The 71,851-nt window shown below is 48.4% G+C and overlaps 3 protein-coding genes and 2 pseudogenes across 3 annotated transcripts; 3 read left to right on the top strand and 2 right to left on the bottom strand.

The window, feature by feature from the left end:
• The first annotated feature begins 30,868 nt into the window (after nucleotides 1-30,868).
• Nucleotides 30,869-34,364, top strand: LOC136530842 (uncharacterized; annotated as a pseudogene).
• Nucleotides 34,365-40,378: 6,014 nt separating this feature from the next.
• Nucleotides 40,379-41,391, top strand: LOC136530848 (uncharacterized). Its single transcript, XM_066523560.1, has 4 exons — nucleotides 40,379-40,438; nucleotides 40,519-40,914; nucleotides 41,005-41,202; nucleotides 41,287-41,391. Exons 1-4 carry the CDS (start codon nucleotides 40,379-40,381, stop codon nucleotides 41,389-41,391), a joined length of 759 nt encoding a protein of 252 aa, XP_066379657.1.
• Nucleotides 41,392-56,506: 15,115 nt separating this feature from the next.
• On the bottom strand, nucleotides 56,507-58,438 carry LOC136530847 (uncharacterized). Its single transcript, XM_066523559.1, has 2 exons — nucleotides 58,409-58,438; nucleotides 56,507-57,082 (listed from the first exon to the last, which is right to left on the bottom strand). The coding sequence occupies exons 1-2, from the start codon at nucleotides 58,436-58,438 to the stop codon at nucleotides 56,507-56,509; spliced, it is 606 nt and encodes a 201-aa protein (XP_066379656.1).
• A 184-nt stretch (nucleotides 58,439-58,622) lies between these two features.
• Nucleotides 58,623-60,062, top strand: LOC136530837 (protein FAR1-RELATED SEQUENCE 5-like; annotated as a pseudogene).
• A 1,594-nt stretch (nucleotides 60,063-61,656) lies between these two features.
• On the bottom strand, nucleotides 61,657-63,611 carry LOC136530846 (uncharacterized). Its single transcript, XM_066523558.1, has 3 exons — nucleotides 63,514-63,611; nucleotides 62,642-63,020; nucleotides 61,657-62,184 (listed from the first exon to the last, which is right to left on the bottom strand). Exons 1-3 carry the CDS (start codon nucleotides 63,609-63,611, stop codon nucleotides 61,741-61,743), a joined length of 921 nt encoding a protein of 306 aa, XP_066379655.1. The 3' UTR covers nucleotides 61,657-61,740.
• Nucleotides 63,612-71,851: the final 8,240 nt, after the last annotated feature.

The raw sequence follows: 71,851 nt of genomic DNA, 5'->3' as shown, positions 1-71,851 counted from the left end.
TGTTTGGCTCTCTTTTGAATTAATGTAAGTATCCGTTTCATCAAAAAAACGTAAGTATTTGTTACATGTAGGGATGGACGGATGGATGGTTATGGGTTGAGTGTGGTGTAGCGGACTGACCACCTGTTCGTAACACGTTCTGTGATATTCTGTCAATCTGTCCCTCTCAGCATCCTGTGGATGAAAACTTATGTCCGCACTTGGGTTCATAAATTTCGGCCGTGAATGTGTTAATGGTATAAATAATATATCGTCAATGATAGCACTAAATAAATATATAAAACTGAAAACATGCAATTATTTCTCTTCTGCATCGCGCATCTAATTATCTAGCTAACATATAAGTATCAAGTAATTATACAAATTCTTAAAATGGACTAAAAATCTAAGGTCTAGGTATTATTCATGTTGTTATCAATCACATGATATGTACTCCCTCGGTTCCAAATTATAAGTCGCTCATAATTTGGAACGGAGGGAGTAAATATATAGAGTGACTCGTATATTTCATGCCGTGACAAATGACACCCACGGGCAACCGTAGCTACAGTCAAACCATTGTCCCTATATGTTAGGTGCTGTTTGGTTAGCAAGTGTAACGTAAATGTTAATGGAATGGAATGACGCTGGAAACGTAAACAATGAATCAGATCCTGTCTTTGTTTGGATTTGGACCATAACGGTATCAGCTGAGTGCACAGGCTGCAGTCCAGATGCATGGCGAATGCTGGGCCATGAACACTGAAGAACGCACGCGACGGAGCCCGATCCCCATCGACGAACTCGGTGATGAAGTTGCTTCCCTAGTGACGAGCAGCGTGGGCAGGTCCACCGTGTCGGCCCTTGGCCCCACCTCCTTCTTGATGGCATCCTCGTGCATGGTGATCCACAACTTTTGCATCTGTTCGGTGCACATCTTGGGGGAGGGGATGATGTACTTCTAAAAGACGTCACGCTTGTCGCAGGCCCCCACAACGCGCTTGCTCTTGCGCTGCATCTCCAAATTTTCGTCATCATGTAGCTGGTTCTTCATCGTTTCGACCACGGCCGTAGGAACAATGGCGGCAGCGGCGTTGAATCTGGGCCTTAGCTTGTTCCCAGCGGGACGGGGAGGACAAATCGAGGGAAGCGACGCGAGGAAGGAGCTGATATGGATGTTGAATCACTTCGTTGACCATGGCTGCATCTACGGAAGGCGCGAGGAAGAAGAATTGCTCGACGCCGCTAGCAGCGACGGCGGGATCACGAATAATGCTTGGGGAAGGCCGGAACAGGAGTGAATAGGCCGTTATTGGATTACACGGTACCTGATACGGCGACGACGTCAACCAAACAATAGTATCAATATCCATTACCTTCTGAAATCTGATTGTGTTACATTTGGTTGAACCAAACATGTCGTAAAAGTAGGATTTGATGGCTTATAGAAAAAACAAAAAAAAACCCATACGGACCATCCTCACTGGTGCGTCCATGGGCACCTAACGTCGATTGAAGATGTCTATCGTGAGCATCGCTCCAAAGGCGCGTGCCCAAGAAGCTCCTCTCAGCTACTCACATGCGGTTGGCTCGCCTTCTCCTCACGTAGACACAACATATGGCTTGAGGAAATGCCATGTATGCTTGACCTAATCTAGGCCGCCTCATTTCTTCTCCTAAAATCGTTGCCTTTCAACTGCCACCGCATCTCCCCCCCCCCCCCCCCCCCCCACGTCGCTACCCTTTCTTCACTCATCCATTGTTGCCTCTCTCCTCCATGATGGCCACCGTCGTTGCTCACTCCACCCTGAGGTGACTTGAACGAACTTGTTGGCAGCACCATCTGGGGCTCGCACTAGGCGCCCGTCAAGGATAAGAGCAATGTGCTTTGTATTCTCTAGAAGGTGGTGAGTTGCCCTTGCAATTTAAAGTTCTTAGGCTGACCCCTTGCAGATTCTGACACAAGTCTGCAACAGGAAATTTCAGGGATGATAGACATTCACCCGACAGGGTTCCTGCGTGGAAGATCCATCTCGTAGTCTTTTCTTTATGCGCGCGGTTGAGATAGTGCAGTGCTGCGGTATCACCTCGGATACCCACATCAGACTATATGGGCTGCACTTTAAGGGTGGCCTAGCCCACAAGACGAAGCTTTGCGAGCACGGCGTTGCTCGACGCGCCCTGCAAGACACCGAGAAGATATCATGAAGATACTACGAGATCTGTTAGAATACGTATGATCCCATAATTTCTGTAATCTGTTATTACGTTCCAGTTATCTTCTGGATCTAATCGACTTGTAACCCTATCCCTAGACTATATAAGGTGGGACAGGGACCCCCTCCAAATACACACAATATCATACAATAGCCAATACAATCCAACAGACCACAGGAGTAGGGTATTACGTCGCGCTGACGGCCCGAACCTATCTAACTCTTGTGTCTCTATTGCCTTCTTGTTCTCGATTACACGCATCTCTGCCGATCAATCTACCTTCGTGGGATACCCCTCGGAGGACTGCCGATGATATTCTGTCGACAATTGACGCGTCAGGTAGGGCTGTGCGTGCTATTTCCATGTCGAACAAGATGATACGTTTTGCAGGCTCTTCGTCCCTCCCACAGCCCAGCCAGATCTTCACGGTCGGATTGATCTCCTGGATCATCAACGCTAATGAAGTCAGAGAGCTCATCGAGCTGGTGCAGATCGATACTACGCCGATCACCCCAACACCTGCGACTATAGATCCGATCTCGAAACCACCTTCGAGGTCGTCTTCACCGACAGTTCACCGCCCGCTCCCCCACTACCCGAGGAGGCAGATCAACAACAACGATCTGATCGCATCCATCGATCAGGTTGGCCAGAAGCTTGCCGATTGTCTCTCCATCGCAGAATCAGCTCTGACCACTCTAGTCCTAGCGCCGACCATCCTCCAATTCAGATCTATCGGAGGTGGATCAAGGAAACTCCAAGGGTTACGGCCCTACCCTTTGGGCTCACCAGCATCGCCGCCACCTATCGAGATGCCCTAAGGGGCAAATTCGCCGACCAAGGTGGGAGATATCCATCCTCTCGCCGACCAGATCGCTGACCAGCTCTTGCTGACTGTCAACATGCTACACGTCGGCCGACGCCCTGAAGCATCCCTCCAAACCATCCTGGAGGAAAATCCAGACTTCGAGTCCTAGGGCTCTACGGAGACTATCGCCGAAACCACCGCCCTACAACCTCCTTTCCCACCCTTCCGTGGAGGCAGAATTTTCAATGTTAGCGTCGACAACCCCCCATGCGATGGGGAAACCGAGGAGGACCGGGCCGCTCGCGTCAACAGGAACATCAACCATGCACAGTGCCGATCAAATGAGGCTGTCCTTGTGCTAGCCGAGGCTGCTCGCAACTGATCAGCTCGACTCGCAAGGAAGGCCCGCCCACTCCAACGCAACCTCGATGACGAATTTTGTCTGTGTTGACGGCCACAACGTCTACAAGACCGAAAGCGCCAACTTGGTCGTGGCAGTCAATGAGCTTGCTTGGCTCCCGCAAACACTAGAGGTTGCCAAGATTACCGCCATGCTTAAAGCGGCGCACTGCCAGGTCAACGAGATCCGCCAGGATCAGAGACCTTCCTACTCGACGAGCTCGATCCGCCGCGCCAAGATCTAATCGCCGCCCTAGCCAAAGTCATTTCGCCGACCAGCATCACGACGACGGACAGCCTCTCTAGGGTGGAGCTAGGGGCAACCGCATCAACTACCCTCGCCAACATGACCAGAAATGTCGACCAGGATGTCCGAGCGCACATCAACAATCTCCAAGACGCGCGACGTCATATCGACGAGCGCCGTTTCTCTCACCATGAAGATGAAGTATGCCGCCGTCAAGAATACGAGCAAGAGTTTGGTAATTTGGACTCAGCCCTCCAGCCACTCAACGTCGGCAATACTGCAGATCACGACTGGCGACGATCCCGAAGGGCCTTGAGCATTCACGAGGGCACTCTGGACACTCTAGTGGCCCCGTGGTTTCAAAATCACCAGGGTCGAGCCCTACGAGAGATGAGTGAACCCCACACAGTGGCTACAAGCTTATGCCACTGTTGTGCGCGCCGCCGGGGGAGATACCAGCATCATGGCGAACTATCTTCCCATCATGCTCACGCCAACTGCGATGAACTGGTTCACAAGCCTCGCCCCCGGACTCCATCGGATCCTGAGAAGAGCTGAAGAAGGTCTTCACTGACAACTACATGGCTACGTGCACTCGGCCGGGCACCAAGCACGATCTGAACCGCATCTACCAGAAGCCGTCCGAGCTCCTCCATAGCTACATCAGACGCTTTTCTGAGATGAGGAATTATATTCCCAACATCATGGAAGCAGAGGTCATTGCCACCTTCGTTCGAGGACTCCATCACCGCGACCTCCGCTCCAAGTTCAATCGTAAGCCGCCTAAGGGGATTGGCTAGATGATTACAACTGCTGATCAGTCCTGTCGACGCCGAAGAGGCCAAAGTACGTTTCAATGAGGATGCAGGCACTCATCGCTCAACTCACCACAGCAACGAGTGACCCGACGACCGATGCCACAATGACCGCCGCTACAACGATCGCAGTCACCATTGGGACAGTGGCCGTGATCGGCCAGAAGGGTCCAAATCTGGTCAATATTGCCGTCGCTGACTAGACCACATCGTCGCCGCCGTTGACGAACCTTGCGCCAAGCGCAACTACGATGAGTAGTACAAGAAGATCCTCGAACGCTCGTGCCATCTCCACAAGAATAGCAAGCACAAGATGAAGGACTGCCTCGGCTTGGCTAAGGAGTTCTAGGCTAAAAAGCTAGACGACGACAACAACTGACGGAGCTAGAGGCCGCCAACCACCTGGGGACAACAACAACGCCTTCTAGGATCACGACAAAGTGGTCAGTCATTATCTTTAGGGTCCTCGCCATCGTCGAGAGCAGAAGAGATCGAAAGCTCATCGCCCGCTGGAAGCTCGTCGTCAGCGCGGAAGACGCCGTCGCCAACCCCAGCTATCGCCCTTGGTCCGAGGTCCCCATCACCTTTAGCAGGGCCAACCAGTGGGCGGACATCCCTTACACATGGCGTTTCCCTCTCGTTCTTGATGCAACCGTCAGGAAAGTACTTTTCAGGAAAGTACTCATCGATGGCCGAAAGTGCCCTGAACCTCCTCTTCGCTGGAGCCCTAAAGGAGCTAGGCCTTGGGATAGGAGACCTCGCACCCTCTGACTCCTCCTTTTAGGGTGTGGTACCTGGCAGGGCATCCAAACCGCTTGGAGAGATCATCCTCCCAGTACAATTTGGCACGGCTAGCAACTACCGCGTCGAGCACATCAACTTCTACATCGCCGACTTCAACACCGCCTACCATGCCATACTTGGTCGGCCAGCTCTGGCCAAGTTCATGGTCATACCGCACTACGCTTATCTGGTGCTGAAGATGCCTTCGCCTATAGGAGTCCTGGCCCTGCGGGCCAACCTCTCCATCGCCTACGCCTGCGAGACAGAGAGTCTCGCCCTCGCTGAAGCCACCGACCTCTCCATCCAAATGGCTAGCGTGGTCACTGATGCCAAGACGATGCCCGCCGATGACCTAGAGATACTAGTGCTGGAGCCTCCGCGCACCTCCAGCCAAGTCCAAGGAAACCAAGGAGGTCGGCCTTGTCCTCGATGACCCCACTAAGACCGTGAAGATTAGGGCTCACCTCAACCCTAAATAGGAAAGCACGCTCGTCTTCTTCCTACATGCCAATGTCGATGTGTTTGCTTGGAAACCTACAGACATGCCAGGGTACCGTAGGAGAAGATCGAGCACTCCTTGAATGTCTCGCCGACCACCAAACTAATCAAGCAGAAACTCCGACGATTTGCGCTAGACAAGAAGGAAGCTATTAGGGTAGAAATAAAATGGCTCCTAGCTGCCGGATTTATTAAAGAAGTGTATCATCCTGAGTGGTTAGCAAACCCTGTTCTTATTCAAAAAAATAATAAAGAATAGAGAATGTGCGTTGATTACACCGATCTCAACAAACACTACCCTAAAGACCCCTTCGGTCTACCTCGGATAGACGAGGTTGTAGACTCCACCACCAGCTACAAACTGCTATCCTTCCTCGACTGTTACTCCGGCTATTACCAGATATCCCTGAAAGAGGACGACTAGATCAAAACGTCGTTCATCACGCCTTTTGGTGTGTATTGCTATACCACCACGTCCTTCGGGCTCAAGAACACTAGGGCGACCTACCAAAGGGCCATCCAGATGTGCCTCGATCAATAGATAGTCCGCAACGTTGAAGCTTACATCGACGATGTGGTCGTCAAGTCCAAGACCGCCGACAACCTCATCGCCGACCTCGAAGAAACGTTCGCCAACCTGAAATAATATAGATGGAAGTTGAACCCTTCAAAGTGCATCTTTGGAGTTCCATCTGGCATACTCCTTGGCTACATCGTCAGCGCCCGTGGCATCGAGCCCAACCCCGACAAGGTCTCCGCCATCACCAACATGAAATGGCCAACATGCGTAAAGGATATACAGAAGCTCATAGGGTGCATGGCTGCTCTCAGCCGCTTTATATCGTGCCTCGGTGAAAAGGGACTACCGTTCTTCAAACTCCTCAAGGCCTCCGAGCGCTTCTCCTGGTCGGATGAGGCAGACATAACTTTTGAGCATCTCAAGTTGTTTCTAATGAAGCCTCCGATCATGACAGCGCTGAAAGCTCTAGTTTTGTTTTAGTTAATTGATGAAACCCTAAGTGCTAACCTAGTTTATTAAAGTGATTATGAGATAGGTAGCACTACTCCAAGTGATGAAGCAATGGCAAAGATCATGACGGTGGTGATGGCATGGTGATGATCAAATGCTTGAACTTGAAAAAGAAGAAAGAGAAAAACAAAAGGCTCAAGGCAAAGCTATAAATAGTAAGAGCCATTTTGTTTTCGTGATCAAGACACTTAGCGAGTGTGATCACATTTAGGTTAGATAGCCGTACTATTAAGAGGGGTGAAACTCGTATTGAAATGCGGTTATCAAAGTGCCACTAGATGTTTTAACTCATTGCATATGCATTTAGGATCTAGTGGAGTGCTAACACTCTTAGAAATGTTTGTAAAAAATATGCTAACACATGTGCACAAGTTGATACACTTGGTGGTTGGCACATCTGAGCAAGGGTTAGAAACTTCACCAGCGAAGTGTCTGCCCGTAGAGTGCGGACAGTTCGACGGTGCCACCGGCGCCCTATACAGAAAAGACAGGGGTTCACAGAGTGACCAAACGCTGGTGGTACAGTGACCAGACGCTGGGTTCAGAGTCTGGTTGTAACAACCCAAAAATCCACATACCAAAAATCCCAACTACAAATTTTTTTTCTTCAAAACCCCATGTGATGATGAGTGACATTTGTAGGAGCTAACCCTAAGTGTTGCATTAGTCGTAATCCAACTAAACAAACTCATCAGCATAGCATGTCACTTGTTGTATATGTGTGTGTTTAAAATCCCTAACACATACATTCTTGCATGCATTTTAATTCTAAACAAGTGAGTTGCCTTTTATTGATCTTTTGTTGTGCAAATAAAAGTGACCACTTATAATTAATTTATTATCCAATAAATTAATCACCTAAGTACCACCTAAGTATGTGGGCCCCACCAACCAGCCCTAAGCTCCACCCTTAATCAAGGTGCACACTTGTACATGAAACTAAATAAATCAAACCCAAACCAAATTGGCAACAAATAAAAGAGAAAGCAAAACAAAATAGAAAAAGAATAAGAAAAAGAGAAAGGAAAGAAGAGGGAGCAGCAGCAGCCCAGGCCTGCTCGGCCTTGCGAGCCAGCCCGATCAAGCCCGGCCAGCCCCCCCCCCCCCCCCCCCGCGCACGCGCTGTGGCCCGCCAAGCCGGCCCACAAAGGCAGCCCAGCAGGACGCCCACGCCAGCACGCCCTTCACCCGACCGTAGCCACTACCAAGCGGGACCCAGGTGTCATCACCCACCTCGGTCCCCCCTGCTTTCCCCGACCACAGGGCAGAGATGGGAGCGGGAGCTCCATGCAACCCGCCTCGGCTGCACGATCGTGCCACCAATCGATCGGGCGCGCTCGAAGACGCCAGCCGAACCGACCAAGCCTGACAGGGCCACACCCACAGCGTGACCCTGCCCCCCACGCACGCACCCCGCCCATCACCGCCATGGCCCCGTCCCATGTTTCCTTGGCCGTGACGCATCCTCTACGCACCCTCGCTGCCAGGCGGAGCCCACTTGCAAGCGATAACGACAGTAGGAGCACCCTCGGCCACTTGATCACTGCCGAGCCACGATCGCCATCCGATCCCAGTCCGCCATTGGTGAGCTTTGGAGCTTGGGGCTATAAAATGACGCCCAGAGTGCCCTAGGGTTCCTCAGCCCACCGCCGCCGTTCGGTGGCCCAATTGCCCGTACCACTCCGAGAGAAGAGGGCCGAGAGGAGGACCCGAAGGAGGGAGGTGAGCAGGGAGCTCGGAGTCGTCGACCACCGGAGCTCAGAGCGCCGCCCCGAGCGCCTACTCCGACGACGCGGCTTCCACCACTAGGCAGCACCTCGCCACCGCACCACCACCTAACGCCGCCAAGCACCACACGATGAGCCTCTCGCTATTGAGACCTCCTAATCCCATGGATGCCGACGCACGCACATGCACCAAGCACGCCACAGTGACGTCGAGCCAGTCCCGGCTCGAGCACGCCAACGCAAGCCACACACGTGATGCCCTACACGCACGCACATGCCCTGCACCACCACACGCCACGCGCAATGTCGAGCCGAATCGGCACGAGGACGCGTTGCAGCATGCACACGCACCATGAGCACGCACGGGCGTGCACACCGTAGCCACGAACACGACCGTGGCGAAGCCACCTGCGGCCGCCTCACCACGGTAGAGGTGACGCCACCACCTTGGCTGGCTCCTCCTTGCCGCGGAACATGCCACACTCGCGATCGAGGTAGACGAAGGCCACCGAAGGACCCCCGTTTGACCACACCGCGTCGCGGTCGGAGCACCGCCGCAACCGCTTCGACTCCACCGTGGCCAGGACCGCTAGGAGCGCCTAGCGCCTCCTTGTCTCGCTCACCCTGTTCACTAGAGCCACGGGAAGCTCACGCGCCCCGCCAAGCATGCTCCCAGCCACCACATCGCCCTGCCGCTGTCGACACGCCACAGCCGGACCTCTGCCGCCATGGCCAGCCCCATGGGGAACCCTACTCGTCACTTCGACCTCACCATCATGTTTGCCATAGCGGGGCGATGCTTTTGCCCACCTAAATTGAACACCAGCGCCATGGGTGAGGCTCGCTGGGGAGCTCACCACCGGTGGGAGCACGCCGGGGAAGAAGATGGGGATTTTCCCCTCACCGGCCACACGTCCGTGCACTTGGTGCACGTGGACCGAACCCTGGGAAGGAGTAAGTGGACCAAGTCCTTCATAGACTGGCTCTGCGGTCTATGGACCAACGCAGGCAGGTTCACCATGAACCGCGCCTCACCTACGCCCATGGACCACGGCCCGTTAGTGGCCTAGTAAGATGATGTGGATGCACCAGTGCGTGCCATGTGGTGCGCCAAAGCCTAGCCCGTATCCAGGCCCAACCGGCCCAGTTTGGACCTGGCCTGAGCTGACCGTTGACCGGGCCCACAAGTCAGCGACACAGAGCCGCTGGACCCACTTGTTAGTGGGTGACGTCATGCTGACGTCATGCGGGTCCCACCTGCCACTAACAAACACAGCCGAGGTGATGTCATGATGATGTCACGATGACGTCGATTGATGACGTCAACAGCTCTGGACCCACCTGTCAGTACCAGAACCGAGACAATGATGTCATGCTGACGTCATACTGATGTCAGCATGCCACGTGGACCAACAGGAGCGTGACACGTGTCAGCACGATATTAATTCAACCTTTTCCCATTTTTAGAAACGACTAAAACTTTGAAAATTCATAACTAATTCATAAGAACTCAGAAAAATACAAGACCAGGACCAAAATTCATCTAAAATCAAGCTCTATGCAATGAACCCATGTTTGAGTGCATTTGGCTCTTTTGAATTTTCATTGCTTTTTGTGCTATTCTATAGACGTCGCTAACGCGACTATAATGCGATCGTTTGCAGACTCAGAGAAGAACCAGACGGACGAGGACCGAGAGTACTATGAGGAGTACGGAGACGACTACACTGAAGGTGCCACATCCCACCCAATCTCGTAGCACCTATTACGCATGGCTAATATAGAGCTGCTATTGCTTTACTTTATTGTTATAATCACACTATGATAGGACTTGCATGGTAGTATGCTTTCTTGATGGCCTTTACCTTGACGCAACCTTACCCCTACTCACCCTGCTGTTAGGCTAAGTCACACGCTTGCTGCTATATTTCACTGCTTATTATTTCTACTACGCTTATATATACCATATTGATGCGTGGTGGAAACTAGAGTTATCTAGACTATGGGAAGAGTGCTGCGTGTGTGACTTGGGTGTGTGGAGGGTAAGGGTTGTGTCGACCAAGTTGGAGTATACGACGAGCCTAGGGCAAGTCTTGCCGTGAGGTGCTACCTGGGCATCCCTAGAATGGATACCTATGGTGGGTAAATGGTGATATGAGGTGGCCCTAGTGTGAACCTGTGATGGGAGGAGCTCGGGGTGGAGGTGCTGTGGTGGCACGGTAAAACCCTGATGAAGACATTCTGGCTTAGTCATCTCTAAGGACTTACTAGTACTCAGACTCACTAGGAAGCCTTACGTACCACTCGCCCTATATGGTGCAGGGACGGCCGAACTACTTGGTAGGATATTGCCACTACTGCTAGGTTGATAGCGGACAGTGCAAGGAGGTACGGGGCGTGGAGGATTTCCCCCACACCCTTCTGAGACTTCATGGAGACCTTATGGACCCAGCTCATGACTCACAGTTTCAGCCACCCCAGACTAGACTTGGGGTATACCAGGGCTGAATGGTAGAGTGGCATTATCCTAGGCTAGCAAGCGGACGGAATCAGCCCAGTTAACGACGGTCAGCGAAGAAGGCAGATCTTGTGGTTATGTAAACCTCTGCAGAGTGTATGGTTGATCGATCAATACATATGCCGACTAGTCGGCTATGGACCTTTCCTGGGTTTCGCTTAAACTAGATAGCGAGATGAGTCCTTCTCTTCTTCCCCCGTGAGAGAGTGTCGGTCGTAGCCAGGGGCTACGGGCCATGAGACAGTGCCGAGAGAGAGTTGGCCTATCGACTGAGCGATGGTATGGTGATGATATGGAGATGGTGGTATATCGATCCCAGGATCGAAACCTAGCTCTAGACGGAAACGGGGTGGAATGCGTGTGGGAATGGTGTTAAAACTTGACTATACTATTATATACTTGATATGCTAATACTATAGGAAACCCCAGCCTTATAGGTTCATTTTGATTATATTCAACTTGCATCCAATTTCCACAAAGCATAACTCATAGGGTGGGAGTGGCTAGTACAAATCGTACTGATAAACTTTGGCACACAGGTTCTGCTGAGGAGTATAGCTCTAAGGAGTTTGACGGTTGAGGGGTTCGTTCCTACGCTCAAGTTTTGGCGATCTTATCTCCAAACTGTTCTAGATGAATGCTACTTTTGATTCCGCCGATACGGCGATGTAATAATTTATGTAATTCCGCACTTTATGTACTCTGATATTATCAGTTGTATGGATGTGGTATTCGACTGGAATTTGGGTAATATGATCTACAATGCTCGTAATACACTTCGACTCTGTGGATTTCCCTTCGCGGAAATCAGGTCGTTTCAGTTGGTATCAGAGCCATACTTGACCCTAGGACGAAACCCTCAGAAATAGACGATAGAATAGGACGTGAACAGCCCTTCTTTTGGTTATATACCGACCCTGCATTTACTTTTATGCAAGGCTTATCTATTTATTGACCAGCTAACACCTATTTCCTTAAAACATGCAGATGGCAACGAACGTCGAATGGTCAGCCTCTAGGACCACTACCTCTAGGACCACGCCAAGCTTACCTTCGACCTACGTGAGCTCGAGGGTTTTGCACAGACCCTCTGCCTGAGTTCTCAGTCACTGTTAGGAGTCCCTGATGAGGCTTGTCAAGGTCACCTGCACCGGGAAGTCAGCTTAGGAAGGAGGAATCGAAGGACCAGTTGTCACCTCAGTCGAGTTCCCAGCTAGCACTACCTTACCTTCTGTCCCAGCTTTCATCGAGTTGACCTTAGAGGACATAGTTGAGGAGGGACTGTGAGCTATCTCACACAAGGCACTTCGCAAAGTGATGAGGGACCACTACGAGCACCTAAAGACGACAGAGTTCCATCTACTTCCCTAGGCCCTCGACCTCAGCCTTACCCCTAGCGAGTAGAGTTTCGCAGCCAGCAGAGTTATCTTTGCCGAAGAGGACAGATGCCTTCGCGTCTCGACTATCCACCTACTAGAGCAGGACAGGTATATGACCCAGCTTGAGCAGAGGAGACGTCAGGACCAGGCCCTTCTGTGGGAGTACCAGGAGTGAGACTCGCAGGGAGCACAGGAGCGAGCTAGTCTGCTTGAGACAGTTGCCAAGCTATAGGACGAGCTCAACCGTCGTGAAGAAGTCCACAGAGCCGAGGTCGCTGACTTACAGGACAAAGCCGCCGACCTAGGCAACAGGAACTGCTACCTCGACAGCAAGGTCTTGGAGCTACAGAGAGAGTTGGACAACAAGAAGGCTGAGTTCAACTGTAGAGGAGACAGAGAGAGGTCCACGGGGATTGATATGCTAAAAATCCAATCTCAGAACAAGACCATGACTTAGGAGCTAGAGGAGTTCAGGAAGAAGACCGTTCATAATCAAGGTCACCTGATCGAGGCACTCAGGTAGAACGAGTACCTACAGGACAAGTGTAAGAGGACTTGGCAGGCTTGGCAGAAGTCTGACAAGAAGCACCTCAGGGAGATGAAGGGTATGTGGGATCAGCTACCCAAGGAGATTCGCAGCAAGACGAAGCCTAGGATAGAGGAGTTTGAGTTAGCCCCAACTCGCCTCAACCTAGACGCCTGCCCTACCCTACCTGGAGCCAAGCCTACTGAGGAGCTCACCGAGGCCTTGAAGTACGTGTCCCGACTTCACAAGTCTGACGAGGAGATCGAGATCGAGAACAGTCGTATCCCAGCTGTGGTGTACGAGTTAGAGTAGATGACCCTGCATGGTCATGAGTCATGTCAGTGGCTTCCATAAGTTGTACCCCATGATGTACCCCTTATGAGATGTAATATGAGACACTATGCGTAGTACGATTCTCATGAGTCTTCAAGTGTAGCTACTGGAGATGATGTTATGTAATAAAACCCATGTAATGAATGTTTTGGATCTTATTGCATCTTATGGATCTTATTGCTTCTTTGTAATGAGTGTTGGATAGTATAAATGTTTTTCTTTAAATCAGTCAAAATCATGTAATCATACTTAATTATAAGCACTTATGGCACAAACACTAAAATTCCTATGATCCGTGTTGCAGATGCCGAATCCACCGATCTGCTCGCCTAATGAACCGTGGACGTGCGCCCACCCCCGAACCAGTCGAACCAAACGGGGGGCATGGTGGCAACAACCATGTGGCCGTGGCCAGTGGACAGTGGAGAGATACCCTTGAACCTGGAGAATACCCCACCGCTTGTTGAGGAGAACATTCCGTCACCACCACCACCGAACATGGCAGAGGTGATGGCGCAACAGTCCCAGCTTCTTGCAGCTCTTGTAGACGGAGCAAACCATTGCTAGGGAGGTCAGCAGAATGACTTCCAAAGGAAGCTAGAGGGAATTTTTGAAGCTAAGGCCACCTACCTATGATGGCACCGACCCTAACCCGCTTGTAGCCGATGACTGGCTCAAGGAGGTGGAAAAGAAGCTCGACCTCACCACCTTCACCGACGATGAGTGTGTTGGAGCTGCCACACACCAGCTCACAGGTGCAGCACGTGCCTGATGGGACAGTTTTAGTGATTCCCATGAGGACCCTGCCAACATCTCGTGGGATGAGTTCGCTGAAGCATTCACTGAGTATCACATTCCCAAGGGTATCATGGAGGCCAAAGCCGAGGAGTTCCACAACATCAAGATGGGAAAGGATAGGGTGACTGAGTACACCACTCGCTTCACCAACCTTCTACGCTATGCACCTTCCTATGTTGCGAACTCTGAGAAGGAGAAGCTGTACTATTACCGCAAGGGACTTAACCCGCACATCAAGCTAAAGTTTGGCGGTATTGAGAGTAGCACGCTACGTGCTCTGGTGGATCGCTGCATCCAGATCGAGAAGGACCATGCTGAAGCTGGAGAGGAGTATAGGGAGAGGAAGCGTAAGCCTAAGGAGTCCTTCCGTGGCCGTGATCGCAAGAGGTTCTGCAGAGATGCACCATCCAGGGAACGCTCTCGCCACAATAGGGATGACAACCCTAGATCGAGTAGGGGTGGTGGAGGCTACACCACCAAATACTCTAGCCCTGCTTAGGATCGTTACACTCAGGACCGTTATGCTCAGGACCGCAACACTCAGGACCGTTCCAACCATCCCCGCTCAGCGAATGAACGCCCAGCACAGAACCGCTCTGCACCAAGCACTAGAAACTAGAAGGCACCTGCGCCAACCCCTACAGGCGGTGCGCCTTTCACCTGCTTTGCTTGTGGCCAACCGGGTCACAAAGCCGCTGAGTGCCCTCAGAACTCAGCCGCTTAGAAGTCTTAGTTCAAGGGATCTGCTACCCGTGGACGTCTCAACCATCTAGACGCCGAGGAAGCACAGGCTGCCCCTGACATTGTGTACGGTATGTTTTTAGTTAATGGCAATACTGCATCAGTTCTATTTGACTCTGGAGCAACTTGTTCTTACATATCATCCAAGTTTGCACGAGAGCATGACCTGCCTGTAACCCCACGTGGAAAGCCTATCATCACCAGCTCACCTTTAGGAGACCTAAAGTGCACCCACATATGTAAGGGAGTGAGTCTTACCATTGAGGGTCTTATCTTTGAAGCCGACCTAACCCTGTTACCTTCCACGAGCCTAGATGTCATCTTAGGTATGGATTGGCTAACCATTCACCTGAGGTATCATATCATGTTCACCTAGATACGTCCAAGTGACCCACCCATCAGGCCAAGTTATTAGGTGTGAACCTCAGTCCAAGAAGTCCACTTCTATCCTATGTGCCCTTAAAGCCAGTTTAGAATCACAAAAAGAGAAGACAGTTCATGATGTGCCTGTGGTCAGAGACTATCCCGATATATTCCCTAAAGAATTATCGGGTATGCCACCAGACCGTGATGTAGAGTTCATCATTGATCTTTTGCCGAGAACATGACCCATTGCCAAGAGACCCTATCGCATGTCAGTTGACGAACTAGCCGAGCTCAAGAAACAACTTGATGAGCTCATCTCGAAGGGGTATATCAGACCCAGTGCTTCACCCTAGGGATCCCCTATTCTGTTTGTTAAGAAGAAGGATGGCTTGATGAGAATGTGCATTGATTACCGGAACTTGAACGCAGTCACCATCAAGAACAAGTACCCTCTACCAAGAATTGATGATTTGCTTGACCAGCTCAGAGGTGCCAAGTATTTCTCAAGATTGATCTCAGATCTGGCTATCATCAGATGAAGATTCGAGAGAGTGACATCTCGAAGACAGCTTTTGTGACTAGGTATGGGCAGTTTAAGTTCACTGTGGTGTCCTTTGGACTCACGAATGCTCCCGCCCACTTCATGAACATGATGAATAAGGTTTTCATGGATGATCTGGATAAGTTCGTGGTAGTATTCATTGATGACATCCTTGTTTATTCACCCACCGCCGAAGAACATGAACATCATCTGAGAACTGTGCTTGAGAAATTAGCCCAACATCAGCTCTACTGCAAAGTTCAGCAAATGCGAGTTTTGGCTATAGAAAGTTGCCTTCCTAGGCCATGTACTATCAGCTGAAGGTGTTGCAGTTGACCTAGCTAAGATTGAAGCTGTGAAAGAATGGGATCAACCTCGTAACGTGACTGAAGTCAGAAGTTTCTTGGGATTGGCTGGATATTACCGCCGATTCATCGAGAACTTTTCTAAGATTGCCCATCCATTGACAAACCTTCTGAAGAAGACTAAGGAGTTTGAATGGACGTCCGAGTGCGAGCAAAGCTTCCAGAAATTGAAACAGAAGCTTACCACAACTCCTGTGCTAGCATTGCCTGATATTAGCAAAGATTTCGTGGTCTATTGTGATGCATCCCGTCAAGGACTTGGCTGTGTATTGATGCAAGGTGGAAGAGTGATAGCTTATGCTTCTCGACAGTTGAAAGAACACGAGAACCATTACCCTACTCATGATCTTGAGTTAGCAGCAGTTGTGCATGCTTTGAAGATCTGGAGGCACTACTTGATAGGCAACAAGCGTGATATCTACACCGATCACAAGAGCTTGAAGTACTTTTTCACTCAGGAAGATTTGAATATGAGGTAACGCCGTTGGCTAGAGTTGATTAAAGACTATGACCTAGAAATTCACTATCACCCGGGAAAAGCTAATGTAGTCGCCGATGCTCTCAGTCACAAGAGTTATTGTCACACTTTGATTACTGAATCCGTACCACCTTAGCTCAAGGAAGAGATTGAAGATTTCCTAGCTTGAGATACTACCGCATGGCTTGTTGAATGAGCTCTGCATACAGTATGATCTCACAGATCGCATCCATCAAGCTCAGAAAAATTGTGAAGAGATCGAATATCTCTGTGGTCTGATGAAACTAGGCTACAAGACCAACCACCATGAAGATGAGCAAGGAACCATCTGGTTCAAGGACAGAATCTATGTACCTTCTGATCCAGCACTACGAGAGGAAATTCTGTCAGAAGCCCATGATTCTAAGTATTGTATTCACCCTGGAGGTTCAAAGATGTATCAAGACTTGAAGAAACACTTTTGGTGGAAAAGCATGAAGACAGACATCGCAGGACATGTGGCACGATGTGACACCTGTAATAGAGTCAAGGCTGAACATCAAAGGCCTGCAGGATTGTTAAAGCCTCTTGACGTTCCCGAGTGGAAATGAGAGAGCATATCCATGGATTTCATAGTTGGATTGCCCCGTTCATAGAAAGGCAATGATTCCATTTGGGTGATTAGCAGATCTATATGTTGAGCATATTCTCAGACTGCATAGAGCTCCCTCTAGTATTGTATCTGATCATGGTCCTCAGTTTATGTCCCGATTCTAGGAAGCCCTGCACAAGTCCATTGGAACCAAACTTGATTTCAGTACCTCTTATCACCCATAGACAGATGGACAGACTGAACGAGTGAATCAGATCTTAGAAGACCTGCTTCGCGCTAGTGTACTGAATTATGGCTCTGATTGGGAGAAATGCCTACCCTATGCAGAGTTTTCTTACAACAACAGCTACCAAGCCAGTATCAAGATGTCGCCGTTTGAAGCTCTGTATGGCAGACCTTGTAAGACACCTTTGATATGGTCTCAACTAGGGGAAAGATCGTTCTTTGACTCTGCTAAGATTCAAGATGCCGAAGAAGGAGTTGCTCAAGTAAAGGAGAATTTGAGAATTGCCCAAAGTCGATACAAGAGCTATGCTGACAAAAAAAGAAGAGAACTTGAGTTCAATGTGGGAGACTCATCTATCTCAATGTATCCCCGCTACGTGGAACTATCAGATTCCACATGAAAGGCAAGCTTGCCCCAAGATTTGTTGGGCCATACAAGATACGCAAGAGGATTGGAAAACTCGCTTACAAACTTGAGCTACCTGAGGAATTGACAGGTGTACATCTCGTGTTTCATGTATCCCAGCTACGCAAGTGTTTGAGAGTGCTCGATGAAGTGATCCCGACTGATACACTTGACATTTAGAACACTCTTGAGTATAAAGAACATCCTATCTGAATTCTGGGTAGAGATACCAAAGAGACCCGAAGCAAAACTATTCCTATGTGCAAGGTCCAACGGAGCAATCACACTAAGAGAGAAGCAACATGGTTGAAAGAGTCTAACCTCCGGCTACAATATCCTTATCTCTTCGAAGGGTACATTACGCTTTAATCTCGGGGACGAGATTCTGTTAAGGGGGTAGGACTGTAACAACCCAAAAATCCACACACCAAAAATCCCAACTACAAAATTTTTTTTTCTTCAAAACCCCATGTGATGATGAGTGACATTTGTAGGAGCTAACCCTAAGTGTTGCATTAGTCGTAATCCAACTAAACAAACTCATAAGCATAGCATGTCACTTGTTGTATATGTGTGTGTTTAAAATCCCTAACATATACATTCTTGCATGCATTTTAATTCTAAACAAGTGAGTTGCCTTTTATTGATCTTTTGTTGTACAAATAAAAGTGACCACTTATAATTAATTTATTATGCAATAAATTAATCACCTAAGTACCACCTAAGTATGTGGGTCACACCAACCAGCCCTAAGCTCCACCCTTAATCAAGGTGCACACTTGTACATGAAACTAAATAAATCAAACCCTAACCAAATTGGCAGCAAATAAAAGAGAAAGGAAAACAAAATAGAAAAAGAATAAAAAAAGAGAAAGGAAAGAAGAGGGAGCAGCAGCAGCCCAGGCCTGCTCGGCCTTGCGAGCCAGCCCGGCCGAGCCCGCCTGCCCCCCCCCCCCCCCCCCCCCCGCGCACGCGCTGCGGCCCGCCAAGCCGGCCCACGAAGGTAGCCCAGCAGGACGCCCACGCCAGCACGCCCTTCACCCGACCATAGCCGCTGCCAAGCGGGACCCAGGTGTCATCACCCACCTCGGTCCCCCCTGCTTTCCCCGACCACAGGGCAAAGATGGGAGCGGGAGCTCCACGCAACCCACCTCGGCCGCACGATCGTGCCACCAACCGATTGGGCGCGCTCGAAGATGCCAGCCGGACCGACCTAGCCTGACAGGGCCACGCCCGTGGCGTGACCCTGCCCCCCCTCGCGCGTGCCCTGCCCATCACCGTCGTGGCCCCATCCCGCGTTTCCTTGGCCACGACGCATCCTCTACGCACCCTCGCTGCTAGGTGGAGCCCACTTGCAGGCGATAACGACAGCAGGAGCACCCTCGGCCACTTGATCACGTCCGAGCCACGAACGCCGTCCGATCCCGTCCGCCATTGGTGAGCTTTGCAGCTTGGGGCTATAAAATGACCCAGAGCGCCCTAGGGTTCCTCAGCCCACCGCCGCCGTTCGGTGGCCCAATTGCCCGCACCACTCCGAGAGAAGAGGGCCAAGAGGAGGATCCGGAGGAGGGAGGCGAGCAAGGAGCTCGGAGTCATCGACCACCGAAGCTCGGAGCGCCGCCCCGAGCGCCTACTCCGACGACGCGGCTTCCACCACTAGGCAGCACCTCACCACCGCACCACCACCTAATGTCGCCAAGCACCACACGGTGAGCCTCTCGCTACTAAGACCTCCTCCTAGCCCAATGGACGCCGACGCACGCACACGCGCCAAGCACGCCGCGGCGACGTCGAGCCGTCCCGGCTCGAGCATGCCAACGCAAGCCACACACGCAATGCCCTACATGCACGTACACGCCCTACACCGCCACACGCCGCGCGCAATGTCGAGCCGAATCAGCATGAGGATGCGTTGCAGCACGCACACGAGCACGCATGGGCGCGCACACCGTAGCCACGAACACGACCGTGGCAAAGCCACCGCGGCCGCCTCACCACGGTAGAGGTGATGCCACCACCTTGGCTGGCTCCTCGCCGCGGAACACGCCACACTCACGATCGAGGTAGACGAAGGCCACCGGAGGACCCCTGTTTGACCACACCGTGCCGCAGCCGGAGCGCCGCCGCAACCGCTTCGACTCCACCGTGGCCAGGACCGCTGGGAGCGCCTGGCACCTCCTTGTCTCGCCCACCCTGTTCACTGGAGCCACGGGAAGCTCACGCGCCCTGCCAAGCATGCTCCCAGCCACCACATCGCCCTACCGCCGTCGACACGCCACAGCTGGACCTCCGCCGCCATGGCCAGCCCTATGGGGAACCCTACTCGTCGCTTTGACCTCACCATCATGTTTGCCATAGCGGGGCGATGCTTTTGCCCACCTAAATTGAACACCAGCGCCGCGGGTGAGGCTCGTCGGGGAGCTCACCACCAGCGGGAGCACGTCGGGGAAGAAGATGGGGATTTTCCCCTCGCCGGCCACATGTCCGTGCACTTGGTGCACGTGGACTAAACCCTAGGAAGGAGTAAGTGGACCAAGTCCTTCATAGACCGGCTCTGCGGTCTATGGACCAACGCAGGCGGGTTCACCATGAATCCGCGCCTCACCTGCGCCCTAAGGACCACGGCCCGTTAGTGGCCCAGTAAGACGACGTGGCCGCACCAGTGCGCGTCACGTGGCGCGCCAAAGCCTAGCCCGTATCTAGGCCCAACCGACCCAGTTTGGACCTGGCCTAAGCTGACCATTGACTGGACCCACAAGTCAGCGACATAGAGCCGCTGGACCCACTTGTCAGTGGGTGACGTCATGATGACATCATGCGGGTCCCACCTAGTCAGTGACAAACATAGCCGAGGTGATGTCATGATGATGTCACGATGATGTCAGCTGCTGACGTCAGCAGCTCTGGACCCACCTGTCAGTACTAGAACCGAGACAATGACATCATGCTGACGTCATACTGATGTCAGCATGCCACGTGGACCAACAGGAGCGTGACACGTGTCAGCACGATATTAATTCAGCCTTTTCCTCATTTTTAGAAACGACTAAAACTTCAGGAAATTCATAACTAATTCATACGAACTCAGAAAAATATAAGACCAGGACCAAAATTCATCTAAAATCAAGCTCTACGCAATGAACCCATGTTTGAGTGCATTTGGCTCTTTTGAATTTTCATTGCTTTTTGTGCTATTCTATAGACGTCGCTAACACAACTATAATGCGATCGTTTGTAGACTCGGAGGAGAACCAGACGGACGAAGGACCGAGAGTACCATGAGGAGTACGAAGACGACTACACTGAAGGTGCCACATCCCACCCAATCTCGTAGCACCTATTATGCATGGCTAATATAGAGCTGCTATTGCTTTACTTTATTGTTATAATCACACTATGATAAGACTTGCATGGTAGTATGCTTTCTTTATGGCCTTTACCTTGACGCAACCTTACCCCTGCTCACCCTGCTGTTAGGCTAAGTCACATGCTTGCTGCTATATTTCACTGCTTATTATTTCTACTACGCTTATATATACCATATTGATGCGTGGTGGAAACTGGAGTTATCTGGACTATGGAGAGAGTGCTGCGTGTGTGACTTGGGTGTGTGGAGGGTAACGGTTGTGTCAATCAAGTTGGAATATATGACGAGCCTGGGGCAAGTCTTGCCATGAGGTGCTACCTAGGCACCCCTAGAATGGATACCTATAGTGGGTAAATGGTGATATGAGGTGGCCCTGGGTGTGAACCTGTGATGGGAGGAGCCCGGGGTGGAGGTGCTGTGGTGGCACGGTAAAACCCTGATGAAGACATTCTGGCTTGGTTATCTCTAAGGACTTACTAGTACTCAGACTCACCGGGAAGCCTTATGTACCACTCGCCCTATATGGTGCGGGACGGCCAGACTACTTGGTAGGATATTGCCACTACTGCTAGGTTGATAGCGGACAGTGCAAGGAGGTAGGGGGCACGGAGGATTTCCCCCACACCCTTCTGAGACTTCATGGAGACCTTGTGGACCCGGCTCATGACTTATAGTTTCAGTCACCCTAGACTAGACTTGGGGTGTACCAGGGCTGAATGGTAGAGTGGCATTATCCTAGGCTAGCAAGCGGCCGGAATCAGCCCAGTTGATGACGGTCAGCGAAGAAGGCAGATCTTGTGGTTATGTAAAACCTCTGCAGAGTGTATGGTTGATCGATCGATACATATGCCGACTAGTCAGCTATGGACCTTTCCTGGGTTTCACTTAAACTAGATAGCAAGATGAGTCCTTCTCTTCTTCCCCCGTGAGAGAGTGTCGGTCGTAGCCAGGGGCTACGGGCCATCAGACAGTGCCGAGAGGGAGTTGGCCTATCGACTGAGCGATGGTATGGTGATGATATGGAGATGGTGGTATATCGATCCTAGGATCAAAACCTGGCTCTGGACGGAAACGGGGTGGAATGTGTGTGGGAATGGTGTTAAAACTTGACTATACTATTATATACTTGATATGCTAATACATAGAAAACCCTAGCCTTATAGGTTCCTTTTGATTATATCCAACTTGCATCCAATTTCCACAAAAGCATAGCTCATAGGGTGGGAGTGGCCAGTACAAATCGTACTGATAAACTTTGGCACATAGGTTCTGCTGAGGAGTATAGCTCTAAGGAGTTTGATGGTTGAGGGGTTCGTTCCTACGCTCGAGTTTTGGCGATCTTATCTCCAAGCTATTCTGGATGAATGCTACTTTTGATTTCGCCGATGCGGTGATGTAATAATTTATGTAATTCCGCACTTTATGTACTCTGATATTATCATTGTATGGATATGGTATTCGACTAGGAATTTGGGTAATATGATCAACAACGATCGTAATACACTTCGACTCTGTGGATTTCCCTTCGCGGAAATCAGGTCGTTTCACCGGTCAGTGACAGCAGTAAGCACATGGTCTCGGTCTTGTGATCAGACGCTAGCATGTAAACTGACCGAACGCTCATGGTCTGAGTCCGGTTAGTGTTGACGTACGCTGACGTAAGGCGCACAGAGAAAACGTTGAGTGACCGGACGCCGGGTGGGAACGGTCGAGCTCGACCGGACGCGTCCGGTCGTAAAATTTCGCGTTTGGAACCTCACTAGAAACGACCGGACACTGGGGTCCTATCGTCCGATCACTTTCTAACTGACGCGCCCAGGTCATCACTTGACCGTTGAGATCAGGGCGATCGGCATTTGAAGCCGATGACATGTGGCAAGCATCGGGAGACTGGGCGCTGGGGGCCTGCGTCCGGTCGATCTGACCGGAGCATCCAGTCACCCCGTGTTGTACTCAGTGAAGGGGTACAACGGCTCTATTTTGTGGGAGCTTCTATTTAAGCCCTATGGCCGGCTCAAGCTCACCCTCTTGGCCATTTGCATTGACATAGGAACCTTATGAGCTTTGCCAAAGCCCTCCCACTCATCTCCATCATTGTTTCATCATCATTGTGACATTGAGAGAGAATCCAAGTGCATTGCTTGAGTGATTGCATCTAGAGGCACTTGGTGTTCGTGTTTTGCTGCAGGATTCACTTGTTGCTCTTGGTGGTTGCCACCACCTAGACGGTTTGGTGCAGCGGAGGAGGATTGGCACGAGTCGGTGATTGTTCATGGCCATCTCCGGTGATTGTGGAGGGGTTTGTACCTTCCCCGGCGGAGAGCCAAAAGGTAACTCTAGTGGATTGCTCGTGTCATTGAGTTACCTCACTTGTGGGTAGGTTCTTGCGGTGTCCAAGTTGTGTGGACGAGGTTTGTGCAACACCTCTTAGCCACCAAACCACCAAGTGTTGGTTGACACAACGGGGACATAGCATGTTGGCAAGCACGTGAACTTCGGGAGAAAATTAGTTGTCTCTTGCCATTTGGTATTCTCCCGGTGATTGATTTAATATTCACCTTGTGATTGGTTCACTCCTCTACACGGCGGTATAATCACCCTACTCACTCATTTATATTCTTGCAAACTAGTTGTGGCAAGCTCTTTAGTGTAATTAGAATTGAGAGCTTGCTTTGTTATTTTAAGTTCATCTAGTGGAGCTCTTTAGAGTAGCAAGATTGAGAGCTCTTAGTGAGTAGTAACATTGCAAGTTGTGTACCTAGTAATCTTTGCAACTAGAATTGTTGGATAGGTGGCTTGCAACCCTTGTAGAGCTAGAGCAAGTTTGCATTTCACTATTTGTCATACTAATCAAATTGCTCTAGTTGATTTGTAGATTTTTAAATAGGCTATTCACCCCCCCTCTAGCCATATTAGGACCTTTTAGGCGCCTCGACCAGACGAAACCCTACTGATCTACATCGTCGCCACTTCTCATGTCGTTAGCACAGCTATCGTCGTCAAATGTGAGGAAGCCGGACATGCCTATAAGGTACAATGTTCGGTCTACTTCATCAGCGAGGTCCTTAATGAGTCCAAAACTCGTTATCCTCATGTTCAGAAACTGCTATATGCTATTCTGATCACGTCACGCAAGCTCCGCCATTACTCCGAGTATTACAAGATCGCTGTGGTCATTGAGTTCCCTCTAGGGGACATCCTCCATAACAAGGAGGCCAATGGCCGCATCATCAAGTGGGCTATCGAGCTCAGCACTTACTCTATCGAATTCAGAAGCAGGCCTACCATCAAGTTACAGGCGCTCGCTGACTTCGTCACTGAGTGGACCAAGATCCAAGAGCCCATCCCCGCTACTTGCCCCGAGCACTGGGTGATGTACTTCGACGGCGCCCTCAACATCAATGGTGATGGTGCTGGCATTCTATTCATTACGCTGACTAAGGACAAGCTCCGATACGTTCTCTGAATTCATTTTCCAACCTCCAACAACACCGTCGAATATGAAGCATGTCTCCACGGACTCTGTATAGCCGTCGAGCTCGGCATCAAACACCTCATGGTATACGGAGACTCCGCACTGGTCATCAACCAGCTCAACAAAGACTGGTCTTGTTCTAGTGAGAAGATGGATGCATATTGCGTTGAAATCTGGAAAACTAGAAGGGAAGTTCTATGGTATCGAGTACCACCACGTGGTACGAGATCAAAATCAGCTCGCCGACCACCTATCTAAGATAGGATCTTCTCGCACCGCGATTCTACCTAGGGTCTTCGTTCAAGATCTCTTTACGCCGTCTATTAAGGAAGAGAAGGAAGTTCAAGAAATCCCTCCCCCTCGAGCAAGTTGGTACTTATAGTACCTTCACCGGCCGCCGACTGGAGGGAACAGTTCATCAAGTACCTCACCAGCGCCGACGTACCCACCGACAAGACTGAAACTAAACGCCTAATCCATCGAAGCAAGCATTACATGCTGGTAGACGGGAACTTGATGAGGAAAAGTGCCAAGGAAGGGATACTGTAGAAATGCATCACCCAAGAAGAGGGAGTGAAACTACTTCTCGAAATTCACTCTAGTTTCTGTGGCAATCACGTGGCCTCGAGAAACCTAGTCGGCAAAGCTTTCCGAGCTGGTTTTTACTGGCCCACGGCCATCACCGACGCAGAAGACCTTGTCCTGACGTTGTGAAGGATGCCAATTTTTCGCCAAGCAGCTACACGTGTCGGCACAAGAACTGCAGACCATCCTAGCTTCCTGGCCTTTCGCATGCTGGGGACTAGACATGATCGAGCCTTTCAAGCCAGCGCTAGGTGGTTTTCGGTACGTGTACGCCGCCATTGATAAGTTCTCCTAAGTGGATCTAATACAAACCGCTTGTTTCGGCTACTGCAAAGAAGGCAGTCGAGCTCTTCGAAGATATCATCCACAGATTTAGTCTCCCGAACAGCATTATCACCGACCTTGGAACTACATTTACTGGTCATCATTTTTGGGATTTCTACGAAGACCGATGTATATCCGTCAAATACATCTCTGTTGCCCATCCTAGAGCCAATGGTTAGGTCGAACTGGCGAACGGCATGATCCTTGATGCCCTCAAAAAGAGGCTATATTAGAAAGAGGAAAAACATCCAGGTAGATGGCTCAAAGAGCTCCCAGCTGTGGTTTGGGGACTGCGCACTCAAGCTAGTCGCAACACCGGTGTGTCTCCATATTTCCTGGTCTATGGCTCAGAAGCCATACTTCCAGCGGACATTGCCTTCCGAGCACCTAGGGTGGAACATTATAACGAAGAGCAAGCCGTAGCTGTTCGGACAGAGGACGTCGACAGGGCCGAAGAAGAATGTCCTGATCACTTGCATCCGCACAGCCAAATACCTAGAAGGTTTGCAAAGATACTACAACCGCAACATCACAGGTCGTTCATTTGCTATCGACGATCTCGTTCTCCGTAGAAAATAGAAAACCGAAGGGATACACAAGCTCTCCTCCCCCTGGGAAGGGCCTTACGTGGTCAAAGAGGTTACCCGACCAGGGTCTTACCGGCTATGTGACTTGGACGGAATCGATATCCCCAATTCATGGCACATCGAGCACCTTATACATTTCTATCCTTGAAACGCTCCAGATATATACTCTCCACTCCATAATGAATGAAGTTTTTGTTGCCATAATTTGTCTTCATTATTTCTCCATTACGGTTTAATCTCCATTTGCGGTCGCCAGCTCTAAGCTACTCCTTAACAAACTCCAATACGTGATCTCCATAAATGCTCCACCATGTTTCTCCATATCTCCAAGATATTTTGCCAACTACCGAGCAGCACACGTTCCGCGATGTGTTCTTTGGAGAAAACCCAGTCTCCGATCTCTCTCTACACGTGCTACGGGCTCCGCGCTCTGCGTTATGGGTGGTCGGCTACGGTTCCTTGGTCACGTCTGTTCCTCCTACACGTGCACGGGCTCCACGCTCGACGTTATGGAATATGGGCTAGCCAAGGCCAAGAGCTTAGTAACGAACTAACTGCTCGGATGCTACTTATACCACGTATAATCGCATTAGGGTTAACACTACAACGATTTTTCACTGAAATACTGACAAACTGCATAAACATGCACATGTCACTTTACAACATTTATACGCATACATAAATGTTTGTCTACGCCCTCGCATGTTTTAACTATTCTCTTCGGCTGTTATAGATTACTCTCCGAGCAGGTCATTATGTTTGGCCCTCTCTGTCCACCTTGCCGAACAGGTCGACGTCTCTGGCCAGCCTCTTCGCCGCGTCCTCCACCTCATCTTCCAGCTCCTGCTGCTTCGTCGCACCAGTCCCTCTGGCGAATCTGGCCCCTATTGCTCGTAGATCGATGGTAGGGTAATGAGACCAGACTACCACTAGGGCATGGGTCACGGTGGAGACAGTGGCGTCACGGTTGAAGCTTTTGAAGTTTTCCCATGCCGCCTTGCACTTGTCGATGATGGTGTCCAGATGAGGCGGCCTGTCGTCGGGCTGAGGAGCTGCCTCCATGTCGATGCAGTCAAGCACCGGCCTGACTCCGGCCACCACGGCGTCGAGCTTTCGCCTCTGGGTTTGTGCCTCCAGCTCCAACACGTCGAACTAGGCCTTGATCCTTCGACGGTATTCTGCTGGCACCAAAAGGATCCGTCAAACGAAGAAGTCACTTCAGCAATAACTCCGACCACGAAGTACTCACCTTTTAGCTCCTCGATCAGTTTTTTTCTGCTCGCCCAGACGCCTTCTCCTTCTCCTCCTGGAGCTGACCGACGATCTGACGTAACTGGTCGAGCTCCGCATCTTGCTCTACAAAAGTGACGATTGTTAGCAACATTAAAGTTGTTCGGCAATACAGAAAAAGTCCATCGATCTGCAATACCTTTTTTCTGCTCGGAGAGGCTTCTCAGCTGCTCGGAGCTGCCCCGCAACTGCTCGGACACGATCGCCAGCTGCTCGGATAAAGCTCCCTTTTGGTATTCCAGATCCCGCGCATTAGATTCGGCAAGATCTCACTCGCGCTGGGCCCTCTGGATGTTTTTCTCCATAAGCTTCACCGCCTCCTTCAGCTTTGTGTTCTCCTCGGCGAGAGGCTCCATCCTCTTGATCAGCTGCCACCGTTGTTTGACAGGTCGTGCTATGCCCTGCAAAACCACCAAGATTATGAAGAACTCCAATCTTCAACGTCAAAGACGAACATTGATGACGTAATACTAACCTTGATCTGCTTCATCGCTGTGAAAAGGGTGGACTCTAGCCTCCTGACCTCCCTGGTGGTGTCCTCCTCTTCCACGACCACCACTTCATCGCCCCGCTTGTGGAGGATCCGGACGGCTTGAGGAAAGTTCCTACTCTTGTTATTAAATTGGACTTTGCTAAGGCTTTTGACACAGTTAACTGGGAGGGATTGCAGACAACCTTGGTTCAACAGCTTGTGGTGCTCCTGGATTCAGAACATCCTCCAATCCTCCAAGACTGCTATTCTAGTTAATGGGTGCCCGGGGCCATGGATAAATTGTAAGCGCGGGCTGAGACAGGGTGACCCTTTATCCCCTTATCTAATTTTGCTTGTTGCAGAAACATTACAGCAGCTGATCAAAATAAATGAGAACACACAGTGCGTCACCCCATCAATGATGATTGTCATGCCCGGTGCTTCAATATGCTGATGACACTCTTATCGTGGTAAGAGGAGATCCAGCAGATGTTGCTTCCCTTAAACAACTGCTAGACCTCTTTGCCGAGGCCACCGGACTCCGCATAAACTATAATAAAAGCACATCAGTGCCGGTTCATATGGACAACAGCAGCAAGCAGCAATGCATCTCATTGCTAGGGTGCAAATTGGAAGACTTCCCCCAAATCTACCTTGGGCTGCCTATCTTAGTGCACAAATTACCATGGGTCGTGCGGTTTTGGTGAACTCTGTGCTTGATTCGCAATTGGTATATGCAATGAGCGCACTGTCCATCCCGGTGGCGGTGCTGCATAAGATGGATCGTCTACGACGGTCTTTCTTGTGGAACGGGGACAATGAAGCCACATCCGCCCAGAGCCTGATTGCTTGGGAACGGGTATGCCTGTCAAAGGATCAGGGAGGTTTAGGCATAAAGAACTTGGGGCTCCGAAATGTTTGCTTGCTACTGAAGTTGCTGCATCGTCTACACTGCTCCCTGGAATCGGCATGGGCAGATTGGGTAAGGAAGCATGCATCTTTGGCAAATCTGGAGGGGGACCCCTTTGGTGAACACTGGAATGTGTTGCGCTCCCTGCTGCCACTTTATCAGGCAATCACTGTGGTTGATATTGGGGATGGAAGGACACATCGTTCTGGTATGATGCTTGGCACAATGAAGATGCTCTGGCTGATAGGTTCCCAGCCTTACACAGTCACTGCACAAAGAAAAATCTGTCTGTTGCGCAAGCAATTGAGATGGGAGTGGATTCTTCAAACTTTCTGGTACCCAGGCTTTCCTCAGAGGCAAGCAATGAACTATCTCAACTCCGGTAGATTGCAAACTTGGACATTTTCAGTGACAGCCGGGACAAACGCCGGGGTCCGTTCTGCCTTGGTCAGGGGAAGCTCGACTCTGGTGGCCTATACCGACTGCTCCAATCAAGAACGACGCCCACACATTCAGCAGCCAAGTTTATTTGGGATAGCCACGCGCCACCAAGAGTGCAGTTCTTCGTGTGGTTGGTCATCCATGGAAGGGTGCAATGCCGTGTAAATCTTTGTCGCAAATCCATAGTGGATAGCCCGATGTGTGAAGTCTGCAACCAAGCAGAGGAGACGGGCGAACACATTATCTTTGACTGCCCATTTGCTCAAGAATTTTGGCAAAATCTGGGATTCCACAGCAACCAGACGCATTCAGGTGACCGTCTGATCAACGTCCAATGCCCGCCGGCCTTCCCAAAACAACACTTCAGCACTTTCATGGCCCTGTGCTACTGGCACCTCTGGAAACGAAGGAATGGCGTTATGTTCAGAGAGGAAGTAGCCACCATCAGGCAGACGGTTCGACTGATAGAAGCTGATGCTAAGCTATGGGAGAGACGGCTACCCAAGAAAGATAGAACAACAGCAGATGCTTGGTGCCAATTCTTAGTTTCGATATGTAATTGTAATAAGTTTCAGAAAAGGTGATGTAATTTAAAAACAAGATGGGCTACCTTTAACGGGCCTAGATCAATGAAATAAAAATCTCAGGTGGGGAGCCTTTCCCCCGTTGACAGTAAAAAAAAAAATTAGAACTTCCTCAATGCAACCGAACTACTAGTATAGTTTGACGAGGTTGTTCCCTATCATCCTAGACTAGCCGTCCAACAACAACGGCATCGAGTTTGTCATGGTCTTGTTCCATCTAGAGGTAAGCTCATGGCTCTATTGAATGTATCCTAGGCATTTGTCAAAGTGGAACAATTACTAATGTTGTTCATCACCTATTGCATGGTTGATGCTACTCATAATCAACTCGACATGCATGGGCAGAGATATCAACCATGTGGTCGCACCTGGCGTGAACAAATTGTATATATGCTGTCCATTTTAAATTATAATTCTTTTTTATTTTGTTATAAATCAAACTTATATAGGTTCACTCAAGTTCATAGAAAAATACAAAACACTTACAAAGTCAAATAAGATTCATTTAATAGTTAGTAAAATATATTTTGATAACACATTTATTGAAGCCATATTGTAGATGTTAATAAAATGTTTATATAAACTTAGTTAAAACTAGACAAGTTTGATCTAGAACAAAGTTAAAACAACTTATAATTTAAAACGAAGATAATATTAAGCAATTAACCAAGCTATAAAGGTTGAACGTCAATTTGTCTGCCACAGTATTTCTGTGCAAATGCAAGGCAGCCCACGGCTGCTTTGTGGAGGCGTGGAGGATGAATTTACAAACTTTCCGCCGTAACAAAGAAGTTACAACCGTCACTCACTTTCAAGTTTCAAATTTCAAATGGCATGCATAATCTACATCTCAAGTGCTGAGGAAACTACTAGTATGACATACGCGCTGAAAGCTAAAGGAAACTAACTTTATTATACTCGTTGCTTGTTATGGTCGGCAAGACCTATGCTAGGCGAAGTGGCTAGACCTAAGACGGTTCCGGTTCAGGTCCAAGCCGAGTCCCTAAGAGTCCTAGCAGATTTAGTTAGTTGAGAGTTTTTAGAGATTGGGTTCAGATTAGTAGCAGAGTTTGTTAGCCTAATGAGTCAAGGTGTTTTGGTTTGTAAGGACTATAAGAGTCCAACTCTGAGAAGAAAAGAATTAGCCTGGGATTGTGTCACAAAGACACCCTTGGGCGCCTGGCGCTCCCTCCCTGTTCTTTGACCACTCCAGCCGCAGCCCTAACCCCTCCTCGGCAGCACGGCACCGCCCCCTCGACGTCGAGTCTTCAAGCCCCGCCCCCCAATCCACCATAGCTACAACCTCAGGAGCTTAACCTCTAACAACCTGGTATCAGACTTGATGGCCTCGTCCGGGACCTCGTCACCAGCCGTTCCACCCACCACCGTTTCCCCGTCGCCGTCGTTCCCACCGATCTCCAACCCATCTGCGCCCCTGGTCACGCCGGCCATTGGGGTGTCGCAGCCCATCGCCTCTGCCGGGGCGCTCGTCCCCACCACCACCCTGCCTCTGTCCTCGCAGCCACCACCACCGCCCCAGCTGTACGCCGTCCCCGCCGACACGCTCCAGCAATTCACCAACGCCGTCCAAGGCATCCAGAACCAGCTCGCCTTCATGAACTTCCAGATGGGCGATCTGGCGGCGCGCGACGGGGCAATCGACGGCCGCGCCCCACCCACGCGGGCGCAATTTCATCAGGCCGCGTTGCCGGGCTCCGGCGGCCGGCCAGCGTCCTCCATGCCGGCGCTCACGGCCTTCAGTTCGTCCGCGCCATCGGCGCCCTTGGCCTCGGGCCCAGCCTCGGCGCCTCTCATGTCGGCCGCGGCTCCCCAGTTCGGTGTGCCGATCACACACATCTCCTTTCCTCACTCGCCGTCCCCCGTGCCGTCCTTCGAGTCCATCGTGGGGGCGGCGGCTATGTCGACGGCACCCGCGGTGGAGACCCCTCCTCGCCTGCATGTTCCGCCGGCACCGGAGGCTGCATGGGAGGGTCACGTCGTGCCCAAGTATCATAAGCTTGTGTTCCCCACCTTCGACGGGAAGGAGGACCCGCTGGGGTGGTTGAACAAATGCGAGCAATTTTTCCAGGGCCATCAGACGCGCCACGCCGACCGGGTCTGGCTCGCGTCCTACCACCTCACCGGAGTCACGCAGCAATGGTACCTGGTCCTCGAGGCCGATTCCAGCCGACCGCTGTGGGAGGAGTTCTACACGCTGTGCCATCAGCGGTTTGGGCCTCCCCTGAGCACCAACCATCTTTCAGATCTGGCCCGGCTGCCGTTCACGTCGACGATCGACGCTTACATGGAGGCGTTCCAGGCGCGGGCTGCACACGCTGGACGTCTCTCCCCAGGGCAGAAGGCGAAGCTCTTCACGAGTGGCCTGCCCGATCATATCCGCGTCGACGTGGAACTCCATGACCCACAGGACCTGCAACGCGCCATGCACCTAGCCCGCGCCTACGAACGCCGGAATGCGCCGGCTCAGCTCGCTCTGCCTGCACCACTGCGACGTCGACCGGCCGGATCGACGCCGGCCCTGACCGGCCCGGCCGACACGACGTCCTCTTCGGGTTCTTCATCGACATCAGCGCCTCGGGCCTTCAAGCGCCTTACACCCGAGGAGATGGCGGAGCGTCGAAAGCAAGGCCTCTCCTACAACTGTGACGAACCCTACGTCTGGGGCCACAAGTGCGCCTGGCTGTTCTTCCTCGAGGCGGCCGATTACATCGTCGAAGAACTGGACGATCATGACGACGCCGACACCCCGCTGGCCGCCGACCTGCCGTTCGACCCCGACAAGCCGCTGATTTCGCTCTCGGCGATCACCGGCATATGGTCCGAGGAGACGATGCAACTCCGTGTGCAGGTGGGGCCGCACGAACTCACTGCTCTGCTGGACTCGGGCTCTACTCATAACTTCATCAGCCGAGCTGCGGCGCGGCGCGCGGAGATCCACTTCCAGGACAGCGAAGGCGCTCATGTCATCGTGGCTAATGGAGATCGCGTCAGATGTCGCGGCATCGCACGCGACGTCGGTCTCCGGATTGGGGCCGAAGCCTTCACCGTCGAGTGCTACGCCATCCCGTTGGACTCCTGCGACATGGTCCTCGGCATAGCTTGGCTCCGCACCCTCGGCCCTATCCTTTGGGACTTTGCCAACCTGTGCATGAAGTTCACGTTCAAGGGCCGCCGCGTGCTGTGGCGTGGAGTCGGCTCACCGCGCACTGCGGCTGCAGCCGCTTCGCCGCAGCGTCTCTAGGTGATCCGGGGGTTCTCGGCCAAGGGGACAGAGCCTACCATCCTCGAGCGCCTGCTGGAGTCCTACGCCGATGTGTTCGCACCGCCGACCAGGTTGCCTCCACCGCGCGCGTGTGACCACAGGATACACCTCAAGCCGGCCACAGAACCAGTTGCGGTGCGTCCTTATCGCTATCCGCAATTGCAAAAGGACGAGCTGGAGAAGCAATGTGAAGAGATGCTGCAGCAGGGCACGATCCGCGCCAGTACGTCCCCATTCTCGGCACCGGTCCTGCTCGTCAAGAAGCAAGACGGATCGTGGAGGTTTTGCGTGGACTACCGCGCCCTCAACGCGGTCACTGTGAAGGACAAGTTCCCCATACTGGTCGTCGAGGAGTTGCTGGACGAGCTCCATGGTGCAAAGTTTTTCACGAAGCTCGACCTCCGTTCGGGGTATCACCAAGTGCGCGTTCACCCGGACGATGTGGCCAAAACGGCGTTCCGCACTCACCATGGCCATTTTGAATTTTTCGTCATGCCGTTCGGCCTCTCCAACGCGCCGTCGACGTTCCAGGCCCTGATGAACATGGTGCTGAAACCCTTTCTCCGCCGGTGCGTGCTCGTATTCTTCGACGACATCCTCGTCTACAGCGCCTCATGGACGGAGCACCTTCTTTAGCTGCGCGCCGTCCTCGAGGTGTTGCGCGCCCATCGGCTCCACCTCAAGAGGTCCAAGTGCTCCTTCGCGGCTCCAACAGTTCACTACTTGGGACACGTGATCTCGCATGCGGGTGTCGCCATGGACGTCTCCAAGGTCGCGGCAGTGCAGTCTTGGCCGCAGCCGAGGTCTGCCCGTGGCCTTCGTGGATTCCTTGGCTTGGCAGGATACTACAGGCGCTTCATCAAGGATTACGGTACCCTCGCCGCGCCTCTGACCAGCCTCCTGCGCAAGAATGCGTTCCTGTGGACAGAGGCGGCGGACGCGGCGTTCACGGCATTGAAGACGGTGCTCTCCGCAGCTCCGGTCCTGCACCTCCCGGACTTCGACAACGAGTTCTTCGTCGACTGCGACGCGTCGGGCTCCGGCTTTGGGGCGGTCCTGCATCAAGGCGCCGGGCCCGTGGCATTCTTCAGTCGGCCGTTCGCGGCGCGTCACCTGAAGGTCGCCGCTTACGAGCGGGAGTTGATCGGCCTGGTGCAGGCCGTTCGGCATTGGCGGCCCTACTTATGGGGCCGTTCCTTCGTTGTCCGCACCGATCACTACGCCTTGAAGTTCCTCCTCGACCAGCGCCTGTCCACGATTCCCCAGAACCACTAGATCAGTAAGCTCATGGGTTATGATTTCAGGATTGAGTTCCGGCCAGGGCGCTTCAACGTCGTCGCGGACGCGCTTTCCCGGCGAGATGGCGACGCACCCCTGCTGGCCGCGCTGCCTCCAGCCGCGCCGGTCCTCGCAGCAATCTCCGTTCCCACATTCCAACTCTTCGACCAGCTCCGGCGCGAGGTGACCGCGTCGGACGAGCTGCGAGCGCTCCGCGACGAGGTGGCCTCAGGCGCGCGTGGCGCAGACTGGGCGCTGCAAGACGGCCTCCTCCTCTACAAGGGCCACGTCTACGTCCCAGCGACCTCCTCGGTCTTCGACGACGTTCTGCAGCTAGCCCACACCAACGCGCATGAAGGCATCCAAAAGACGTTGCAGCGGCTCCGGACCGAATTCTTCGTCGAGCATGATCGCCGCGTCGTCCATGACTACGTGCAGGCGTGTGCGACGTGTCAACGCAACAAGACAGAGGCGATGCACCCGGCCGGCTTGCTACAGCCCCTGCCGGTGCCATCGCGTGTTTGGGCCGACATTGCCATGGACTTCGTCGAGGCGCTTCCCAAAGTCCATGGCAAGAGCGTCATCCTCACCGTCGTCGATCGCTTCTCCAAGTACGCCCACTTCATTCCGTTGGGCCACCCGTACACGGCTTCCTCCGTCGCCCGCGCGTTCTTCCGCGACATCGTCCGCCTCCATGGTTTCCCGGACTCCATTGTCAGTGACCGTGATCCGGTCTTCACGGGCCACGTGTGGCGCCATCTGTTCCGCCAGGCGGGCGTCCAACTCCGCATGAGCACCGCCTTCCACCCGCAAACGGATGGGCAGTCCGAGGCGGTTAACAAGACGATCGCCATGTACCTTCGTTGCATCACTGGCGATCGTCCCCGGGATTGGCTCGACTGGCTTCCGTGGGCAGAGTTCTGCTACAACACCGCCTACCACTCTGCCCTACGGACGTCGCCCTTCACTGTTGTCTACGGTCGCGCACCGCCGGAGCTCCTGCCCTATGCTCCGGGGGGCGCTCGCACGGATGCTGTGGACGCCCTGCTCGCCAACAGGGATGAATTTCTCGCCGAGGTTCGGGCGCGTCTTCTGCAGGCTCAGGAACATGCGCGACGCTTCTACGACGCCAAGCACCGACCTCTCGAGCTCGCGGTTGGCGATTGGGTGTTGCTCCGTCTGCTTCGCCACAACCAGTCTGTCGCTCCGGGCAGCAAGGGCAAGCTGGGGCCCAAGTATGCTGGGCCGTTCATGGTGCTTGAACGCCTTGGCGAGGTGGCCTATCGTCTCCGGCTGCCAGAGGGTGCCCGAATTCACGACGTTTTTCACGTCGGTGTCCTGAAGCCCTTTCGCGGCACGCCGCCGTCCTCGGTGCCAGCTTTACCGCCTCTACGCCACGGCCGACCACTTCTTCAACCAGAGAGGGTGCTGCGTTCCCGCCTTAGTCGCGGGGCGTGGCATGTCCTCGTTCAATGGGCCGACTTGCCGGCCGCCGACGCCACCTGGGAGCCGGTGGACGAGTTCGTGTGGTTGGTCATCCATGGAAGGGTGCAATGCCGTGTAAATCTTTGTCGCAAATCCATAGTGGATAGCCCGATGTGTGAAGTCTGCAACCAAGCAGAGGAGACGGGCGAACACATTATCTTTGACTGCCCATTTGCTCAAGAATTTTGGCAAAATCTGGGATTCCACAGCAACCAGACGCATTCAGGTGACCGTCTGATCAACGTCCAATGCCCGCCGGCCTTCCCAAAACAACACTTCAGCACTTTCATGGCCCTGTGCTACTGGCACCTCTGGAAACGAAGGAATGGCGTTATGTTCAGAGAGGAAGTAGCCACCATCAGGCAGACGGTTCGACTGATAGAAGCTGATGCTAAGCTATGGGAGAGACGGCTACCCAAGAAAGATAGAACAACAGCAGATGCTTGGTGCCAATTCTTAGTTTCGATATGTAATTGTAATAAGTTTCAGAAAAGGTGATGTAATTTAAAAACAAGATGGGCTACCTTTAACGGGCCTAGATCAATGAAATAAAAATCTCAGGTGGGGAGCCTTTCCCCCGTTGACAGTAAAAAAAAAAATTAGAACTTCCTCAATGCAACCGAACTACTAGTATAGTTTGACGAGGTTGTTCCCTATCATCCTAGACTAGCCGTCCAACAACAACGGCATCGAGTTTGTCATGGTCTTGTTCCATCTAGAGGTAAGCTCATGGCTCTATTGAATGTATCCTAGGCATTTGTCAAAGTGGAACAATTACTAATGTTGTTCATCACCTATTGCATGGTTGATGCTACTCATAATCAACTCGACATGCATGGGCAGAGATATCAACCATGTGGTCGCACCTGGCGTGAACAAATTGTATATATGCTGTCCATTTTAAATTATAATTCTTTTTTATTTTGTTATAAATCAAACTTATATAGGTTCACTCAAGTTCATAGAAAAATACAAAACACTTACAAAGTCAAATAAGATTCATTTAATAGTTAGTAAAATATATTTTGATAACACATTTATTGAAGCCATATTGTAGATGTTAATAAAATGTTTATATAAACTTAGTTAAAACTAGACAAGTTTGATCTAGAACAAAGTTAAAACAACTTATAATTTAAAACGAAGATAATATTAAGCAATTAACCAAGCTATAAAGGTTGAACGTCAATTTGTCTGCCACAGTATTTCTGTGCAAATGCAAGGCAGCCCACGGCTGCTTTGTGGAGGCGTGGAGGATGAATTTACAAACTTTCCGCCGTAACAAAGAAGTTACAACCGTCACTCACTTTCAAGTTTCAAATTTCAAATGGCATGCATAATCTACATCTCAAGTGCTGAGGAAACTACTAGTATGACATACGCGCTGAAAGCTAAAGGAAACTAACTTTATTATACTCGTTGCTTGTTATGGTCGGCAAGACCTATGCTAGGCGAAGTGGCTAGACCTAAGACGGTTCCGGTTCAGGTCCAAGCCGAGTCCCTAAGAGTCCTAGCAGATTTAGTTAGTTGAGAGTTTTTAGAGATTGGGTTCAGATTAGTAGCAGAGTTTGTTAGCCTAATGAGTCAAGGTGTTTTGGTTTGTAAGGACTATAAGAGTCCAACTCTGAGAAGAAAAGAATTAGCCTGGGATTGTGTCACAAAGACACCCTTGGGCGCCTGGGGCTCCCTCCCTGTTCTTTGACCACTCCAGCCGCAGCCCTAACCCCTCCTCGGCAGCACGGCACCGCCCCCTCAGCGTCGAGTCTTCAAGCCCCGGCCCCCAATCCACCATAGCTACAACCTCAGGAGCTTAACCTCTAACAACCTTATAGTGTTGTAGCCTATACTTCAAATGTGTTGACCATCTCTAGAAACGATCGTGTCACGCTCCATTCTCGCTGCTTCCAGCGCGTTTTCCGGCGTCGTTCTGGAAGCAAGCGTGCGAGCTGGCTCCTATCTTCAATCACCTCGTGGATCGTGTCAGCTTGGATAGGCTGCTTTGTCTAGACAACTTTTGAATTGTATACACTGGATTCTTTTGGTAACAATATAGTGTACATATATACATTAAACTCATAATATTGTTTCAATGCAAGTATTAAACATATTTTTTTACCTGTGTCTTAACGATGTGATTTGCCGGCGCGCGTTACACGGTTTTGCTCCGCGACTTGCTACCACACGACCTTTACCGTGCCGCAACACGACAAGCAAGGCAAGAAAGCGTGCCAGCGCTTGGAGGAGGCCGCGCGAGCCCGAGATTGGCAGGCGGGACCGCTGCGCAGCAGAGGAGGCCAAGGGCATCAGCGTCGTTTCGCTCGCTGTACGCGAGTAACAACCTCCTAATCTGATCGCCCCTCACTCCCTTGCCTTCCATAAAGCATCGCCAGGGCCAGGATTCCGTCGTTTCGTTGCCATCCACTAGACCTTCACGCCACTGCACCGCGGCCAGCAACCCACCAAGCCAGCCATGGCGATCACGCTCACGGTGCGTCGCTACCACCTCGCCGGCATGATGTGCCTCGCCCTCCTCGTTTTCCCGACCATCGTCCAGCAGCCCAGCACCTCGTCATCCGCAGCTGCACCAACACCACCACCATCCTCCCAGTACGACCACCACGCGCACGCTCCCGCCATTGCCCCCACCTAGGACACACCGCCGACGGCAGCGAGGGGGGCTGCCTCCTCTCACCACCTACGACCGTCGACCTCATCCCCATCCACACTGCCCGACGACGCCCAGACGCACAGCTTCGTCGCCTCATTCATCTCGGGCATGGGCGCCACCGGCGGGTCACCACCACCGCAGCCACCGGTTGCCGCGCGCGCCGTCGCCTCCGACCCCCGTCTACCTCTGCCTTCCCTGCCGACCATCAGCGACGACCTCCAACCGTTCCTCCTCGGCGCTTCGGCCGTCCACAAGCGAGGGGTTGCCGTCGACAGCGTCGCGCCGACACCGCGCGGCGTCACAGCAGCAGCCAAGAAGAAGGCGCTGCCCCTGCCCCTGCTCGTCGCCGTCCCCTTCCTCCCGCGGCCCGTCGCCGCTCTGCTGGCGCTCACCTCCCTGGCGGCCCAGGTCCACGCCATCTACGAGGATTGCTTCCGACAGAACCACGCCACCTGCAACGTCTACAATTACGACAACGAGACCGACGCCATCCACCGCACATTTCCGCGCAAGAACCCCGACACCAACCTCCGCTCGATGTGCCTGCACCCGCTCTGCCACGCCGACAACGCCTATCGCCTCTTCTCCGTGCTCTACGGGCGACACCACGGTCGCGATGACGACCCCCTCCACATCTACTGCACCGTGCGCACGCTCGAGGGCCCCCTGTCAATCCTACCGTGGAGGAACACCAGGCACGTCATCTTCCCGTTGCCGACCCGGGCGCCGCTGCCGCTTCCGGCGCCAACATCTGCTACGTCGAGCTCGCGTACTTGGGGATGAAAACGGATCGGATACGGACGGATATCACTGATATTACATTTGTTTTCGTATTTTTGTCCGGATTTGAATTCGAATACGGATAGTGTCAACTATGTCGGATATGATACGATTGGATATCGACATCATAAATATATGATTTGAGTATTCGAATACGGATACGGTATCGGATGTTGGATATCCGGACTCGGATACGGACAGATCTCAACCTCTCTAAACGGATTCAGTTTCGAATACGGTCGAAAAATATCCGTACCATTTTCATCCCTACGCGTACAGGGAGGGCTACTACATCCACTGTCCCGTTGACGAGCACCGCGACACTACGGGAGAGCCTGGCTTTGCCGAGTGTCGCCGGCTTTGCCTAGTGCTAAATGTCGGGCACTTGGCAAAGAGCTCTTTGTCGAGTGCCAGGAACTCGGCGAAGACCGGCACTCGATAAAGCTCCCTTTGCCGAGTGCCCGACACTCGGCGAAGACCGGCGCTCGGCAAAGGACGGCCCTCGGCAAAGAGCTGGCGGAGTACTTGCCGTCACCTTTGCCGAGTGCCCCCCCGTTAGGCACTCGGCAAAGAGGCTTTACCGAGTGTCAGAGTTGGGCACTCGGTAAAGCATAATTTTTTTTGTTTTTTGCCTCCAAACTTTTTCTTCAACCCTTACACATTAAGTTGAAGTACATCCTCAAATTTGGCACATTTCTCGATCTTTTTGCTATATATCCTTAATTTATTTCATTTAATTGCATTTTTTCGGGAAATGTAAGTTTGAACTGCAGGTGCGTCGAATCATGGAATTCGACGAGTGAAAAAATAATATTCACGTTACTTATTGTATTTTGAGGCCGTTTCCAGGAGCACGCCCGAAGTTTCAAACATCTCACGCACGAAACATAGCGACAAAATTGTGGGTGAAGTGTTTTTTTAATTATATAAAATGCAAACGAAGTTCAAAAATCATGAAACTTGGTGACGCGTCTTTACATCACATGTGGAGGCTATGGTAAAAATTTGAGAACATTTTGCGCACGTTGTCATGTAGGATGGTTAGAAACCTAGACATCTCACGTTGTCACGTTTGTTCATGCCAGGTGTATCACACCATCAAGACAACCGCAACCTCTCCGGATACGCCCGAGCGTGGGTACGTGGTCATGTTTCTATTCTTCTTGCTTTCGTTGAACTCGGCAAAGAATTCTAATCATCTTGTTTTCGTTCTTGCAGTCGGCGGCACATCAAGGCCAAGAGTGCTCCAACTTCGCCGCATTTGCCATGGCACACAAGGGCAAGGCGTCGTCCGACGTCTCCTTCAACCCGGACGACCCGGCCGAGGCGTACACAAACTCGAGCGCCTACGAGAAAATCATGGACTACACGTCGGCGGCAAGGTCGATCCATGGGCTGGAGTACGATCCACGGACCGACAACATTGATGCAAACACCGTCATGAGGATTGGACAAGGCAAGAAGCATGGACGCTACTGGATTGGCGACAGCGTGATCGACACGGCCTCTACTCTCACTCTCTCCCAGATCCGAGCACAAAGCACGACCACCTCCTCACTCCCGGCGATACGCTCACAGCCGAGCATTTCACAGCAACGGGTCGACACACTCCAGGTTATTCATGTTTTACTCATCGTACATTGATCTTTACACAACTCTATTTCCTTTGCATTATTGTAACATTAGCTTTGCAACAATTTGTAGGCCCAGGTGGAAGAAGCAAACAGGAGGGCCCAGGAGCTGGAGCTAGGGTTGGCGGCCAAGTGGGCTGCGCGGGAGGCCGACAAACTCGCTCAGGAGAAAAGGTTGGCGGACATTATTGCCTGGATGCAAACTACGACGGGTGCTGCTATGCCTCCTGGGTTAATGGGTCCACCTCAGCCTCCTCACTCCGCTACTCCAGTGAGTAATGTCACACATGTAAGGAATTGCTACAATCGCTATTCAACTAATCTTGTCTCATGCAATCTCTTCTCCTGTGTGCAGCCTCAGTCGGCGGGTTCGAACAACCCAGCTCAGGGCACTCTGAACCAGCAGATGTTTCCTTCCCCGTCGCCAGTAGGATGGCCACATCAAGGGCCGCTTCAGTGAGTAGCGCTTGTAGTTTCATGTCTTGTTCTCTTCGCAATGGATTTCTGTCTGAGACAATGTTGTTGTCATGCATGTGTTATTGTGACATGTGGTGATGGATTTGAACTACTTGTTGAATGATGTGGAATCCTGTTGAATAATGGATGGAATTACTGTGACATGTGGTGAACGGATGTGATTCATGTGGTATGTGTGATGGATTGTGACATATAAGGTGCTGGATGTGGTATATATGTGATGGATGTGATATATATGCTATATGTTGTGTTTGCAGTGATCGATAGCAAAAAGCAAAAATTTTTGGTCACTTTGCCGAGTGTAACACTCGGCAAAGAGCCTTTGCCGAGCGCCTTTTGCCCTGGCACTCGGCAAAGCTGCCAAAAAAATGCGCTACCAGGTCTCTTTGCCGAGTGCCAGTACCCTGGCACTCGGAAAAGCTGTGTACACTACCATGTGTTTCCCAGCTTTGTCGAGTGCCAGGACTCTGGCACTCGGCAAAGAATTTTCCAAAAAAAAAATATTTTTTCTTTGCCGAGTGCCGTCTTAGCTAGACACTCGGCAAAGGATTTTTTTTAAAAAAAATTCTTTGCCGAGTGTCGGGTCAGGAAGGCACTCGGCAAAGGATTTTTCAAAAAAAAAAATTCTTTGCCGAGTGCCGGGTCAGGAAGGCACTCGGCAAAGGATTTTTCAAAAAAAAAAGGGAAAAGCTTTGTCGAGTGCCTTCCTGACCCGGCACTCGGCAAAGACGCCGTCAATGGCTGACGACCAATTTTCTTTACCGAATGCCGTCCTGGCACTCGGCAAAGCCTTTGCCGAGTGCCCGACAAATGGCACTCGGCAAAGAACCCTTCGCCGGATGCGGCTTTGCCGTTTGCTCTTTGCCGAGTGTGGCACTCGGCAAAGCCTTTGCCGAGTGCAATAGGGCCTTTGCCGAGTGCCCTAGGCACTCCGCAAAGAGCGCGTCTCCAGTAGTGCGAGGCGTACTGCACGGAGTTCCCTGAGGAGGCGGTCGCTGCGGCCGTCTGGGAGCACCGCAAGCTCAACTACCTCGCCACCGTTGGGAAGCGCTATGGGAGCTTCGTGTTAAAACCATAGGATTGATCTAGGGTAGAACCGAGGGACTTCTAGGTAACCAGTTGATCCTAAACAAGCCCTAGTACATCTAGACAGAGAGATGGAGACATAGAGATAGATAGATAGGGGGTTCGAACCTGAGACCGCAGGGGTGGAAGATCTAGTGGCCTCCATTAGGTTCGTTGATGCAGTCTGCGCACGGGCAGCGATGGTTGGGGAAGAGTCGATGAAGTTTGGCGACGCGGTGGGGTGTAGTGAGGCCGACGGTGATGACGGTGGCGTCTTTCCGTCGCTAGCTACGCACCCTTACTAGATCGGACTTAGGGTTTGTTGGTGGGGCGGATTGGCTCATGGTGAACCTCGTGCGATGAGCCGCTGGCCCCCACCACTTTATATAGCGCAGTGCGACAGGGGCCCACCAACCATGTAGGGTTGGGCGCCCCCGATCAGGGCACGTGACCAAGGCCCAATAGGCCGTTGGGCTTATTGGCTGGGAGATCATTCCAACATTCCCCCCCTTGATCTCATACTATTACTTTTATCTTTAAACTTTAAACTTCAATCCTCTTCTTCTTTCTCATTTCTTCACAGATGATGCATAGAGCATGTTTCATCGTCACGGTCAATTGCTGATAGATTTAATAGCTACAATGCACGTCTCTGATCTGAAATAAATACTTTAACTTTTGGGCCCTTTATAGTCCAGGAATCATAGGCTTTCCCTTAAACCCATGCCAGCTACATGTTCTCTGAACACGTTGGGTGGTAAGCCTTTTGTAAGCGGATCCGCGAGCATCTTTTCGGTACTTATATGCTCAAGACTTATCATTTGATCCCGGACTCTATCCTTCACAACATAATACTTTATGTCAATGTGTTTGGCAGCATGACTTGATCTATTGTTGTGAGCATACTGTACTGCTGGATTATTATCGTAGTATAACTTTAGTAGTCTATTGATGTCGTCAACCACCTTCAAACCGGTATGAACTTCTTTAGCCAGTTCACCTGCCCCGTTGCCTCAAAACACGCTACAAACTCGGCATACATTGTGGACGATGTAGTGACGGTTTGCTTTGAGCTTTTCCATGAAATAGCTCCCCCTGCGAGAGTGAATACATATCCAGACATGGATTTTCTATTATCTCCCGCATAATCAGAATCTGAATATCCCACTATATGGAGTAAATCAGATCTTCTATACGTCATCATGAGGCCTTTCATTCCTTGCAAATAACGCAAGACTTTCTTTACCAATTTCCAGTGTTCTATTCCAGGATTGCTCTAGAATCTGCCAAGTAACCCGGTAACAAATGCCAAGTCAGGGCGCATGCACACTTGAGCATATTGCAAGCTTCCGATAGCTGAAGCATATGGAACCACTTTCATTTGATCGATCTCATATTGGTTCCTGGGGCATTGAAAATCCCCATATCTATCGCCCTTGACTATAGGAGCTGGTGAGGGACTACATTTGTGCATACTAAATTTCTTTAAGACTTTTTCTATGTATGCTTTTTGTGACAGTCCTAATACCCCTTTTCTTCTATCTCGGTGAATCTCAATCCCTAGAACGAACGAAGCTTTACCAAAATCTTTCATATCAAATTTTGAGGACAAAAACTTCTTTGTCTCTAGTAGTAGACTGACATCACTACTAGCAAGTAAGATATCATCCACATACAGGACAAGGAAGATAAACTTCCCATTCTTAAACTTTGCGTAGACACAATTGTCCTCAACATTATCTTTAAACCCAAAATTCTTTATTGTCTGATCAAACTTCAAGTACCACTGTCTTAAAGCTTGTTTTAATCCATAAATGGATTTCTTTAGGCGGCATCCCATTCATTCTTTTCCTTCCATGACAAAACCTTTCGGTTGTGCCATGTAAACATTTTCCTCTAAGTCTCTGTTGAGAAATGCCATCTTTACATCCATCTGATATAATTCTAAATCGTAATATGCCACTAATGCCATTATGATTCTAAATGAATCCTTACATGAGACTAGAGAAAAGGTCTCATTCTAATCAATCCCTTCTCTTTGTGTAAAGCCTTTTGCCACAAGTCGGGCTTTATATCTCTCTATATTTCCTTGAGAGTCAAGTTTTGTTTTATAGACCCATTTACAGCCTACTGTTTTAGCTCCTTTAGGAATTATCTCCAAATCCCAAACTTTATTTGCATTCATTTATTTTATTTCATCTTCCATGGCCTCAAGCCACTTTGATGAATGATCACTTTTCATGGCTTCTTCAAATGAGGTGGGATCATCCTCCATTTGAAATTTCTCAGTGTTGTACACTTCATAATCAGCAGGAATAGCTGATTTTCTAACTCTTTGAGACCTTCTAGGGGCCTCCTCATTTGGTATATTTTCTGTTTGAGGCTGTTGTTGCTCCCCCTCATGTGTGGCAATAGGTTCTATAGGATCCTGAGGAACAGGTTCCTCATCACCATTCATTGTTGCCACAGGCGGGATAACAACAGGTGTTGGCACCATAGTGTCTTATACTATCGGTGCAGCAACAGCAGGTAGTGAGAAAAATGGCTCATGAATTATCAGAGTGGGTGCATACACTCGCTTCTCTTCAAGATCAATTTCTCGAGCTACCATGCTCCCCCTCATCATTTCATCCTCTAGGAAGACAGCGTGTCTCGTTTCCACAAACTTTGTATGTCTATCTAGACAGTAGAAACGAAAACCTTTTGACTTTTTTGGGTAGCCAATGAAATGGCAACTCACTGTTTTAGGATCTAGCTTCCCAATGTTTGGGTTAAAAATTTTAGCCTCAGCAGGGCTCCCCCACACACGCAAGTGGTTAAGTGAGGATACTCTTCCTGTCCACAACTCATATGATGTTTTGGGCACCGACTTCTTGGTACTCTATTGAGAATATGAATGGCGGTTTTTAACGCCTCCATCCACAGACTCATCGGTAAAGTGGAGTAACTTATCATACTGCGCACCATATCTATTAGGGTACGATTGCGCCTTTCAGCTACTCCATTCTACTGAGATTCGTCCGGTGTGGAATACTGGGCTACTATGCCATTCTCCTGTAAGAACCTTGCAAAAGGTCCAGAAACTTGGCCATATGGGGTATGCCAACCGTAGTACTCCCCACCACGGTCAGACCTGACTATCTTTATCTTTAAATTGTGTTGGTTTTCAACTTCTGCCTTAAATATCTTAAATTTATCCAATGCTTCTGTTCTTTCTTTGATTGGATAAATGTAGCCATAACGGGAGTAATCATCTGTGAATGTTATGAATGAATCAAAACCATCCACACTCTTTACAGGAAAGGGACCACATATATCTGTGTGAATAATCTATAGAATTCCTACGCTTCGTTTGGTATCTTTCTTAATTTTCTTTACATACTTTCCTTTTATGCAATCTCTACATTGTTCTAAATCTGAGAGCTCTAATGGAGGAAGAATATCATTCTTAACTAGTCTTTCTATTCCCCCCCTCGAAATATGGCCTAAACGACAGTGCCATAATTTCGACAACGCATCGTGAGCTCTCTTTCGTTTTCTGTTTGCATTGTTCGATGAGGATACATTCTCATTCACATCACATACGGAATTCACATTTTCACGAAGTGATAACAAATAAAGCTCATCTTGTCGGAAGGCAAGACTAATACATCTATTATTAAACAATATCTGACATTTGCTATTTCCAAAATGGCAATCATAACCATCATGGTCCAACTTTGATACACTAATCAAGTTTCTTTGCAAAGAAGGTACATAAAGAACATCTCTAAGAAAAAGTATGAAGCCATTAGCAAGCTCTAGCAGAAGATCGCCAACGGCCTCAACATCTGCTTGTACTCCATTTGCGACTTTAATGAAACTTTCGCTTCTTTGCAAAGTTCTCATCGAACGGAATCCCTGTAAAGAATTAGCAATATGAATAGTTGCACCTGAATCAATCCACCAGGTAGATTTTGAAAACTTGACACACAAGGATTCATTTACGAACGTAATAATGTTCTCACCTTTATTTTTCATAATCATCTTTAGGAAATCGGGACAATTCTTCTTATAATGTCTCATCTTCTTACAATAGAGACACTGATCTTTATCCACTAGGAATTGCTTATTCTGAGACTGTTGCATGGGACCCTTTCCAGATGACTTGAAGGAAGAACTGTTATTATAGTTCTTTTTCTTATTATCTTTTAGGTAGTTGATAGTACCACCCTGTGAAAGTTTTATTCTTTCCTCCTCCTGCACACACATGGCTATGAGCTTTTCTAAATCCCATTTCTCGGGCGGTATGTTGTAATTAACAACAAAAGTGTCAAATTCTTTTGGCAAAGAAGCAAAAATCAAATGAACAAGAAACTCATCCTTGAGAGCAAAATCCATTGGTTTGAGCTTAGATGCCAAATTGCTCATTCTCAGTATGTGCTCTCTAATGCCACTGCCGCCACCAGAGTACCTTTCTGTGACCAGTTGCTTGATCAGCTGGGTTGCATATGTCTTTGAAAAGCCAGTGAACTGACTCTTTATTCTTTCTAGGTACTCTGTGACCATGTCACAGTCTAGAATTGAGCCCACTATTGCAGGCTCAATTGTATTCTTTATCATAGCCAAACATTTCTTATTGGCTGTGATCCACTTTCTATGTTCAAGGTCAACAGACATCTTTACGGGAGCAAAGTCCCGCTCTCTGTTCTGCCATGCAGCATCAGTCTCATCTGTCTCCCTCAATGGTGCCACAGGTTCTTTGGGACACGGTGTGGTGACTACCTAGTCCACCTCAGCCAATATGAAGGCCAAGTCAATCTTTTTCTTCCATTCAATATAGTTATCCCCTTTTAGAGTGGGGATCTCTTTGATACAACTCATCAAGTTGTATCCGTCTGAAAACATAATTCAAATAGTGTGAGAACACAAATAATAACAATAACAATTGCATGCCTTATTTTCAACGTTGGTTAAAATTAAAATATACAATTGTTCTCTACACTAATTCTACATCACCGTTGGGTAGAAATAGAATTAATGCAAGACAAAACATCATAATATTGCCATTAATCAACGTTGGTCAGAATAACAACAATATTATAATCAATTTAAAACATATCTATTTTCAAAATTAAATTCTCCTGTTGGTTCGAATTTAATAATGAAAATTACATCTTTAAATACGCAGCAGAAAAAATGAACTTATTTTCTTGAATTTTACCCACAGGAAAATCCCTTTTCTATTTTCTTTTTAGCCAATTTTCATTTTCCAGGAAATTAAAAAATTTTACTGGAAAAGGAAAAAAACAAAATTGACTCAAACAGTACTGATCATTCGGCCCGGCCGGCAAAACAGCCCGGCCCACCACCTCTTCGCGATGCCCGGCCGCACTGTAGCACCCGATTTTAAAGACAAAATCAGATACACACTATATGTGAGCCCAGGAAGTCAAATCTCACATATAGCCACAAATAAGGGTAATATCAAAAGACAATACTTATTACATAACGTATTAGTAAAAAGGAAAATAACCTCAGAGTAAAGACAGCGGAAAGTTGACTCTGATCTTCTGGCGAAGACTTCAAATCCACAGGGACGACTGACTGGTTGACCACAAGCCTAACTCCTCCAAATCAGCAATCTAGTACTCATCCGGGATTTTTATCCAATGTATAGAAAAGTAAAACAAGCGTAAGTACATGTCATACTTAACAATTATATCATCGGATTCATGAGGCTCAAAAAGGGCTGACATTGGTTTAACTGCGATTAGCCTTTGTTTATCATAATTTTAGCAATTGATTGGCAACAAGTTTATCCATAAGCCCATAAACTCATGATCAAGTAAACATGAAAAATGTATAGCATAAACGATTAATTATTAGCATCATCATCCATTAGTGATCGTCTCTATTCCATAAGGGTCCAAGGCCGCTCGTGTCCGTGAGCACGGCTGTTATAACAGTTTTTATACTCTGCAGAGTTTGTACACGTTCACTATGAGTTGTGATTTACCCTTTCGCCCGAGGTAGCTATTCTCTTGACCCACTTCCAAGGAATGTCGGCAGGGTTCACTATGAAGCCTTTCAAAGAATTTGTCTAACAAGTTAGGGCCGCCAGGCGTATATGGCCCATCTCTAGGAGTGGCACGCGTGGGCATCGCAGCACGGTACACACTTCCCAGCAGCAAAGGAAACATACCCTGCGCCTCAAAGGTAACCACTAACAAGCTAGAAAAGATCCTCATACTGAGCGAAAGCCAGAGCCATATGGCCCTCACAGCTGTACTGTAAGTCCCGGATGATCGCTTACAAATAAGTCCTTAGGGAGAGGAATCTGAAGCATATAAACACTCCAGCCCCCTGTTTCCATGTTACTAAAAAGTCATGTTTTAATGTTTATTACATATATCATTAGTCAAGTTACAAGATCATGGTTTTGATTAAGCACTAGCAAAAACTATCCCAATGCATTATCCCAAAGGTTTTCAAGGTACAAGTTATCAAATATCTAAGATATCCTATTTGGCAAACAAGGTAGACACATGCAATATGAATTAAGTGGTTAAATGTGAATAGGTAACAAGGATGTCCCATGCTATACTTGCCTTACACATCGATCCTTCAGTAAGCTTTATTCTTTGATGTCTTTCTTCTTCTTCTGGATCACCACGTATATCTCACCGACTGGACGTAATTCATAGAACACCACACAAACATCCATACACATACATGCATAGCATACAATTGCATCTATATCAGAACAGTACACCAATCATAGAAAAATTAAGTAAAAGAGATTGATATACGATTCTACGTATCACTACGAACACACAAACGCAAAAGACACGCTATATGCGATTCAACGAAAAAGCGACTATCGAAGGATTTTTGGTGCAACGGAAAATAAAACCTGCCCATTTAACTTATTTTAACTGTAGAAACACATATGAATATTTTCATTAATCAACTTGATTCATTGCTTAAGAAAGAGCATAGTATAAAACCTATATTGACTTTATATTCCGAAAACGATGCAAGTGATAGTATTAATACAATTAACTTTTTAACTGCCAAAACATATTTGAGTAACATGAGAACCACTAACGCCACTACATAGAACACGCCGATAACGAAACTATCGTTAAGAAGAAACAACTACCGAACAGTTTTATATATATTACAAAAGAAACATTTACGAGCTTGATTCATGTTAACTAAGAAAAACTATGTGAGTAGTACCCACTCAGGTTACTCAGAACGTATTCAATTTGAAAAGTTGAGTTAACAAAAGCCATACGAAAGCATCATGTGTTGAAGTTGAACTAAGCATACTATAAATTAAAAATGTATTAATGTTGATATTAATCACCTAAGTTGCTTTTAATTTTAAACCCGATTGCATAACCATTAAACAAATTAACATTTAACTTATAAATTTTTGAGATATGAGACATGTTAAACGTCACTGCTAACACGTAGCATTAGTCAAATTATATTTTAATTTAGAAACTGAGTTAGAGTAATCATGTTTTATTTATAAATGTTGCCAGGTAGATTAAGCAAGTTAAACTTAAACTTGCAACAGTAAAATGCATGTGAGAGCATCTATACAAGTTTATATATACAACGGGTTTAAACTAACCAAACTTATAATTGAAAAGAATATTAATATCAACAATTAATCATATTAATATTATACATGAATTGCTGAGATATAAAACATATATTACTTAATTATAAAACTATTTGCATGCATACTTAATCATTTTAATATTTAATTATAAAAGCGTAATAAGGTAACATGGAACACATCGTCATGAACACGTATCACCCATTGCGATGAAACTCGGGCAATCGAATCGAAATTAAAAACCTAAATCGACTTTAATTAATCAGCGATTAATTAATTATAGACACAATTAACATTTTAATAAAATAAATTCATAAACATGTGATATGAAAACTAATAGCGCTACTACGTAGATCTCGACGACACGAAACTAACGCAACTGGAACGAACTGAAACGGAATTAAAACGATTAAACGACGGAGATTAACAACTGGATGGCAAAATTGTAAATAGTTCATCTTCTACCTTGGCTACTTCGTACGTACAGACAGCATTGGCCATGGAGAGACCTGCTGCTCGTGTAGAGGGCCGAGGACGGCCAGCAGAGGGGCGCCAGGCGCAGGCCGGCGGTGGCTCGGTGTGAGTCCCGCCCGCAGGGCTGAGCAGGGGCGCATGAGATGGCGCTCAGGCGGCCGAAGCAGGCGGCGCCGGCTACCTGGCTGTGCTTTCGCACTGCAGGGTGCGGACAGGGCGGCGTAGGGCCATGGTCCAGGGCGCGGCGGCACGCAGACCCAGGGCGCGGCTGGCCTGAAGGCGTCCGGTGGTGCGCACGTCGCCTAGTGCCTAGAGGCAGTGTAGGATGAGTCGATGGAGCGTCATGGAGCTGAGAGGGGCCAAGCTCATCGTGCCTCTTGTCCATGTCGTCGTCGTCCTCCTCCTCCTCGTCCTTGTCCCTGTCCCCTGTAGATGCTTGACTAGAGGAACCCAAGCCTCCTCTTTCTGCGGAAGGAACATACATATCTTGCGTCGTGTCTGTCCTGCAACCACAATGACCAGCCGCACGGCGTAGACGATGTGACAACCTCTATTGTACAAAACTATGTTAACTGAAAGAATATAACGTATTAATGATATGTTTGAAAGAATATTTTAAATCTTACATCTAGGAAGCCAAGTATGTAGTCGTCATTGACTCTCGGCCGAACGTGCTTGATCTCTTCAACTGAGCATTTCAGTGTATTGCCCTGCAACAAAGTTCTTAATAATAAGACTTCTGAACAGATAGCATTTAGTTTTGTTTTCTTTTGTACAAGAATCTAACTTATTATAAGGGTTATACGGCTCGAAGGTTGCAATAACTACAATAGATAAATCCTAATGTCGGTCCAAGAACACCGAATGTATTGTTATGTAACTCAACGTAAAAAAATAAGGCGATTGGCTTACCACTCTGTCCAAGATTGGTCCTGCCTCCACCTGCCTTCCTGCACGAGTCGACTGGTCGTACGCCGTGTCTTCATCGTTAGAGGACTCGATGTCGGTGTAGTCAGTTTTGGTCCACTATAGCCTCAACCTGCACCGTGTCGCACGTTGGTACCAAGCTTGGTACCGCCTGAACTCACGGTTCGTGTGCGGCTTGTTGTTGTTGTCTACGTTGTCATGCATCTCCTCCCATTCCTCAATGTAGGACTGGTGGTGCCTCTCCTAGTAAAAAATCTTCTTGTTCCTCTGACGATCCAACCTGCACGTATGTCATCGTTACAATAATCCACGTACGTGGCACCATATTATAAGAAATAGACCATCATCATGAGACATTTGAAATATCAAAACACTTACTTGTGTAAGTCAACGCCAGTCGAGAATAGAGGCATAGGCCAAAGCTGTCTCACTCCAAATTGGCGTGCAACCCTATCTGGCAGGTGGTACTCGATAGTATAGAAGTAGATTAGAGGGCACCTCATCCTATAGAAGTAGTTGTCGGCCCCATAGACGTTGCTCAGCTAAAAAGGAAGTGCGTCCTCTCCACCATACGGCTCCCACTCCACCTACAATATGTCCAAATAAGATGTTAGATGGTATACTAATCCTTTTCAAAGCAGCATGGAAAATAAAATTTACTTACACTAGATGCTGTCAACGTATCTAGCTCATTCGTGTACTCAATGTACGCCCGGTCTATCCTCATGTGCGGAACCTTGACATGGTCCCAAAGGTACGCCCACGTTGGCTGGCGACTTAGAGGCTGACCTTGGAACCACTTACGATGAGCCAGAACCTCTGGACAACCAACTAGAAAACGAGCCCACATCCACAGCTATAATAGGTACATGCATCCACCAAGTGACGGGTTGGACGTAGACCGACGACACCCCCCACACAGCTACCGGTATAGAAAACACAAGAGTGTAGAGCCCTAGCTGTACTGACCCGCCTGGTCCCAGTCACTGAGGCAGTGGATCCACATCTAGGACGCACTGTCACCCATGGCGTTGAGAAAGAGAATGCAAGCAAAAAGATGTAGGATCCATGCCCGGCAATAGTACCCAACCGTCTCCTCATTTGCCTCCTCGGGGCACTGTGTGAACTGTGCACGTAGCCATGAGATGGGAACTCCAGAAGTGTGAGCCCCTTGCTCACCAAGCTCACGTCCAAGGAAGGCCTCCACTCGTGCTCTCCAGCCCTCTGACCTGCACTACCCGGTGACTGGGTTCCCATGAATCCTTAGGCCTAGCATCTTCTGACAGTCCTAGAGCGAGACTGTCATCTCCTCGAAAGGTAGGTGGAAGCTGTGAGTCTCCAGCCACCGCCTATATTTAAGACAAAGCAAGATTACTTGTCAAAAAGTCAATCGCATGAACAAATGGCCATGAATGGAGGCAATGATTCACTTTAATACCTGTCTACCAACGCAATTATCGCCGCTGAGTTGAACTTGGGCAACCCACGACGAACCTGAAAGGAGATGACATCCAGGCCAGCTCTTTGCGGGAAAGGAGTGTACCTGTCATCGTACCGAATGTCCAAGAACCCACTGTGGGTCCTAGAACGAAGGTGCGGAATGTCCTGCATCGAATAAAACATAGTCACATGTTACTTCACAAACACATGTATGAATAAAACTTATAGATTATTACCTGCCCCAGCGCAAAGAGACTCCTCGGTGGGCTCCTCGTACGTTGGGTCGAGTAGGTGGAATTGCTCCATCCTACAAAAAAAGTGAATGAATTAGAATTCCAATGTACAATGAAACATGAACTTATAAATGTATAAGTAATTGACACAAATACAAGCATAAATTGAGACATGCATAATTAAATATATGAATAAGACAAATATAAAATAATACTATAAATCAATAGTCCTACCTCACTAATCTGCCAACGACAACTTCGTGAGTTGTGGCCAAGTCCACCTCACTTGTCGCACTCGTACTGCTCGGCATCAGTAACAAATGGAGTTCCTCTCCCATGCCTAAAACTTTTAGGTATCTGATCCATAACCATCCTGTGCCTTGTCCTCTGCCTTGATCCATGCTTGTTCCAATGGTAAGATGGATCCGTAATGTACTTTGGCCCATCATATGGAGGACACTCTCCAAGGTCCTAGAAAGGCACGAAGCGGGGGCTCCATGTGTTCACAAGCGTGTTGACACTAAACTTGTGAGGTATCCTCCTCTCGATATTATAGTTGCGATGCCTAGCTGCTACCACCAAATGAGAACATACAAAGTGGTATTACCTTGGTTTACCACAAGTGCACTTAAAATCTTGGAGGACAACCACATGTATCCTTGACTCTCAAACCTCACCGTCGGACGTTGTACCGCCCCTATGCTCAACCTGATAAGTCCTTGTAGCATGGTCAAAGCATGCAACCTCATGTATGCCAGCCCTTTCTCTTGCCTTCTCTAGATGTGCCTTTGGTTTCGGAGCCCATATGTCTCCATCACTCCTCAACTGCAATGCATGGGCATGTCTATCGTTGAATCAGGCAACAAGCTTATAGAAGGTGAATTGAACAATTGCATTCATGGGCATACCACGTATCCCCAATAGCAACTTATTGAATGACTCTGCCATGTTGCTGCACTGAAACTCGTACCTCCAGCCACCGGTGTCGTCAGCTCTCGTCTATTTCTCCAAATCCCTCATCAAACCAGTGAGCCATTGTCTACCTTCTGCATTTGATGCGGTTCTGACCTGCTCCAACTTTTCCTTAAAGTACTTGTCCTCAAGCTATCGAGCAGTCTCCTAGAACAGATCAAAGTTACCCTTGACACCATCCTTCTAGAGTAGATTCTCGGCAAGGTGCTGAGTACACCAACGATGGTGCAACGGTGCATACCCCTCTATCTGCTCTCGCACGGCATTAAGTATGCCTCGATGCCTATCAGATATGACACCAACCTCCCTGCTAGGCCCAACCACGTGTATCCGGACTAGCCTCAAAAACCATCCCCAACTGTCATTGTTCTCCTTTTCAACCAAGGCAAATGCCAAAGGAACCAACTTGTTGTTCGCGTCATAGGATATGGCTATAAGAAGTGTGCCCTGGTATTTGCCAATCAAGAACGTACCATCAATGGAGAAGATGGGACAACAGTGCCTAAAGGCCTCGACACACTGAGAGAAGCACCAGAAGGCACGGAAGAATATCTGCCTCCCAACCTTCCATGCATTAGGTTTTGGAATGTACTCATAATGCATGCCATGATTCACCACTTTGATTGCAATGAAAAGAACTAGCAGCTGCTCATACCCATCCTCCCAGTCCCCATATATCATCTTCCACGCTCGCTGCTTAGCTCTTCATGCTTTACCATAAGTTATCACATATCCTCCATACAACGCTTCAACGGTCCTGATAATTGTTCTCACCTTCATGTTGGGTTCTCCCTGCAAAATTCCCATCAACCGCTTGGCAATGAGGGTAGATGTCAACTGTCGATGCCTTAGTGTCAGCTCATGGTCAGCACAATTGTGTGGCCCGACAACTTTTGTGATCTTCCATTTTCCGGTTACCTATTGCTTCCTTGCACAAACCCTCCATGGGCAGCGTTCCTTGTCACACACAACTGTGTAATGGCGCTCCACATATGAATGCAATACCCTATAAGGCCTCTTTCGTATCACTGCAATAACCACCTCTTCAAAGCAGAGAGGTCATTGAACACCCTCCCATTCTCAATTATCATGTTAGGACTGGCCTCAGGAGCTTCTAGGAGCTTATCATCACGTCCTTCTACAAACGCCTAATTGGAATGAGCAAGATCGTTGAACTCGTGAACTCTAGGATCACGGCGATCGGGAAAGATACGCCTCATCATCTTAACGTCACTCTCCGTCAGCTCTCCAACAGGGCGATCATCATCAGAATCAAGAGCCCTAGCCATCTCATATGGCTCTGAATCATGCATAATTTCAACACTATTTGACCCACGGAATCCATCTACAAACTGCACTTGCGCAGCAACAAGGGGCACATCCACATTCTCAGGAATGTCTCCTGCAACATCATTATAGAAATGAGGAAAGAATGAAAGAAATAGATGTAAGGAAAGGGGTAAGCTCCCAAAAACCATGCGGTTAAGACACTTACTCAGATGATTCTGTGTTAAAGGGATCTCATAAGGAGGATCTGCCACGGAAAAATGAGTTTGACAACCATCTCCAAATACCGCATTGGGGGCAGATTGAGCATCGGAAAACCGTAGGTGCAATCTACACATGCAGGTAAGGTTCCAGAACAGGAGGGTCGATGTATGCCTGATAATCCATTGTTGGGATAAACCCATGAGGGATGGGATCAACTAACACCCGACGCACAACCACGTCCAAACATTGCAGCTGGCTCTTCATAGCCAATCTTACATAGTTCTCCTACTGATCCGCACAACCAATTAAGATCATTCGCCTGAAGATGTTCGGAGGATAACCTAGGTGCAGTACACCATCAACTTCAATGCCATCATCTCCAAGGCAATACAGCTCCTCCCGAGCCCTTGCAACCATGTCACTAAATGAAGGCCTATCATTGAATAGCACAGGCACGCTTTACATGTCAAGAAACTCAACATATCCATAGTGATCGCTTTCAACAGTGCCTCCATGATATATGGTCACTAGGTTATCCATTTATTTCAAACAAGTAACGCAACACATTTCCTTTAGTCCAAATTAGACGATAGATAGTACCTAACAAGTACTTTCTAACTACAAACTAAGTAATCAAGATAATAACTACGAATATATTTACAATGTACTCACTAAATAGCTAGATCATAGGTACATAACTAAAAATGTAACTACATATCTAAGTAGCTATCTAACTATATCTATGTGCACATGTGTCTATGTTTCTATCTATCTACATATATATCTCACTAGATCACTAACTAAGTCAACTATCTGAGTCATCACATTAACTAATAAATAACAAATATCAACTAAGTAGGTACATTGCATATTCATAATTTTTACCCGCCCGGGGCGACGAACGATGGGCGTGGGTTAGGCTGAAGATAGACGACGGTGGTGGCGCGGCAGACGACAGCGCGCGCGGCGAGCGCGGGATGCCCGGGGCTACGCGCGACGAGCCCGGCTCGACGGGCGCGGCCTAGGGTCGACGGTGGAGGGCAAGGCGCGGCGTGGCGGCCAACCACTGGAGACAGCACGGCGAGGGGCACGGCGCGGGGCGGGGGGGTGACCTCGGCGCGGCACGGGGGGGCGCAGGCACGGCCTCGGGTGCGGGAGCAGGCGCGGCCTCGGAGCGGCGAGGGGCGTGGCACGGGGCGGGGGCGGCCTCGACGCGGCGCCGGGCGCAGTGCGGGGTCGAAGCGGTGAGGGGCGCGGGAGCGGGCGCGGAAGAAGCCGCGGCAGCGCCGGCTCAGCGGCGAGGCGCGGGGCGGCAGCGCGCGGTCGGCGCTGGCTAGGCGCGCGGCGGCGACGCGGTGCGGCGCCGAGCAGTGGCGCGGGCGCGGGCGCGGAGGCGGCCGAGGTGGCGCGGGCGTGGAGGCGGCGGTGGTGCGGGCAAGGCGGCGGCGGCGGCAGGGCTAGGGCGCGAAAGGAAGAAGAGAGAGGACCGGCGCAGGCCGTAGATATTTCCGAGCTCGGCGCCAAAATCTACGGCGCCGAGCTCGGCGCCAGTCACTCTGGCACCGAGCCCCCTGGCACGTCATGGCCCCGTGCCCAGGAGCTCGGCACCAGTGACGGTGGCGCTGAGCTCGGTGCCAGCATCAATGGCGCCGAGCTAAGGGTCTATTTTCTGAATTCTTTCCACCAGGGATCTATTTGTGAGAAACTTTCAAAAAAAAAAAGCCAAATTGTAAAAAATTCGGCCCAGTGTGGCCCACCTAGCTTGGTTGTTTAATCAGGTACTTAAACGAATGTTTTGAGAGTTTATGTTTGAGGATCACGTCGGTGAACTTTACAACAGCGGCGAGCTCTAGGATGATGATCGTGGGTGGCTCTGGTACAGCCTGCAAAAGGACGCAGGTCCTTGTACCCCCTGGACCCTGCAGATTCTTTTCCGTATGAACCACGACGCCGTGTACGTTATTCACTTGTGACACGCGAGTGCGATCCTCAATAACAATCCTCGAGAAAATTCAAAAATAATCTAAACGCGGTGGATTCTCAATTCCCATATACCGTTACCACGTCTTAACAAAAAAATTCATTTTTATTCGTCGTGCCATCATTAAATATTTGTATTGGCCCTGTTTGCTAGATAGCACTTATGAGCCATGGTACAGTGTTTTTCTCTGACAACAAATCAGCGAACAATACTTTTAAGACTGGCTTTTTAGCGAAATGAACCGGGCTAGTACTCTCTCTCTTTCAATTATTAGTCGTTCTATTCGCAAAAAAAAAAATTATCAGTCTATCTATTTTTTTAAAAAAATCAAAGCATATAGAATTTGATCAAATTTATATATTAAAATAATAACATTTAGGATACCAAATAAGTATCATTAGATTTTTTATTGACTATGTTTTCATGGTATACTTATTTGATGTCATAAGTCTTTGTAATTCTCTCTATAATCTTAATCAAATTTGAGATGCTTTGTCTCTCTAAAAAAGTTAGAATAACTTGTAATTTAGAACGTAGAGAGTATGATCCATCATGATACCTATCTACAACATAAAATAATAGTGCAATCAATCATGTTTATTACCGCAAAGTTTGGTATTTATAAATGAGATCCTCTGCAGTTGGCCATGTGACTTCTCTCTACGGTTGCTGAAGATCTAGACGTTCATTCATATCTAACGGTGGCCAGAGCATAAGTGCTGCCTCCCTCAGCTAGCTGGGCTTCGGCCCAAACAACAGAGCCGCGTCCACTCAAAAAAAGAAAAGAAAAAAAAAACTGTACAACAGAGCAGCTGTATTTTGCTTCCGGCATGATTACTCGATACTTTGCCGCCGGGACTGCGTTTTTGGCGCGAGAAAGGAAAGGGTGGGCGCCGAGATCGGACTGCTGCTGCTGTGGTGTTCTCGATCAGTAAGCAGGTGGACTTCTGCACTCACGTCATCCCTTGCTGTGATGTGTTGTTCTAATTTGATTTTTTTTTTGTCCTCCCTCACTGGATTTTGCTGGAATGATAGATTGAAGGAGATCTGATATGGAAGCTTGAAGGGAACATCAACTTGCTTGAATGAAAACAAAATTTGCATATTTAACATGGAAGAAAATAGGTGTGTAACGTTATGATTGTTTTTTTGTGGTCCAACTAATTTAGGGATAGATTGTAGTTGTTCAGTTTGCCACCTAATATCATGTCATCTTTATCTGTTTTCTTGTAGGGAGGGCATGCTTCCTAATCTTTTACCTCAAGTTGGCATGGAGTTCAGTACTATAGATGAGGCTTGGATATTTTGGATTAGCTATGGGGGTCGCAAAGGCTTTGAGGTGAGAAAAATGTACACAAACAAAAGAAAGTTAGATGGGAAGGTTAGTTCCTGCAGATTTGTTTGTGCAAATGAAGGTCAGAGAAAGCCAGATAAAAGAGATCATCTAATAAAGTGTCCAAGAGCTGAAACTAGGACCAACTGTCAAGTTCGTATGGGACTTATAATGGACAAGAATAAGGGAAATTATAAAGTGACTGATCTGTTTTTGGAACACAATCATACCCTTTAGCTGCCACAAACCTCACACTTGATGGCGTCCCAAAGGAAAATTTCAGAGTTACAAGGTTTTGAAATTGAGATGGCTGACGATGCAGGAATTGGGCCCAAAGCTGCTCATGAGTTGGCTTGCATACAAGTTGGTGGCTCCGTTAATCTCAGTTACATTCTTCAAGACCACAAGAACTATTTACGGGCCAAGCGGCAACGGGAGATGGTATATGGTCAAGCAGGAAGCATGCTTATGTATTTTCAGGAAAAAAATGCCGAGAACCCATCATTTCAATATGCACTGCAGATGGATCGGGAAGAACAGATTGCAAACATATTCTGGGTTGATGCTAAAATGCTCACTGACTATGCATATTTTGGTGATGTTGTCAGTTTTGATACTACCTTTGGTACAAACAAGGAGAGTAGGCCTTTTGGTGTATTTGTTGGGTTCAACCATTTTAGAGAAACAGTGGTTTTTGGTGCTGTTCTCATGTATGACGAGACATTTGAATCCTTCAAGTGGCTATTTGAGACCTTCCTGAGGGCCCATAATGGTAAGCAACCTAAAACAATATATACCTATCAAGATTATGCAATGGGAAAAGCAGTTAAGGAAGTTTTTTTAGAAGCATGGCATGGTCTGTGCACTTTTCACATTATGCAGAATGCTGTCAAGCATCTAGCTGAACCGGATGATGAGGAATCAGATGCATTTCCCAAACAGAAAGTAGAAGACAACAATAAAGAACCAAGTATTCTCTTTGATTTTAGTGCGTGTATGTATGAGTATGAAGATGAAGCAACATTTAAAGATGCATTTAACATCATGAGGTCAAAGGCGAAAAAGCAAACTTGGTTGGATAGTATATACAAGGTAAGAGAAAAATGGGCCGAATGTTACATGAAGGATGTGTTCACATTAGGGATGAGAAGTACACAACTCAGTGAGAGTCTGAATAGTGACCTAAAGCGACATTTCAAATCTGATTTTGATATAATCCGATTTCTTAAGCATTTTGAAAGGGTTGTGGAATATAAAAGAAAGAAAGAACTGCAATATGAATTTGAATCAAGAAAAAAATTGCCTAGAATCAAAATGAGGACACCTATGTTAATCCAAGCTAGCAAGCTTGTACACACCACATATTTTTGAAGCTTTTCAAGGTGAGTATGAGAGGTCAATGGTAGCATGCACCAGAACATTAGAAGGCACAAATGAATATCTTGTAGCAATTGGGAGTCTAGATGAAAATTTTACCTTTGAGAAGGAGTACAAAGTTATTGGTGATCCATTAGAACAGATCAGTACATGCAGCTGTAGGCAATTCAATAGAATCAGAATACTATGTGGCCATGCTTTAAAAATCCTTGATTTGATGAATATCAAATCACTTCCCACACAATATGTACTGAAGAGATGGACACGGGAAGCACGCAGTGGAGCTGCACAGGACAACAAAGGCCGAGACATAATAGAGAATCCAAAATTAGATGATATGCTTCGCTACAAAGATATGGCTCGCAAATTTCTCAATTTGGCATATCGAGCTACCAGCCATCCAAAATGCACCTTATTAGTAAACAACACACTGGATATGCTCAGCAAGCAAGTTGAAGAAGAAATGAATGGTGTTACAAGCCCTATGGATCCCATCATGGCTCCACCAATGTTACTTTGCCTAATGAATTGTTGAGTACAGCAAGTCTAAAGAAAAAAGAGGTGGAAACAAAAACCTCGAAACGCAAAAGAACTTGGCTTGACAAGAAGCGCAAGTGTACAAAAAAGGGAGGTAACAAAAAAGAAAACAGTACAAAGGTGTGTGACAAGAAAAAAAAAAAGTTCGAAGGTTTGTGACAAGAAAAAAGAAAAATGTTCAAAGGTATTTAACAACACAAAATATATCAGATTCTCTCTAACTGTATTTGCTACAAAAAGTTTCAGTTGTATTTAACTATTTGATTCTCTTCTATCTGATCAGGAGCAACAGACTACAAAAGTGTCAGTCGATGATGGCGCAACACTACAAAATACATGCCTAAACCATCCATCTTTACCTCAGGAAGAGATCTCTGAATCATACACAGTCATCAATAGTTTCTCTCAACTATTGACGGTAATATTACAAAGTAATATATTTTTCCTCTGAATCATACATGGTCATTATGTTGAATTATTTTTGTTCTATTTTTTAGGGAGCAATGACAGATGGTGTTATTGGTGAATTCTAGTAGTACAGGTTATGTCCCCTTTGCATTTGTCCTGCAATGACAGATGGTGTTCAGATAGTTTTGGTTTTGTGGTTTAAGTGTAATCAGCCAAATGGAGCTTCCCGTAATATGCATCATTTTGTGCATCTTGATGAAATTGCAGTAACCAGCAACATCTTTTGTGCAGACATATGAAATTGCAGTAACGAGTGACATCTTTTGTGCATTGCATTCACAATAGCATTCCAAATCAATTTACAACACAATGGCGATATTTACATCTTCTATAGTCACAAATTGTTTGCTAGCACTTGAACAATTTACAGAAGGGATTCCCTTTACAGAACTGATAGCAATTACAGTATCCTTCCATCACTAGTCTTTTACAGTCCACTGATCCACTCTTCCACGACCAGCAGCAGCGGCAGCATAATCCGCATCTTCCTCCCCAGTCGCTGAAGGCCGCGATTTCGTGCTGTAACCAGTGTTGCCAGCTGAGAATGAGTTGCTGCTCCTCTTCGCCTCCTGGGCAGCAGCAGTGTTGTTGTCCAGAAGCTCATCCCATCCTCCATATCCGCCACTGCTTTTGCTGGCTCCCCAGCCATCTCCACTGCTGCTGCTCTTGGTGTTATCATCAGCTCCAACAGCGGTTGCGGGAACGCCACTGCCTTTTCTCCTTCCCCATACAGCGTCAAGCAAAAATGATATGGCCGACTGACCGAGCGGGAACGCCATGGCCATTAGAAAGGCCTTTGTCCCCGTTGCAGCAAACATGGACACAAGCATCACCGGTAGCAGGAATCCGTACATCTTAAATACCTAGGCCACAAGTATAGAAAGCAGCAGGCCATTGATCAGTCACTACGACAACAACGAAGCACAGTTATTCATTCATTGATTTTATTACAGTACTGATCTGATATGCATGCTAAATTAGTGATGAAATGAAAAGCAGCAGGAACAGAAGCTGATGAGTCTGGGCTAATTGATTGTAGTGATCAGTTAAGTTCCAAATTAGAGAATTATAAGTAGAGATTTGGTTTAGATATACTAGGCAAAAGAAATATATTGTTGCTTAAATGTAACTCAGAATGATTGGCAAAGGATCTATGATCCCAATCCCATTATACGCTCACTGTCCAGAGCACGCAAGAAAATTGAAGTTATGTTTTCAAAACGAAAATTGAAATTATTGATGGCATAATGACAGAGCCTACCAGAAAGAAAGGGGGAAAATACAGGAACAAAAATTCTATACAATATGTATGTAGCAGACCTTGGAGAACCAGGGCTCGTCGAACAGTTCCCCGGCACCACCAAATCCGGGGAACGCAGCGTCATCCTCGTAATCATAATAGTATTCCTCCTCCTCTAGAGAAGAGGAACCGTAGTCTTCTTGGCTGCCGTCGGGGTCGGACCACCACCTCCTCCTCGTCGCCCTGCTGCTCGTGGTGGCGGTGGTGCTGTCTCTTCCATGGGTGTTGCCGTTGGAGAACCACCAGCTGGAGGAGCCGCGGCGGAGGAAGGAGGAGAGGATAGGAAGGGGCGGTTTGCCTGGTGGTGCTGGAACTGGAGGCGCTGGCGAGGACCTCCGAGGGGAGCGCCCCCTCCGAGGGGAGCGGGAAGGGGAACGCCGAGTCGCCGACCCTTCAGACCTAGGAGGAAGAGGACGGCGGAGTCGAATCAGTGGACGCTAGCAATTGGGCTGATATGGGCCTGGTTACAGGCTTGTGAGATTGGTTCGTTTGCTTGACTCACGGTTGGATAGAAATCGGATGGTTTAGATCAGTGACTGCAGAGACAAGTCGTTTTACTCGACTTTAGAGGATCTTGTTCCGTCGCTGGCTAGGGCCATGGGAGCCATCGTGGCATACCAAGTCACGCCTTATGCAGTGGCGTAACTCAGTCATGTTATGCACTTTGACGTGAATAAAAGTGTTATTTCTTAAAATTTTAGTTAGGACGTGTCATTATTAATTTTAGTTTTTTTTATAAATAAAAAATCACTCTTGCACGACGCCAACACATCATCTACTAGCGAAGCAGCGAGGGGCAGGAGTGTCATTTTCACCCGTACGGCACAACGGAATTCCCCGCGCCTCTATGCACAAGTGCGCAACATCGATTCGAGAGTCGAGAAGTCAATACTCGAGACATCCCCTCACGTTGGCAATGGCGACCAGTTTGCTCCCATCCATGGCGAATCCTCTCCTCCGCCCCTTCCACCTCGCCGCCGTCTCCCTCATCCTTCTCGCTCTCGTTCCCCACACTAGCGCTGCGACGGCCAGCACCTCCATCAGCCTTCCCCCACGCGCGTCCGCCCTCCCCACGGGGCTAGGGACGACGCGCCGTCGTCGGCCACGGGACACGTACTCCTCCGCATGCCTGCCTTCTCCGACCGCCTCCACGCTCCGCCTTCCCTGCAGTCCGTCGGTGGCTCCTCCGCGCCGCGCCGCCTCCTCGTCACCCCGGCCATCGCGTGGGGCCAGAAGAACCAGGCTGCCACCGCCCCGTCGCCGTAAGCCGCCGCTCCTCTGCGCACGCGTCATACCGACCACGCCCGCGCCGCCGCCCAAGCGCGCTACATGAACTACGGGGACACCCTCGCAAACTTGCACTTCGTATGCCAGCCCCCGTTCTGCTTCGCCGACTCCGACCACGACCTCCTCGCGGTGCTCTACGGCCCGCACACTGGCGACTGCTGCACAACAGCGTCTACGGCATCGTGTGCACCATCGAGGGGGCGCCACCAATCCTGCCGTTCTCCTGGCGCGCCTTCATATATTCCGACGGCGACGTGTGCCACGTTGAGATCGGGTACATGAACAACTACGGCAGCCTCTACAGCTTCGACTGCCCTGCCTGGACCTGCGAGCGGCATCTCTCGACATCAGCCGACGAGGCGCGTGGGTCATCAGCGCCATTTCGACACCGTGCGGCGGCCGCACCAGCAGCGCCGTCGCCGCGTCGGCGCGCAACGCGATAGCGCTGCTGCCTCTTCTGGCCGTACCTTTCCTCCCACCTCCCCTGCCCGCGGCGGTGGCTCTCTCCTCCCTGGCCTGTCTAGTCCTCGCCGCCGACCTCTCCGCGAAGGAGCACATCAAGGTCAACCACGCCACCTGCAGTGTCTACAAGTACGACAACGCCACCGGCGCGATCGAGCGCGCGCGTCCATTCGCCGGCCTGCGCTTGGTATGCCCTCGACCACTCTGCATCGACGCCGACGCCGACGCCGACTACGATGAGCGCACTCTGTGGATGGCCTACGCGCAGCGCAGCCATGGCCGCCGAGACGACCCGCTGCGCGTCTACTGCACCGTGCACTCCCTTGTGGGCGCCGCGTCTCCGTCCATCTTCTTCCCCTGGAGGAAAACCTGGCGCACCCATCTGCCCGTCCGCGTCGCCGACATAGGCGCCACCGTGGCCTCCGGCGACCATGTCTGCTACGTCGAGCTCGCGCACATGGACTACAGGGAGGGCTACTACATCCGCTGCCCCACCACCAGCGATGGCTATGCCCACGTGTCCTGCACGGAGTTCCCCGAGGAGCCCGTAGCGTCTGCCGTACTGTGGGAGCACCGCCTGACGTACCGTGACACCGTCGGCCCCAAGTGCGAGAGGTACAAGTTCGGCGCCTCCGGGCAGTTCTGGGGTCACGATTACAACGCTGACCTCTGATCGCATCCGCATCCGCCATCGTCTCTTTTGGTAGGCAAGTGTTTAGTTCGATCGATGATCGTTTCATCCTATATCAATCGGTTGTTTTTTGTGTTCCAAGACAAGATGTAATATCAGACTAGATGTAGATCAAATCCAGATGAAGATTGGTTCATATATTGCACGCTTGCTTGGTAGATGTGATGTCTTCTCGAATGTCCATCGCGTACATTCAAATCCTAATATTCTGTCTACTTCCTATTTTTTAGAGAATGACACAACGTATCAAGTGTTTGAATCCCCGGTTTGAACTTAAAAAAAATTCCGGTTGAAGCTGAAAATACAGGTTCGATTTCTAACAAATCCCACACAACTTTACGACCCAGTCGAAGTTTTTTTTAAAAAAAAATAAAACAGTCATTGAAGCTAACATTTAGTTCAAAAAATTTCAGAAATGTTATATAACACACAGTGTGTTTTAACAAAAAAAAACACACATAATTTTTTTTTGTATCTCTCTCTCTTTCTCACCGGTGACTACCGGCGCCGGCGACTGGCGAGCTCGCCCCGGCGCGGCGGTGGTGGCGGCGGTGGTGGATCTGTGATTTGTCCTTACATAGAAAAAAAAATTATGATCTGTGATCTGTGATATATGGAGGACTAGAGGCTGAATGTAGAAGAAGAGTGAAAGCTGTTGGATCTTAATCCTATGATATAAAAAATTTATGTGTTCAAACTATATAATAAAAAATTTAACCAAGATCGAAGTCAGATGTTTTGAGGCCAGGCAATACGTTTTGGAAAGGGCACTGCACGCGCATGGTGAGCTCCCGAGTCCCTACCTATGTTTGGGTCATGTTTAGTTCATCTAAAATCCAAATTTTGATACTATGTAAAAAGAAGATTCTTCGTCATATTAAATTTACAGTACATACATGAAGTACTAAATGTTAACGAAATCAAAAACTAATTGCACAGTTTAATTGTACTTTATGAGACGAACGTTTTGAGCCTAATTAGTCAACAATTGAACAATTATTATCAAATACAAACAGAATACTAGAGTGTGCTACAGAAAATTCGACGGCGCTAACTTCGGCCAAACTAAACACGGCCTTGCTATTACAAGTTAGTACAGCGTACTATAGTATATATATTAAAAAAATAGCACTGTAAAAGCCGAGGCCTTGCTATTACAAGTTAGTACAACGTACTATAGTATATATATTAAAAAAATAGCACTGTAAAAGCCGAGCGATAGGACGCGGAAATTCTACCCTGCAGCCTGCAGGGCATGTGCTCCTAGGCATGCGGCCGTTAGATGTTGTCTTGAGATCTGTGACAACCTTTATAGCCCACTCATATACTGCTCGTATTTTATACCGGAACGTTTTCTAAACGCCGTATTCTTTTCTGACACAAACTGACAACTTTTTCTTTCACTCCTCCGTCTCACGACTCGCCCATCTTCCACCCCACTCGTTTGCTTCCCTTATTTTCTCTCCCAAGCGACGACGCCTCCTGCCATACTCGCCGCCGCCGCCGTCGCCGTTGTCCTTTTTCTCTCCCCGCCGCTCCTCTCTCTCATCTCTCTCCGTCTCTCTCTCCGCCGCTCCTCTATGTCTCTCCATATTTTTTACCTGCCCATCCATTTTGATTTTTGGTTTTGTTCCCTTGATATTTTTCTTTTTCTTTCTTATATGCTAATAGATCTGTTTTTAGCGTTTTGATTTGAAGGTATTGACCGCGGTGCCTTTTCGGTAATATAGTTCATTTTGAAATAGTTTTTAACAGATCTGTACTGTTTTCTTGAACATTCAAACTAGCGGATGTAAGTTCAATGCCATCTCCACTAAGATTTATTTCTTGTATGGTCGTAGGTCTTTCAATTCGTGAGCTAGTTTATTTTGGTTATATTAAATGCAGGAATGCAGTGACAATTAATTGCATTTTGGTTTGATTTAATTGTACTAGTAACTACTGGATAAAAATCTACATTACATATTTTGTGTACACATGTCTGACTGCAATGTATATTTCATTAATATGTACAGGTATATTTTTTTATTCCGGTTTCAATAATTATCTAGAAGTTAGCAGATACGTTATTATGTATTCATTCCTCTTCAGATCTAGTACTGCTTCCTATTCAGACCAGGTATTTGTCATTCACCAATTTCAGTTCTCTGTTGAATTATTTTTTCTCTTATTCGCAGAAGAACAGATAGTTCATTGCGATAAATTAGTTGATGATTACTACGGATTTGATTCTTATCAAATTTGGATTACATAGTATTTTACTGCATCATTACAGTTCATAAAAAAATATTTTCTTTTTAACAAATATTCTAGGTACTACATTAGAATAAATGTTATGTCCCATTACTTAATTAAATGTCTACAGAGAAAATGTTCATGAGGCCTCTGCTTTCTACTGCTAGAAGATTTTAGCCTTGTCTGCCGTTACATCTGGATTTTAAACTTGTGATTATAAGAACTAGTAGTCATTCTGCTGCGTACATTATCATGTATTTGTTTCTATACAAATTAACCTGTTCTGAGTAAGAATTTACTATAGTTTGAAATTTTTAAGAGTTATAGAAAATCGTTGGGGCATAACCCTCTTAGCGACGCGCCATATCGGAACCCGGGTATGGTGTTAAATGGGCAAGGGCCGGGTTGTCACCCCCGTGACGCACCGTGTCGTGATCTGGGCATGGTGTCAAGTAACCAAGGATTGGGTCGTCGCTTCCTTAGTGGCGCGCTACATCGGCGCCCGGGTATAGTGAAAAATGAGCAAGGGTCTTTGCATCAGAGTCGACGGGTGCGAAGGGTAAGGAAGCTAGTCGAACCAACTAGGATCCGTTTAGGTAGTTGGAATATAGGGTCACTTACAGATAAGTTAAGAGAATTAGTTGATACCGCGACTAGGAGGCGTGTAAATATATTATACGTTCAAGAGACTAAATAGAAGGGTCAGAAGGCGAAGGAGGTGGACAATACAGGTTTCAAGCTTTGGTACACAGGGACAGTCGCGAATAGAAATGGAGTAGGAGTTTTGATTGATAAGAGCCTCAAGAATAGTGTGGTGGGAGTGAGAAGGCAAGGAGATAGGATTATCTTAGTCAAGCTTGTCGTGGGTGATATGGTCTTGAACGTAATTAGTGCGTATGCCCCCCAAGTAGGCCTCGACGAGAGTGCTAAGAGACAGTTCTGGGAAGACTTAGATGGCCTGGTTAGAGCTATACCTAGTAGTGAGAAGCTTTTTATAGGAGGAGATCTTAATGGGCATATAGGTACTACAAGCGCAGGTTTCGAGGCAGTTCATGGAGGTTTTGGGTATGGTAGTAGGAATCAGGAGGGGGAGGAGGTTCTGGACTTCGCGGTAGCTTTTGACCTGATGATAGCCAACACTTTCTTTAGAAAGAGAGAATCTCATCTAGTGACCTTCAGTAGCGGACAACACTGTAGCCAGATTGACTTTGTCCTCGCAAGAAGAAAGGACAAACGAGCATGCTTGGATTGCAAGGTGATACCAGGGGAGTGTGTTGTTTCTCAACATAAGCTTTTGGTGGTAGATTTTCGTTTTCAGGTGCGTGCCCGTAGGGATAAACAAGCTAAGATTGAAAGAACAAAGTGGTGAAAACTGAAAGGGGAGACGTCAGAGGTATTTAGGGAAAGGGCTATCAAAGAGGGCTCTTAGAAGGAAGAAGACGACATAAACAATATGTGGGACAAGATGGCAACCAACATTCGGAAGGTAGCCTCAGAGGTGTGTGGAGTAACCAAAGGAAGGGGACACGAGGCTAAAGATACTTGGTGGTGGAACGAGGAAGTCCAAAGGGCTATTAAGGAGAAGAAAGAATGCTATAGACGCTTGTACCATGACAGGAGTGTGGACAACATAGAGAAGTATAAGGTGGCAAAGAAGACTGCAAAGCGAGCTGTAAGTGTGGCAAAGGGTAGAGCGTACGAGGATCTTTACCAACATTTAAGTACGAAGGAAGGAGAGAAGGACATTTATAGGATGGCTAGGGTTCGTGAGAGAAAGACACGGGACTTCAACCAAGTTAAGTGCATTAAGGATGAAAGGGAGCATCTCTTGGTAAAGGAGGATGAGATCCGACATCGATGGCAAGAGTATTTTGACAAATTGTTCAATGGTGAGAATATGGACACAACCTTTCAGTTGGATGACTCTTTTGATGACACCAATAGGCGCTTTGTGCGGAGAATCCAAGAATCTGAGGTCAGAGAGGCGTTGAAAAGGATGAAAGGAGGTAAGGCGATGGGACCGGATGGTATCCCAATCGAGGTGTGGAGATGCCTCGGGGACATAGCTGTAGTATGGTTAACCAAGCTGTTCAACCATATTTTTCGATCGAACAAGATGCCTGATGAGTGAAGGAGAAGTATATTGGTACCGATCTACAAGAATAAAGGGGATATTCAAAGTTGTACAAATTACCGGGGAATTAAGTTGATGAGCCATACTATGAAGCTATGGGAGAGAGTTATCGAGCATCGCTTGAGAGCAATAACGCGGGTCTCTATGAACCAATTTGGTTTCATGCCCGGAAGGTCAACCATGGAAGCCATTTTCTTAATAAGACAAGTTATGGAGCGGTATAGGGAGAAGAAGAAGAACCTACACATGGTTTTTATTGACTTGGAGAAGGCTTATGATAAAATACCAAGGAATGTTATGTGGTGGGCTTTGGACAAACATAAAGTCCCAACGAAGTACGTCGGGCTCATTAAGGACATGTACAGCAATGTTGTGACTAGAGTTCGAACAAGTGATGGAGACACGGATGACTTCCCGATTAGGATAGGACTACATCAAAGGTCAGCTTTGAGCCCTTATTTGTGTGCTTTAGTGATGGATAAGGTCACAAGGGACATACAAGGGGACATCCCTTGGTGTATGCTTTTTGCGGACGATGTAGTGCTAGTTGATGAAAGCCGGACAGGAGTGAATCAGAAACTGGAGTTATGGCGGGAGACTTTGGAGTCCAAAGGTTTTAGACTTAGTAGAACTAAAACTGAGTATATGAGATGTGACTTCGGCACTACTACTCGGGAGGAGGAAGATGTTAGTTTGGAAGGTCAAGTAGTGCCTAGGAATGATACCTTTCGATATTTAGAATCAATGCTACAGAGGGACGGGGATATTGATGAAGATGTTAGCCATAGAATCAAAGCAGGGTGGATGAAGTGGCGGCAAGCGTCTGGTGTCCTATGTGACAAAAGAGTACCACAGAAGCTAAAAGGCAAGTTTTATAGGACGGCGATTAAACCTGCTATGTTGTATGGTGCAGAATGTTGGCCTACGAAAAGACGACATATTCAACAGCTAAGTGTCGCGGAAATGCGTATGTTGCGTTGGATTTGCGGTCATACAAGAAGGGATCGAGTTCGGAACGATGATATACGTGAGAGATTAGGGGTAGCGCCAATTGAAGAAAAGCTTGTCCAACACCGATTGAGATGGTTTGGACATGTGCAACGGAGACCTCCAGATGCACCGGTGCGTAGTGGAATCCTGAGTCAGGATAGTAACGTGAAGAGAGGCAGAGGAAGACCGAAGTTGACTTGGGTAGAGGCAATAAAAGGAGACTTGAAAGGATGGAATATACCCAAAGACTTAGCCTTAGATAGGAGTGCTTGGAAGATAGCTATTCACGTGCCTGAACCTTGATTGCTTCTGTTGGGTTTCAACTCTAGCGTACCCCAACTTGTTTAGGACTTAAAGGCTTCGTTGTTGTTGTTGTTGTATAGAAGCTTTTACTGTTAATCACAGTTTGCAATTTTTTAATGTTATATTAGAAGCTTTCATTTTTAATCACAGTGATCGTTTAGTCTAGTTTTCCATTTTTTCCGGTTTTATAGAGGCTTTCACTTTTAATTATAGTCCAGGTAACCTAATTTTTTGAAAGCACAGTAATTCTATTTCTATTTGTTAAGCTATAGTTGACAAAATATTTCTATTTTTGTAATGATTATTGTCTACCTTCTAATCCGTATCCTACTTTACTCAGATCATTATATTTTATTGTCCTTAATCTCCTCACTTTATTCTTTATTTTATAGCAGCTTATGGTTCAGATCTACATATTCATTATGGACAAGGTTAGTATGATTTGTGCGAACTCTCATAAATTGCATTACATGGTGTCTTACTCTCACTATATAATTATAAACATCTTTTGAATACTTCTATTCCATGGTTGAAAATTATCATAGTAACATTTATATTCTTTTTCATGAACAGTCAAGCTGTCATTCTTCTTGTGTATCAAAAAGTTGTGCCACAAATTACACAGTTTTGGTTATAGTAGCACATGGCCTCAAGACACAGCTTACTTGGCCCAGACTACCCTTTTCAGTGGTATCATAGTATTTAGTTTTAATCACAGGTGAGCTACTGTTACGGTTTAATTTTGTTTATGAGTCCTAGAATTTTAATTTTTAAAAACAATACAATGTAGCTCAACCTGCCAGCATCATGCTCATTTATACAGGACAATCAGAATTTATCTGTCTTTTTCTTTTTTGTCTCAATTCTACATATGCCTTCTTTTAGCCTTTTCTTTTCTGTCTAATACATATTTGAGATCAATTTTCTTATTCTAGTACTTCTTGGGTCTGCAACAAACTGAGAAACATTTAGCACTGAAGTACTTGCTAGCGGCAAGTTTTAGAATTAGAGACCTGTTAGATCTCTCATATTTTATAAAAAAGGTTGCATCCAGAACTTTGCAGAGTTCATCTTGGTTTTCTTTAGACAAGGTGTCCTACTCATCTTTGTCTATCCTTCTATTCTAGG

Source organism: Miscanthus floridulus, unplaced genomic scaffold (genome assembly GCF_019320115.1).
Source record: "Miscanthus floridulus cultivar M001 unplaced genomic scaffold, ASM1932011v1 fs_220_2_3, whole genome shotgun sequence".
Taxonomy (NCBI): domain Eukaryota; kingdom Viridiplantae; phylum Streptophyta; class Magnoliopsida; order Poales; family Poaceae; genus Miscanthus; species Miscanthus floridulus.
This window is presented reverse-complemented; position numbering and strand designations above follow the sequence as displayed.

What these genes read in the sequence shown, in the direction of transcription:
- LOC136530848 (XM_066523560.1), top strand. Translation starts at nt 40,379, where the DNA reads ATGCCAGGTGTATCACACCATCAAGACAACCGCAACCTCTCCGGATAC. An exon ending in AACGGGTCGACACACTCCAG is followed by an intron (nt 40,915 to 41,004) that starts GTTATTCATGTT and finishes AACAATTTGTAG; the next exon opens with GCCCAGGTGGAAGAAGCAAA. An exon ending in CTCCTCACTCCGCTACTCCA is followed by an intron (nt 41,203 to 41,286) that starts GTGAGTAATGTC and finishes TCCTGTGTGCAG; the next exon opens with CCTCAGTCGGCGGGTTCGAA.
- LOC136530847 (XM_066523559.1), bottom strand. Translation starts at nt 58,438, where the DNA reads ATGCCGGAAGCAAAATACAGCTGCTCTGTT. An exon ending in CAAAATACAGCTGCTCTGTT is followed by an intron (nt 57,083 to 58,408) that starts GTACAGTTTTTT and finishes TTCGCGCCCTAG; the next exon opens with CCCTGCCGCCGCCGCCGCCT.
- LOC136530846 (XM_066523558.1), bottom strand. Translation starts at nt 63,611, where the DNA reads ATGAGGGAGACGGCGGCGAGGTGGAAGGGGCGGAGGAGAGGATTCGCC. An exon ending in AACGTGAGGGGATGTCTCGA is followed by an intron (nt 63,021 to 63,513) that starts GTATTGACTTCT and finishes TCTTCCTCCTAG; the next exon opens with GTCTGAAGGGTCGGCGACTC. An exon ending in ACGAGCCCTGGTTCTCCAAG is followed by an intron (nt 62,185 to 62,641) that starts GTCTGCTACATA and finishes CTTGTGGCCTAG; the next exon opens with GTATTTAAGATGTACGGATT.